We start from the raw sequence: 72,089 nt of genomic DNA on the forward strand, positions 1-72,089 counted from the left end.
GGGGCCTCTACGTGTTGGCTTCGGCCCCACAAACGCCTTCCAAAAGTCCGAGACTCCTTAGGCCCGAGATATGGAAACGACATATAATAATAATAAGGGGCCTCTACGTGTTGGCTTCAGCCCCACGCACGCCTTACAAAAGTCCGAGACTCCTTAAGGACGAGGTATGGAAACGACATACAATAATAATAATAAGGGGCCTCTACGTGTTGGCTTCGGCCCCACAAACGCCTTCCAAAAGTCCGAGACTCCTTAGGCCCGAGATATGGAAACGACATATAATAATAATAATAAGGGGCCTCTACGTGTTGGCTTCGGCCCCACGCACGACTTCCAAAAATCCGGGACTCCTTAGGCCCGTGATATGGAAACGACATACAATAATAATAATAAGGGGCCTCTACGTGTTGGCTTCAGCCCCACGCACGCCTTCCAAAAGTCCGGGACTCCTTAGGGACGAGGTATGGAAACGACATACAATAATAATAATAAGGGGCCTCTACGTGTTGGCTTCGGCCCCACGAACGCCTTCCAAAAGTCCGAGACTCCTTAGGCCCGAGATATGAAAACGACATATAATAATAATAATAAGGGGCCTCTACGTGTTGGCTTCAGCCCCACCACGCCTTCCAAAAGTCCGGGACTCCGTAGTCCCGAGATATAGAAACGACATACAAAATAATAATAGAATACTTTATTGCACACAATACAAGACATTTACGGGATAAACTTTATTATTCTAAGGTGGACAAAGGCGGACTTATTGCTAAGAGCGATCTCTTCCAGACAACCTTCGGCAGAGGACATAGTACACTTGTACAGCTGCAGTGTATCGCCCAAGAAGTAAAATAAAATAACTTATTTTACTTCGCTTCTCGCTCTTAGCGATAAGGCCGCATTTGCCCACCTTAGAATAAGTTTATCCTGCAAATGTCTTGTAAATTTGTGTGCAAACAAGTGTTTTATACTATACAGACACTATAAATATATACATACAATGATACATATAAGTAAAAATAAAATATTAGTTGCAAGACGATGATTTGGCCAATAAATTAATAGTGAAGTTTTGTTTTGAAGTTAGCCAATGACTTCGAATGCCTGATATCAGAAGGCAAATCATACAATTTACTTAAAGGTATGCTTTTTTGGTTTTTTTTATACGTAGCACTCTTCCGTGCTTAGGGAAACTCACAAAGAGAAAAGTAAACGAAAAATTGACGGGGCTTGAACCCGTAGTTCTAGTCAAGCCTGCGAAGATACATAGATCGAAGAATTTCGCATGGACAGGAGGAGAACCTGGTGGTGTAATGGTTAACACGCTCGTCCTGGCTTGACAAGAGCGGCGGGTTCAACTCCCGTCCGAGTCAGAAAATTTCTCGATTAAATTTTAAGAATAAGAATAAAATAAATTAACAATTTACATTTGCTATATGAACTACGTAATAATGAATATTGCGAATACGGGCAAAAGGAAATGGCTCAGCTAGTGCTGCCATGGAGCCATGCTATGAGTTTCTTATACGCAATATCTTCTTATCGTGTGGGTCATGAGGTGGAATACCAACCTCATCAACCCTGCTGTCAGGGTTATTATTGAGCCGCCAAAGGCCCCAATACGCAATATGATCACACCCTATTACCTATAAAGAACATAAAAATAGCGGGTGTGGGTACTACCCATCTCAACCTACCGGCGTGAGCCTGCGGTATGTTATGTCATGATGAATATTAATTAAACACGTAATTATGTTACCAACTGAATAAAGATATTTTGAATTGAATTTAATATGCGCAAATGTCAAATTGCAATTAAAGACAGACGGACGGATTAGATGGATCTCGCACGATATTGCCTTTTCGATTAATAAGTTTTAAATCTGGCCTTTTTAACCCATTAGAAACCTCTGCCCACCCGTCTCTCGGAGCACATGCAAAGCGCGGGTGGCGTTTCACGCACATTCAACAATTCAAGTGATTTATACTTGCAGTAAACCAAACCGGGACGTCGCGACCCGCTATATCGCTGTTCCGGCTCCGCGGATTATGCTGTCCATTTACATTTTAACCGCCGCTGTACCGCTAAAGAATTGCTAAAACACCCAAAGGATATCTCGGGGCTCACTTCATTCTGTCGCCTGCTAAGACCAAGTACTTAGGAAAACCAGTGTGAAGTTATCCGCGAGACGGAATAATGTTAACTACCAAGTTTTTAGGGATACAAAAGGTGGTATCATCTTCCTAGCATTATCCCGTTTTTCACGGCGTCCGCTTATCTAACCTGAAGATATGACAGGTCCGGCTTTTTACAGAAGCGACTGTCTGTCTGACCTTCTAAACCGCGAAGGGAAAAGTAGCCCAATATAGGTTAGGTCACATATCTCCAAAATGCATTTCCCGGGAATGTGGGTTTCCTCACGATGTTTTCTTTCACCGTTGAGCACGTGATAATCATTTATGAACCAAACATGAATTCGAATATCATTGGTTTATGCCTATACTGGGATTCAAACCTGCGACCGCAAATTGAGAGTCAGGAGTGGAACTCCGTGGTCCGCCTTCTTGAAAGGTTCCTCTGTCAGACCTACCATCAACCTTCGCTTTATATACCGCTTTCCGTTTTTTTTGTACAACTTTAACGTGATAATAAGGTTCCTATTTTCTCATTACTGGAGTACATAATTATTCCAAAATACAAATGTATATATGTATGTAATTGTTTACTTTAAAACCAAAATACAAAATGTACTTACGTAAGTACTTACTTGTATTTTATAATTCCATTTGAATTCCGAACGTTGAATAAATTTCTCTCGATTGAATGGAAAATATGCGTGGAATATTTCAATAGCAAGGTTTCACAGGTAGTCAGCTACGATCGTTTTTCACACCAGAAAAGTGAATGTAACGCGGTCGGCCTGCCACTATTATTGAATCTGTGACTGAGCATGAAACGGCGGCGAAAAATTTAGAATGAGACTTCCCAGGCTACGTTCACTAAAAACATTACATACACACAAAAACAAACAAAAAAACATATAAACATTATATTTTATTTTTACCTAGGGCTTCTAGCCACATGAAATATGTAAAAATAATACGAACACATTTGTTAAACTGTTGCTTTATGGATAAATTGTTTGTCACCTAAATATATTGACTCTTTATAACAGCAGCTGATTTTATTTTTACTTATATTTACCATTGTATGTATATACCTATAGTATGTGTATAATATATATGTTTAGTATATATTTATGATTGTGTATGTATATAAAAAATGTGTCTATTGTTTTATTTTACGTATCTGCGCGCTACACTGCAGCTGTACAAATGTACCATATCCTTTGCCGAAGGTTGTCTGGAAGAGATCGCTGTTAGCGATAAGGCCGCCTTTGCCCACCTTAGAATAAGTTTATCCGGTAAATGTTTTTGTGAATTTGTGTGCGATAAAGTGTATTATTATTATTAAACATTATAATATTATGGTGTTGTACACCTTATACTATACATACATAAACTCATGCCTGTTTCCATTGAGGTAAGCAGAGACTATGGAATTCCATTTAATTTTGTTTCGATCCTGACAAACTTCTCTTGCTTCGTCCTCATTCGGTAAGGCGCGGGTACCCAGTTCCTCATGCGATGGATGTACTTCTGACTAGTTCAATCGGGTTGTATAGTCGTGAATTATTAAAGAATCCTTTTTAAATTAGGCACTTACAAAAATATTTTAATAAAACACATCACACACACACACACACATAACACATTACCAAAAAAAAAACATGTCATTTGTGTATGACACATTTTATGTATCCATGTGTTTTTGTAGAGGAAATAAAGATTTTACTTACTTACTTACAAGCGACACATGTTACTTCAGTAAAACACAACATAGCAACACAAAACACAACGTAGCGACACACAACACAACATAACAACACACACGTAACATTTTTCTATATTCTATTTTTGCATTTTCATCGTTAATCCGCATAAACATTATATAAAAGTTTTTTCTGTACCGGTTATATGTATAGATACCCATTTACATTTCAAGAGGAGCGTCCTAACAATCGAGGAGGCTCGTTAGAGTAAAAAGGTCATTTTAATGTAAAGATCCCTCTTAGAAGGATTTTAACCATTACTATTATTGTTAATGAGAAAAACCTCTTGAGTTTTCCGAGCTTCAATACTGAGATCGGACGTGCTTCTCTCTGAGTGGTTTTGCTAATATTAAACAAAATCAGACCAAGAAAAATCGACCTTAACCATTCTGTGATAAAGGGGGTTATAACGGTCACATCGAAGCGATTCATGTAAAAAGCAATATTGCTATTTGATTTTTTTTGTTATTCTGAAAGTACGAAAAGAAAATGAAATATAAAATGCTCTATAAAGAAAATAATTCCGACATCCGAGAAAAAGAAAAGTAACCACCCATAAGTATATATTTTTTAAGGTAACATGTAAAATGCTGCACCGACAAGAGCGTGGCTCTTAAATTGATGATGATGATATTTTTTTACAGTCGCTCGATTTTGCAACTTACACAAACACAAAAAAAAAAACAAATTGGTATCCATTTAACGATTACAATTCTCTTAGATGTTAGTCACGCTCACACCGCGCCGTATCGAATACTCAGGGGGATGATTCTGAGTTAATATCAAGTGGAATTTTCCATCACAAAACTTGTTAAAATATTAGTTTTTTTTTAAATAATTTGTGACGGAGAATTCCACTTTTTCACATCTAACATAGCTACCTGTTGTACTTGTACGGGGTGTAAGTAAAATCGTGACGAATACTGAGGGGGGGGGGATAATTCAACTCATGATTCTGTGTTAATATCAAGTGAAATTTTCCAGCGCAGAAGTATGTAATTGAAAATATTTAATAAACAAAAAAATATAATTTTTGCGACGGGAAATCCAAAATTGTTGAATAATCAATAATTATAAGAGTCATTAAATACATCCCTATTCAAATATTGTAAAAATATTCTATAAGAATTGTTACTTGCACTCGTCATATACCATCAAAAACATAAAATAAAATAAATATACCGTGGCAAACTCGAAAAGCCGTGTAATAGCGAATGAATCGCAGAAATACATTCCATTTTCAAGGGAAAGATACGTCATAAAAGTAATATTCTAAGTGATTCCGAGTTTGTGAATGCCTCCCTCATAATACCGCCTTTCAGTGGAGATCGCACAAATCTTAGACGCAATTCACAAAATGCACCCCCTGTAGTATTAGGTACGACGCTCACATGAGGAAGAATAGGTCATCGCGGACACATTCATAATCAGTAAATGGGTAGACAGAACTACAAGTAAGTAATTAGAAACCTTACACCTGTATTAACTCGAAACTTCCTCCATTTTGACTTGAAGACTTTACTCACTGGAGTCGTGCCGTGCTTCGGAAGGCACGAAGCCGTTACACGTTAAGCCGTTGGTCCCGGTTACTACTTAAGTAAGTAAGTAGTCGTTACATGAGCCATTTCTGGGGCCTTTGGCGGCTCAATAATAACCTTAACACAGGGTTGATGAGGTTGGTCATTCTCCTTACAGCCCACACGATAGGAGAAGACTGGAGTCGACAATAGCATACTGCCAACAAAATAATACGAAAATCATGACGTCATGTCTTCACTCAGCCTCACTGGGGTAAACTCGAGATAAGGTTGAGGAGCCGTCTAAAAATACCATGAGCTGAGAGGTGTTCCTTAAGGTCGCCTCAACTGAAGACGGAGTCAAGGAAAGTTCGAGTTAACATTTAGATGTAACAACAACCAACAACCGTAACAACCGTAATTCTTAGGAATACGGTTGTTAGAGTGAGTAAAAATAATAAATACATTAAGTGCTAACCACCTGTCGCTCATCATATTAATAATATTATTTACTTAATTTATGTTTTGTACCTAAGCAAACCCTTTGTTTTTGGTTTCATACCATGGGTGGATCCGGTTGCGCCATGGTGGTCATGACCCCTGGGACAGGTAGGCCAAGGGTGGCCACTGCAATTTTATCTAATTGTCTATGAAAGGGTGTTTGCTAATAGGAACCCACACCTACAGAGTATAACGTAGAACCCTTGCCCAGGGATACGGGTGAAGATAGAAATAAGAGCCATCGGTACGGCAATGCAGGACGGAAGAGGCGAGTCACAGGGACTGTAACTCGGAACCTGACCGAGGGCAGCAGTAACTGTCATTACTATTCAGAGGCGGAGGACAGGATCCCTAGTACGGCTTTGAAATAGACTATTCTGGACGCCATCCCACTCGTGTCAGACAGAGTACTGCAGGGCGGAAGGCAAGAGGGAAACCACTGCCCTATTTTTGTTAATGTTACACCGACAAGAGCGAGGCTCTTAAATAAGTGATGACCTAAGCAAACAGAAACGAACCTTAAACAGAGATTACAAACAATTTGCGTCGTGTAAACTAGGTTTTAGAATAAATTATAAAATGGTATAGACGCCTTCGACTCAATCAGTGAACGCCATGCCTTACAATCTCGGTTTGCGTGAAATGAAACGTGAAGCGGTCTTCTGTATGGCGGATCATACTGATAGATTATTTAGATAACAATAAGAGATGAAATTCCAGAGATTATACAGAGCCTATAGACGTCAAAAAACTAGTTGTAGGCAATCTTGGTAAATTATACATTCCTTCTGTAGAATTAGAACCCTGTCGCGTTAACATAATTTGCTTGTCATCAAGGCGTTGTTACGATTTATCAATAAAGTTAATGCGATATGGTTCTAAAAGGGGTGTAAATAAATACTTAGGCAAGTACATGTACAGTCATGAGCAATATCATGTACCCACTTTAGAACCCTGTCGCACTATCATATTTGACATTTAATGAGACTTAAGGTTTGATTTGTCAAAAAAGTTACTGTGACATGGTTTCAAAGTGTATACATATTATTACTCATGACCGTACTTACCACCAGGTGTGTTTGTGGTCAAACGCGAGCCTTAATTATTAAAAAAAAAACTAGGGACAGTCTCCCGAACTTGACTGGAAATGGTACTCAGCCACTCAGACAAAGCAGGTAGAAGTAGCTGTATCGCCGTCTATAATGATCAATCCAACTGTGTAAGTTAAAACTGCACTTAAGATAAATTAATAACTCGTTGGAGCAAGTCCGTAGTGACGTCATTTTCATCAATCACCAGACATAAAACTTCATACAAGACAAACAGAATTAATCCAACCCACAAACCTTTTTCATAAATCATATACCACTCACATGTTATTTCATATACAGTTCTTACTTAGAAACACGCACCAAACGCTAATTATATCATAAAATGAATAATAAAAAAAACCGGTCAAGTGCGAGTGCGACTTGCGCACCAAGGGTTCCGAAGCTTTGACTTTGCCGTTGCAAAAATGCAAAAATATTGTCTCCATACATCGAGAAAGATCGCGATTGGTTCACCAAATTGCCGTTCATTATTATTATTATTTTCTTGTAAGATTAATGTTATCTCAGCTTAATGCTGGTATATGTATGATATTTACGGGCTGGCGCCAAGTAAATAACATAGGTATTAAGGATTTGCAACTATTGTCGATGTGTCGCATTCATCTGTTCGGAAGAACATTCTAAGTATCCGGCAGGTTTACGCGGTTATTATCATAATTAAAACACATAATAACGGGTTCTTACCGCGTTTAAATGGGGATATACTCCCGATATTTCGACACTGTTGCAAGTGTCATCCCGACTTGCAACAGTGTCGAAATATCGGGAGTCTCATATCCCCATTTAAACGCGGTAAGAACCCGTTATTATGTGTTTTAATTATTATCCTGCAGGTGTTCAGAATTGAGGCTTTCTGTAAGTTTATGTATGTATTTCTATTCAGAGCTAATAATTTCAAGCTATGATGCAAATGTTTGGGGATAATACCTGTGGTGGACACAACTATTGGAACTATATATACTTTATCTTGTTTCCATATTCTTGTTCCTTCTTCTTTTAAATCTGTATATTTATGTATTTTCTCAGATATTGTTTTTAAGATGTTGTGGGTGTTGGGTACTGCTATGTCAACCAGAAAAGTCGTTTTATTAATGTTATCTTGTAATATAATGTCGGGCCTTATTATTATTATTATTTATTTATAAGGCACATCAACAATACAAACACACAACAATTATATAACTTTCTCAAGGGTAGTACTAGTGTTTGCACCAATTACAGACGTGCACAACTTATGTAATTAACATGTATGTAGAATTTGTTTTAGGTAGTTATAGTACAAATAAAAACGTTCAAAAAAAGCTCATCATTCTAGAATTCTTCTATATGGGACCTCACAATATATTATGTTTTTGTTCCCCTACGAAATTTATGAATCATCATCATCTCCCTAGCATTATCCCGTTTTTTCACAGGGTCCACTTATCTAACCTGAAGATTTGACAGGTCCAGTTTTTTTACAGAAGCCGCCTGTCTGACCTTCCAACCCGCGAAGGGAAAACCAGCCCAATACAGGTTAGGTCACATACCTCCGAAAATGCATTTCTCGGGAATGTGGGTTTCTTCGCAATGTTTTCCTTCACCGCTGAGCACGTTATAATCATTTATGATCCAAATATGATATATACTATGAAATATAAGGCTAAAAATCTTAAGCTTGATTTTTATACAGCCTCAAGGGACCACAGATCTAAATATTAGATGTTAAGTTCAACTTAATACGTGTTCCCGAGGAAAGAGGTCTTGACAGAAAGACGGAGAGACGAACAGAAAGCAAGGTGATTCTATAAGGTTTCCGTTTTTCCTTCTGAGGAACCCTAAAAATACTAAAACGTCCGGAACCCGTTAATGTTTCAGTACAATCACTGACAGCTCTGTTATTCATGACGGGGCCAGCCCGAGCCATTGATGTAGGAAGGTTTATGTAGACTCGCCACATCAAACGGGCAATATAGGTAGGTACCTGCTACTTGTTTTCACTTACGTGTCACACCACGACAACAGGGTTTTTTTTAATGATTACGATATGAATCCTAAACATGTTTCTACTATACAGGGTGTTAGTGACATCGTAACGAATACTGAGGGGGATGATTCAGACCATGACAACATCAAGTGAAATTTTAAAAAAAGTATGTTTTCGTTACGATGTCACTAACAGCCTGTACTTATAGTAACAATTATAGTATGTAGTAGCAATTACTATTTGATTTTTTTAATAAAATGTAACTACGAATGTGTCCACTGACAGCGTGTTAGCGTTGTTGTCTTATTGTTTCCATTATCTTTCAATTTTTTTTTTTACCTTTTTCCTCACCTTATGGTTGTCTAGAAGAAATCGCTTTAAGCGATAAGGCCGCCATTTGCCATGTACTTAGTTAAGAGACTTTTTGTAATCATTTCTTTTTATTTTGGTGCAATAAAGTGTATTTGTATTGTATTGTATTGTAAGGAGAAGTCAGTACATTTTTCTGTTATTTTTTAATCATCCATACATATACATTAACAGCCTATACAGGTCCCACTGCTGGGCACAGGCCTCCGCTCAATCAACCGGAGGAAGCATGGAGCATACTCAACCATGGTGCTGGAGCACGGTAGTGGACTACGGGTTGGTGGAGGTTTTGACGGCTAACAGCCGGGACCAACTGTAACGTGCACTCCAAAACACGGAATCATCTTATTTTTCTTACGATCAGGTGATTCAAGTCTGCACAGTCCTTACTAAACAAAGGACAATCTCACAAAGTGATTTCGGCAATGCCTCCTTCAGGAATCGAACCCGGTCCTCCAGATCGTTTTTTATCCTACACAGAATAATAAAACGCTAATAATTGTATATAAATAGTATGCAGCTGATCCCGTGACGATTTTTCCGTGCTCTTAGAAAACAAGTACAGTCAAACTAACAAAACACGTTTTAAACACTAAAAACTAAACTATTTCATCAACATCTCGCATTCTAAAATTGCCCTACATTATTATCTTGAGCCTCAAATTCAAAAATTGGCCTACGTATCTTGAGCCCCACATAGTGATACTCCACCTTTTGCAACATTTATAAAGCCACAAGTGTCATAGCGCAAATTATACTGGTAGTTTCATACAGGTTTTTGGTGCAGCAGCGATGTTAGTAGCGAATTAGATTTCTTTACCAATTTTTTTTCTGACTTGATACAAGTTGATTTGCTTCAGATTTTAAAGGCATTCACTACTTGGCTGGAACTCAGATGGCATGATCTACTTGGCCGAAACACCAAATCTGTCTGCCTTGACTCTCATACAGAATAGTATGTGTTCAACGAGAGAGCAAAAAAAAAAACTCCAAAAAGATGCTATAAAATATTTGGTGAAAACATAATAACTCAAGAGCAATCTATTGTTTGAAGAGCTTCCATACATTCGACGTCAAAAGGCATTGAAATAAGTATCGTCCGTCAAATAAATATCGGTGAAAATATGACATCGAGAGGATTTTCATATAAATCGTGGCATTGAAATATTGCAGGAAGGAAGCCGTGATTTCCATTCTGAAATCCGAGCGAACGAAACTATCGGTCCCGATTATAAAACTTTAAACAGAAAGTTTTAGTTCGCTAGTGAAACGTTAAAGCTAAAAGGTAAAGTGGCCTGATCGAATTGAACTGTTATAAATTTGAGTTCGGTTATAATTTTATAGGTCCGCTTTTCTATAATTTTATTTTTTTGACTACGTGACTCGTGCATGTTATGCTTAGTACGGCATTAACTACTTTGCCGGACAAGCGGGGAGCGCTGAGGACTCTTACCCGGTACAAAATTTAAAACAACATTTTTTTTAACGTGACTTATTGTATATTTGCCGCAGATGACATTAACTACTTGGCCGGACAAATGGGGAGCGCTGAAGGCTCTCTCCCGGCACAACGTTTAAGACAACAGGCCTGAGGGTGCCCAGTTGGGCGCCAACCTCGGCTCAGGGCGTCGTCTGAGAGAAAAAATATTTGAAAGAATTAATACACCCTAGGGGGTCGATAGCGATTAGCGCTGATTGAGGGAAATCGTCGACCACGCCGGCGGGGTCGGTATCGGGGTCCTGAAGTGACAGTTGGGCACGATTCCCGGTTCAGATCGCCTTCTTGGAGAAACTGAAAATAAAATTAGGATGTGTGTGCTGGCACCACTGTGTGTGTAGGATTAAATACAAAAGTTGCATTACTTTAAAACACATGTCTTCATCAACCCTGGTGTCAGGGTTACTATTGAGCCGCCAAAGGCCCCTGACATGGCTCATGTAACGACTACTTACATCAGTATGTAGTAACAGGGACCAACGGCTTAACGTGCCTTCCGAAGCATGGATCATCTTACTTTCGGACAATCAGGTGATCAGCCTATAATGTCCTAACCAAACTAGGGACCACAAAGTAATTTTTGTAATATGTCCCCACCGGGAATCGAACCAAGAACCTCCGGATCGTCAGCCCAACGCTCAACTACTGGACCACGGAGGTCGTTAAAACGGTTAAAACACGTGTGTACACGCGTCACGTTTTATCACGTTGATCACGCGTAGGGCGCAATGACTCATTAAAACAATAAATTGGAGTAAGCATATACGAGGTTCGTGTTACACAAGTTAAACATGACTTTACTGCGGAGCCTACGTGCCGAGTGTAAGTAGGTACCGTTTGCACAATCGACCCTAGAGGGTCGATTAATTTTTTCAAATTCTTTCAAATATTTTTCCCCTCAGACGACGCCCTGAGCCGAGGTTTGCGCCCAACTGGGCACCCTCAGGCCTGTTGTCTTAAACGTTGTACCGGGTGGCCTTCAGCGCTCCCCATTTGTCCGGCCAAGTAGTTAATGCCATCTGCGGCAAATATACAATAAGTCACGTCAACAACTTAAGTCCTGTATATTTACCGTGCTCATATTACTCAAAGTTTTGTTTTTAATTCAAATTCTATAGAATCAAGCAGTTGGAGTTTTCTCTTCACTTTTTAAATTGTTATTTTTTGTGGCATGAATTTTTTTACAAGCCACCTACGTGCGTTTGTTACAGTTCAATGTTTTTGTTTTAATTTGCAATGGTGTTGAGTGCCGTGGTTTTTAACGATCATCATTTAATGAGGGGTATTCCAGGTCTGGTTTCCCAAAAAATATATAGATAGCGCTGTGCAAATCTGCCTTCGTTTAACATTCTAATTGATTGGAAAACAGACATATACATCTTTTATCTTTGTTTTTTTTTGTTATGGCAATGGGTCGCTTAGGAATACATTCTGCCAGTATCGAAGTGAACAGAAAACAAACTGAAAAAAATTGACAGGTTGAATAATTTTAAACTGTAGGTAGAGAGCTAAACCTCGAGTTAACCTGCAGCAAGACAAAACAGGACGTCACAAAACGTTTATCACAGTTTAATATTGTATTTACATATATATTTACAAATTAGTCTAATTAGAGGGGAGTTAGTGTACAAGAGGAGGGATTTAACATTTATAGGTTTGTTTATCTTTGTTTTTGGGTATAAATAGGCTACTTGACAACCTAGTCAAATGAGATACTTTTTACGAAACGTCGAAACGAAAGTTTACTTTGGAGTTTGTATGGAAATACTGTCTTGTGACGTCATCAATAAAAGCTGTGAAACGCTATACTCATTGTTACTTAATTCTTAAATAAAATTCGAAAATAATTCGAAAATTAAAATGAGTTTGATTTTTGATCATCTTAGACGGGCTTCTATTTCCAGATTGGCATTTCATAATTTATCTTTGACCCAATCAAATACCCAATTATGTGAACCCAAATAAGTCATGTCGTTCTGTCAAAATACGAAATGAAGGAAAAATAAAATTTATTGAATCGATCGATATTTTATCACGATGCGCATGTAGGAACCAACACCTTGCAGGAACCAAACGAACAAAATTATTTCAATCTTCTATTTTTCTTCTATCGTGTGGGTTGTGAGGTGGATTACCAACCTCCTCAACCCTGGTGACAAGGATACTATTGAGCCGCCAAAGACCCCTGACATGGCACATGTAACGACTACTTACTTAAGTACTCAGTAAGTAGTAACCGGGACCAACGGCTTAACGTGTATTCCGAAACATGGATCACCTTACTTTCGGACAATCAGGTGATCAGCCTATAATGTCCTAACTAAACTAGGGATCACAAAGTAATTTTTGTGTTGTTCCCACCGGCATTCAAACCCGAATCGTGAGACCAACGCTCAACCATTGGACCACGGAGGACTGTTTGAATTGGGTCGTGTACAGTTATGAGCAATATCATATACCCACTTTAGAACCCTGTCGGACTAACATATTTGACATTTAATGAGACTTACGGGTCAATTTGTTGAAAAAGTTAATGTGACATGGTATCAAAGTGTATGTACATATTAGTACTCGTGACCGTACTAGGTTTAAGACAAATTATGGAATTCTCATTACTAACGAAAAACAATTTCTGTTTTCTCTTTAACATATTTATGAATTTTAATCATGAAAAACGTAATAATAAGTCTGTCTTTTATTATCACGTTTATCTATGAGACGGCACAGTGTGCTTTTTCATACAATTTTCTTAATAATTTCGTGTTTTGACTAGTTGGAAACTAGCCTAAAACATTATTAATTAGGTAAGTAAGAAAACAATAAATTCGCAACATTCCGATATACATATCATTTGCCAACCCTACACACGTGCCAGCCATTTATTTGGATATTTAATACGAACATATTTTCAATTAGAAGGTCTAATTAAATCGCGAAAGGAGTTGTTTTCGACTTGTACAACTTTGTCCGTATTACACGTACGAAGCGACCAGTTAACGCAGACACCCCGTGACTCTCCAAATAAACGACACTTTGCCACGTTTTAAGGACGTGAGGAGGCAGATGAAGGGTCTACATTACTGGTGGAGCGGAATTCAGTGGGAATACAAATGATCTCGCTTAAAAGTTTGATGCGTTCCGTATAAATCCCATTAGCATTTTATGTTTGTACATTAACCGGATGTTTGGTGTTGGATTTCTGTTTGTAGGTTTTATTTGGTTTATGAGATGTTATGACACCGTTCGTGTGTTTGGCACTTTAAGCATGCATTCTAACCACAGTCTCATTCAATACCCACCAAATTTACTATTTATACAATGTATCATCGTAACGAATATTAAGGGGTATGATTCAGACCATGATTCTGAGTTAATATCAAGTGGAATTTAACGTCGCATAATACTTGATATTTTTGAAATTATTTTCAATTCTAATTTTTTACGATGGAAAATACCTCTCTCAATCAGCGCTTATCGCTATCGACCCACTAGGGTCGATTAATTCTTTCAAATATTTTTTTTCCTCTCAGACGACGCCCTGAGCCGAGGTTCGCGCCCAACTTGACACCCTCAGGCTTGTTTTAAACGTTGTACCGGGAGAGAGCCTTCAGCGCTCCCCATTTGTCCGGCCAAGTAGTTAATGCCATCTGCGGCAAATCTACAATAAGTCACGTCATAAAAAAAGATGGAATATTCCACTTGATATTAACTCAGAATGCTGAATCGTCCTCAGTATTCCAGTGGTTGACATTGGTGACGATTCGAGCTACCACCAACTTTATCTTAATTTGACAGGACTGAAACTAGCTTTATCTCTTTCTTGCAGTTATTGTAGGACAAGGACGTCAAACTAAAATTAGATTAAGTTTTTATGTCCGCCCATTCAGTTACTATTTTATTAACATAAGTAATAAAGTTAATTTTCAATCAATACTTTCCAACTGCTTCCCGATAAATACGTTTCAATATTTTATCACATTTGAATTGAGCGTAATTCATCTTTTCGCATCCAATCAAGTAACACAGAGCTTCACGATATAAAGTTCATTGGACATAAAATATTGATGAGCAATTCATATTACTGGTGACTGTTGCAAATTGCAAGCGGATATCCTTCATTTTTGTTGGAAATTAATGTTTGCTGTTGATAAGACAATCGCTGCTGGGAAAATAGGGGAACAACGTTTGTTTAATTTAAACTTCAAGGCAAGACTGAATAGGCAAGTTGCACTAAAAGTATATTATCGAAATTTAAATATTTGAAGTCCAGTGTTAGTGTGGTTTTCAAAATTGAGCACATTTGCGCATATAAAAGTAAGTGCGCAATGCAAACAACTGTCAAATAGCAATATTACTTTCTTAGATGAATTGCTTCGATGTGGCCATTTTAACCCACCAGGACTGACAACCGTTTGCGCCTTAGAGAACTATACTTTTTAAATTGTCGGAGAAATTAAGGCAACTTCAACTTTACATTATATTTTTTTATTGAAATGACAACATTTGTCGCTTCATTCCGTTTTTTCTTGTGCTCCATTGAACAATTGCTTGAAAACGTACTTATAACGAATTTGAAGAGCTCGGTGGCGCAGCGGTTAACTCGCTCGGTCTGCGATTGTTGAAGTAAAGCAACTTTCGCAAAGGCCGGTCATAGGATGGGTGACCACAAAAAAAAGTTTTCATCTCGAACTCCTCCGTGCTTCGGAAGGCACGTTAAGCTGTTGGTCCGGCTGCATTAGCAGTCGTTAATAACCATCAATCCGCACTGGGCCCGCGGGATGTTTAAGGCCCGATCTCCCTATCCATCCATAGGGAAGGCCCGTGTCGAAGCAGTGGGGACGTTAATGAGATTATGATGATGATGTATAACGAATTTAAATTAAACTTAGTCATTTTGACAGCGTTATGGACATTTTCTTCTGCCTCTACAGCCGTTAGGAATATCACAACAAATCCTAACAAATAGAAAGAAAAATAGACAGAAATCATTCTTCTCCTATCGTGTATAGAGGAGATTGGGTTAAAGATCAACTCATACTGGTAGGGTTAAGCCGAGTATACATTTGGCAATCAGTGTTGCGCGTCTTGTCAGTCTTGTTACGAGCTGCGACGTGCAGACACATACAGCGATATTCTTCTCTCGTGTGGCTTGAGAGGTGGATTACCAACCTTATCAACCCTGGCGTCAGGGTTACTATTGAGCCGCCAAAGGCCGCTGACTTGACTCGTGTAACGACTTCTTACTGACATCAGTAACTAGTAACCGAGACCAACGGCTTAAGCACTGATCATCTTACTTTCGAAAAATCAGGTGATCAGCCAGAAATCATGTATTATACAAGAACGCCACACACATTAGCAATACAACACAAAAACAAATAATAAGATACAATGGCCCCGATTCCTGCAGACACCGTCTAATTTTATTTTAAGTTATATCCGTCATTTTCATATCCGTCGAAAAGGAAAGGGACGGATGATTCACAGCTCTTAAATTTAGGAAGAATGAGTAAATAAATGAATAACCCGGGCGAATCAAAAGGTATGTCGCTGGTATGCAATCCGTTTGACGTGCTGTCTACTTAACTGTGTCGGGTTATTGACTGACGTAAAATTTTTAGACGGTTGTTTTAGATTTGTGCTTAAAATTGACGTGTGTTCCATAAATTTTATGCTTGTCGATTACCCGTCCCTTTCCTTTTCGGCGGATAAGAAAATGACAGATATAACTTAAAATAAAATTAGATGGTATTTACAGGAATTAGCACCACTACCATACTACACAAAATACATAAAACTTACACAAAACATCAATTAAAAAAAACAAACATTATTTTTTGTTTTGTTTTTCCCCGAAGGGTAAGGCAAAGGGAACTATGCCCATACAGCCATGTCTGACGTATTTTTTTTTCTTGATATTTAATGAAATGATGAAAGGTGATGATGATGAAACCTAAGCCCCCACCCTCGGAGCCGACTCCTATTCCAAACCCCAAACGAATTCAAAAGTCCGCATAAACTTTTGAGTTATGAAGCGGCTTGTTAGCACGAAGCGAAAATAGATAGGTACACTTTGTTTATTGAATAATGCGATATAATAACACTAACGCGAATGTTTTCCACCCAAAACACCACTTCGTATTAATTATTCAGATTATTCAATGAAGAAAGCAACCGTACCGTTTCCGTTCCCGCCAAAAAGTCCATCATGTCATGTGAAGTTTGGCATACGAGTTTAGAAGCCCACATAAACTGACATATTATACAAATATTGTTCGGCAAATGGATGGCAAACGTGTGCAAGGAAGGGCGCCTACGAGGTGGTCTGACATCGTGAAGAAGACGGTAGGCGGCAGCATACAGAGGGCGGTCCACGCAGCATATAGCCGTACCGAGTGGAAACCCATAACCTGTGGTCGCGATCCTCAACAGTGAGGGAACGACGAAGAAGAAAATACAAATATTGTGAAATAAAATGAAATGAATAGAAACAATACGAGATGAAATGAGATGAAATGACAATTTATTGTCATAAATGTGGTAGGTATATCGATAGAAGTGATGCTTATTATAGCGCTCAGCACATTTAGTCATGTTGTGACACACAATAATAATTACATAAGGTACTGACAAATAATTACAAAAATAATTATCTATATAAACAAAGAAAAAAACCTATCTATAAACTAAAAAACTCACTTGAGCTATAAAACTTCTTTCCCTTTAACCAGTTTTTGAGTTGGGATCGAAACTTTAGATGGGGTAGCTCTTTGTGAAAATTGATAACCTCTTTTTAAGTTGACAATACAAATATATAAAAATATACAAATATAATGAATTCAGTAAATCTTTATTTAAACATCTTATGCAAAAGATCTCTTAGCTGTAGGTAAGTTAACTGTATTTTAAAATATACCACATTAAGCGAACTCCACTCCCACAGACAAACCGAGGAAATGGTTTCGTGGGGTTTTTAATGTACCAATACTTTCTGTATTTTTATGAAAAATAAACATTTTTACTTTACTTTACTTTAAATACAATTGTGCTGGTAGCTTTTATTAGCACTCCTAGCCTGAGAACATGTACATTGAGAAATGTCATCAATGTTGCTTACCAAAACAACAGTCTCCGATCTCACGTATCAACCTAAGATGCATTTCTCGTGAATGAAGAATTTCCAACAATGTGTGTTTGGTGACTATTGTGTGTGGGACAAAGCGAGTGGGTAGGTATTTTGTAAATAAACAACAGTACGTGAGTGGGCAAGAGTTTGGATTAGTGGGTGGTTTGTACCGTATCGGGATGGACGGTGTTTTTCTGTTTTTGCTTTTAGTGGTCCCTCTATGTGGTGTGAGTGGATTGTTTCTGTTTCACTTGGTTTATTTTTTTACGTTTGTGTTAGCTTGGAGTATCTCGACTGCCATGTATTGCATTGTCTGAGTGGCCGGGTACCATTTCCAGTCAAGTTAATGTTAGAATCTTAATTTCATAAACTTATAGTCATAAACTTATGATTTTTATTTATTCGTTGTTCTGGCAATCAACAGCTTATAAAGTACATATAATACACATAGTGGTGATATAATATTTTAGTAAGTAACAAGAAAGCCAATTATAGATTACCCCGGGTTACATATGAAACGTGTAGCTATCACTTAGTTTCCTTAATTATACATAGAAAACCTTCGATATAATGTATATGGTGATCGAAGTAGGAAACAAACAAAAATTAGGAAAAATATGCCTAGTATTGGTCACCATTCCTCATGAACAATCATATAAGACATGAATGAACAATCCTATTACTGCTACATGCACCCACTGAAAATAAACTTCAATATCAACGATATGTAACAAAAATGACAAATAACAATAGTGATTTTTAAGCCAAATGATTTATAACCTATTAGCCCTAGTTTGGGAACGTCAAATGTTTGTACCTACTTTACTTAATTCTTGATTTTTATGATTGTAAAAGGGTAAATAACTTAGCCACTATTAGGTGGAGACTTTTAATTAGCCTTTAGTTATTGTCTGGTTATTATTTTAGAAAATGCATATGGCCGTGAGTCTTTCTCAAAATAAATAAGTATTTTGGTAAATCAATGTTCAATAATTACTTGTATTTGCAAACAGCAAGCGTGGAGGTCTTCATCAGAGGAGAGAAGACAAGTGAGGGACGTGAGGAGAGGGGTGCACTACCACGCCAAACGACACATGCTGCCGACCGAGCCTGAGGTCAAGAAGCGCCCAGCAATGCCCTTGAGGAACAGAGAGAACAGGAAGAAAGTCAACATAAAGGTAAAATGAAAACTAAGACGGCTGCGTTTCCATTGACGCGGAGCTGAGCGGAGATATGCAGGAATCGACCAATTACCGTTAGCGAGAGAGTGACAGAGCGTCTTCGTTTTTCGCTCTCTCGAACGCTGTGATTGGTCAAATCCGCACATCTCCGCGTCAGTGGAAACCCGGCCTAAGGAAAGTAAGATAGTTTCGAAACTAAACCCAAGGAACCGATGTATGACAGCAAGAGAGAAAGATCGCAGCATCGTGCGAAAGAGACAGATTAAGAAAATTTACTTACTAGTCTGACACTACAATTAAAGGTACCTATAAAATTATTGGAATAATATTTGATAGAACAAGTACAAGTAACTATTTTTTTATCACCTAAACTTTGGAGAAGAGATAATCAAATAAAATAACTTTCAGGCTATAAAATCTATCCAACGTACGTAACGAGTCCGCTTACGTAACCTGAAATTTCCAGGTCCGATCCAACTGGACAAACTCTCAATAAAATCTTCTTTAACTTAAGATAAAGAGCCAAACTCTAGTCGTAGAATTTTCCACCTGTTCCTACCCATAGCAAATTCGTTGAATTCTACGGATATACGTACTGACAAAAATATGAAAGATGACCTGCTTAACCTTCTGGGTTACGTATATTTGTAAAAGTCAAAGATATTGTTTGGTATAGGTGGAAACAAGACTAAAGATTAAAGACTACAAACTTAAAGACTACAAGATAATTGTTTTGGACGGCAAGCAGCTGGGTCCAGTCCAGTCCATCTTCTAACCGAATCCTATCACTCCAGCCCTCAGGTCACCTGAAGCCGCTGAAAGAGGACGCAAGCAGCTGGGTCCAGTCCAGTCCATCTTCTAACCGAATCCTATCACTCCAGCCCTCAGGTCACCTGAAGCCGCTGAAAGAGGACGATATAGACAACGACGAAGTGGTGTCAGTAGCCATTGGCCCGCCCCCCATGAGGCCGATGTATGAGAAGCTCAACTGGAAGCACCTCCCCAGGAATGCTCAAAATGGCAACACCAGCGTGCATCCGCAGCATAATTGCTCACAAGGTATTTATAATTATAATTTTGGCTGTAAACAGACAGAAACAGTGTCTTGTCTACACTACAGTGGTAATGAATTCTTTAAGAAAACAGCGAGAAGGGAATTCTTTAAGAATTTGCCAACATGTTTAACTTATGTTTCCTCTTTCTCCCAAGTGCAAGGAGCAACAGCAATAGTAAAGGACGTGCTAAGTCAGCTAGGGAGGGAGTTTCTAACACATTCTGTGAGCGAAGATTTTGTCTTCGGGCAGTACGTCGGCAACGCTATGAAGAACCTCACCGCAGAGCTTAAGGTCATGATGCAACATGACATCTTAGAACTGGTTATGAAGTAAGCAAGTTTGTTTTCTGGTGTTTTTCAATATTCACGTCCCATCATAACATAACCTGAAACCACTTCTATGATCGCTCCGTACAGTTCACCATACGGTAACAGGGGTGTTAGCCAAGTTCCAAACGATTTCGAAGAGCGACAGTAAAAGTGATAAAATATAGAGCATTGGCATAAGGCTCCAGGTTATCTGTTCAAGTGACTCCATTAGAGACTAGCTCCCTACAGTATTCATGAAAACCCTGAGGAGAGCGTATACCTCCAGCAGGGTGTTTTCTGATAGGATCACGAGATCCAAAATGGGCCAAAAGTGTGCAAATAAATAAAAGTAACGTCTCATGATATGTCATGAATATCGATAACCACTGAATTATAGTGAAGCAAGATAAGAAAGAAAGAAACGTTTATTATATAGAGACACGACAGTAACGAATAAAAAACGAAACACGAAATACTTAACACATAACTTACAATCGCTTGCTTCACGTTCCTCGTTGTCGCACGAACTACAGAAGCAATAGCTATCTGCCTCGGTGCATGAGTTTATTTAATAGCATCAATGCTGAGTGTGATCTGTTTTGCAGTAGCAGTAGATCTATTAAATCATTGCTTGCCAGTGGTCATTGCAGCTCCTAGTTAAGTATATTATTTTGTTTAGGTACTTATATATAAAACTAATTTATAATATATTTTATTCATTTTATCATTAATACTTACATTGTACTTATATTGTATTTTGTTTTGTTTTATTTTTTAGGTTTGCTTATGTTTTGTTTTCGGTTTTGTTTTATGTTTTTTATTTTGTTTACATAATTATTATATGGTGTTCTCACTTCCGTTAACTGTCTTTTCTCTATCTGTGGTAGCTTGTAATTAGCCTTTATTTATTATTAAGGTTTCGATTGTGTAAATAATGCTGTAAGCTCCCCGAATAAAATAAAATAAAATAAAATAAAACAATCAGAACACGCTATAAAACACAACACACAATACACGTAGTAAATATCCAACTTACACGAGAGATTATAAATAAATAGACATATGAATGGACCTTTTGCCCAATTAATTAAAGTTTTGGTTGGTTTAAATGGAAAACTCATTGTAAAATCCATTTCCAGGTACCAAAAGCTGAGTAGAGGAGAGGTAGTGACAGTAAAACCAAAAACTGAAGAGAGCTCCATGGCATTCAAGGATGCCAAAATAAAGACTGTTTACAACGACACGGAAGATTCTTGGCCGGATTTCTCCAATTTGGCTAAGATTGTCGGCTAGAAATTTCCAACTACTAGCATGATGCACACATGATAGCAGGACATAAAGATATGCGATTGAGAGGGGGTATGTGTATATGTTGATCAGCCTGTAACGTCTTAATCAAGCTAGGGATAATATAAAGTGATTTTGATGGTAGGTCCCCATCAAAAAATTCATCAAAATTGGCTTACATAGTCAGCGCTTTTTGAACGTCAAAAATTAAATTACATATTATGTAACTAGCTGTAAAACTACTACCACATCGGAATCTGTAACGCTGAGGGAAACACGTGGCCAGAAAACCTCCCAGCACAGGGCCCTAGTCCTACTGTTCCATGTTTTCCTGTCTTTTTTAAATCCAGTTTGTATTACATAATTTATAAACTTAAATACAATGGTTTTCCAATTGCAGTCGGTGGAAGGAAAATGAAAAATAAAGAGTATAAATCCGGGACCTCCATATTGTAAGCCCAATGCTCAACCACTGGACTACGGAGGTTAATTACATAACATAAGTAGGTAATAAATAGTGTCTTATCTTCCAAGGTCGTATAAGTATTGTACATAAAGAAAAATATTTTGTTATTATTAAGTAACTGTTATTTCGTAATAGAGTATTTGTTAATGTTATGGACTGAATAAATAATGTCACATTGTAAATTATTATTCTTCATCATCATCATCATCAGCCCATTAACGTCCCCACTGCTGGGGCACGGGCCTTCCCTATGGATGGACAGGGAGATCGGGCCTTAAACCAAATTATTATTAATAATTATTATTATTGCCCACATCATACAATAAGATCAAGATCGGGAGGGGGGGGGGAAGGGGAGAGAGGAATTTTCCCTGCGCACTGTAAATACCTAAAGTTAATGTGTTTATTATTTGGTATTGATTCCTGTACACTCAATCTAATTTTATTTTAAGTTATACCTGTCATTTTCATATCCATCGAAAAGGAAAGGGACAGGTAATCGACAAGCATAAAATTTATGGAACACACGTCAATTTCATGCAATTTTAAAAACCCTCTCAAAATTTTACATTGATCAAAAACCCGATAAAATTAAGTTAGCATACGTCAGTTTGCATATATCAGCGAGATGATTATTTTATTCGGCCGCGCTATTCATTCATGCACTCATTCATTTTAAAATTAACATTGTCAATTATCCGTCCCTTTCCTTTACGGCGGATAAGACAATAACGGATATTTGTGTCTTTTGTTTATCCAAGAACTTATTCTGAAAGCATAACTACCTCTGATGGCAGCTGAAAACTTATCTTCTGGAGATGAATGACCATTACAGATGGATTGCGAGCCAGCTGCAAAACTGCAAAGCTGCAGATAGCTGCGATGTTTTGGTGCGCCCGAGCGCAGGATAATGCAGCATAGGAATACTTGTACAGTCATGAGCAATATAATGTACCCACTTTAGGACACTGTCGCATTAACATATTTAACATTTAGTGAGACTTACAGTTCAATTTTTCAAAAAAGTTAATGTGACATGGTACCAAAGTTCCGCGGTCTAGTGGTTAGAGCGTCCAACAGCCTCCGTGGTCTAGTGGTTGGAGCGTTAGGCTCACGATCTGGAGGTCCGAGTTCGATTCCCGATGGGGACATTGTCGAAATTACTTTGTGAGACTGTCCTTTGTTTGGTAAGGACTTTTCAGGCTTGAATCACCTGGTTGTCCGAAAAAGTAAGATGATTCCGTGCTTCGGAGGGCACGTTAAGCCGTTGGTCCCGGCTATTAGCCGTAAAACACCTCCACCAACCCGCATTGGAGCAGCGTGGTGGAGTATGCTCCATACCCCCTCCGGTTGATTGAGGGGAGGCCTGTGCCCAGCAGTGGGACGTATATAGGCTGTTTATGTTATGTTATGGTACCAAAGTGTATACATATTAATGCTCGTGACCGTACATATAAAAATAAAAGACAATGTCATTCGTTATTAGGACAATCAAGTAGTAATTTTAATTTTATTTTTCGTTACGGTGTCACTAACAGTCTGTATTTTATACCTGGCAATATCTAGGCTTCGTTTTCTAATAAGGCGGTAAATTTGTAAGTCCCTTGCCTTAATTCCACTTACTTATCTTTGATTCGTCCAATCCGCGTTCAACCCACGTACAGACACGCCGTCCTTTGTAATCCTATTATTTCTGCAATGCGATTAAGGTCGTTATCAGAGATAAAGTCAGATAAAACAACTAATATGAAAGTTTCGATCCCGCACGATATTCCAGCATTGCCGCAAATCCTGATCAAATATTAACTTGCTAACAAAAAGGATTCACTTAAATTGTTAGGGTCAGTTTACTTAGTATTGGCTGTTTCAGTTACTCGGATAATTTGGTAGTTGGGTTTCGATGTGAATGAAAGAACAGATTATTATGTATTCGCTCAGCATAGATAGGTACCTACAGTAGCAACATACTACATAAACTGCCTATATACGTCCCACCGCTGGGCACAGGCCTCTCCTCAATCAACCGGAAGGGGTACAGAGCATACTCCACCACGCTGCTCCACTGCGGGTTGGTGGAGGTGTTTTTACGGCTAATAGCCGGGACCAACGGCTTAACGTGCCCTCCGAAGCACGGAATCATCTTACTACTTTGGACAATCAAGAAGTCCTTACCAAACAAAGGGCAGTCTCACAAAGTGATTTCGACAATGTCCCCATCAGGAATCGAACCCGGACCTCCAGATCGTGAGCGTGACGCTCTAACCACTAGACCACAGGTAAAACAGTGTATAGGCTGTTTGTGTATGTAATATTTAGTTGAAAAACAAAGGTGTATGGGTGCCGCAGCTCACCAAAATAGGCCAGGGCTCAGTGAAAATTTACCCAGAGGGCAACACTGAACCCACGCCGATAATTCAAATACTCATCTTTTAACACAGCATTCTACTTGGAAATCGATGAACATTATAACTCGTAATCCCGAATAATGAACCGCAATTTCCCGAAAATGGACACAATATTTACTTAAACATGGAAATAATTAGCACCAATTCCAGCTAATTGTTTTATGTAGGTTTCATATAGCACAAATGCATACTGCAGTGCTAATGGTAGTTGCCATTAGAGTGAGATTTGTGTATTCAGCTTAATTATCGAAGTAATTAAGCAAGTTCAACAATAAACTCCCCAAACTGCAACAAGAGATGTACATAATTATTGTATTATATATTTAGTTTTGCAGATTATTATACGTATAGTTTTGGTTTGGCTTCTTCTCTCGTGTGGGTTGTGTGGTGGATTACCAACCTCATCAGCCCTGGTGTCAGGGTAACTATTGAGCCGCCAAAGGTCTACAAAACCAAAACTGACTACAAATATTACCTTCTGACAACTCGTGGCTTTATTACAGAGGCAGTGATTCCAGTACCTACACACCATCTAAATTTATTTTAAGTTATACCTGTCATGCAGGAATCAGGTCAATGTGAGAAAAAAAATATTAAAAAAATATATATTCTTCAACCTTTCTCGAAACAAATATTTGCCAAGACGGAAGACATACCATTTCACACAGTGAAGACGTATTCGTATTTCTAAAATATAATACTTATACGAATACGAGACAAAACCAGACCTCTACAGACGCAAGCCTTAACAAGGACGCCTTTATTCTTGGTACACTGGGCAGGTTGCTGGTTGCAACTCGAAATGATATTCAGAATAGTCAACAACGTCTCAAAACCAGGGCCGTTGCTAGGAAGCCAAAAAGCCCTACTGCAAAACGAACATTGCATACAAAGATCTCATTCTTTTGTACATAAAATTAAGCCCTTTTATTTGATACACAACACAATACCTGTAAGAGGAGGTCGCGGGCTAAGATAATGCACGCACAACCCGCTAATTGCGTTGCGAAACGGAGGAGCGACGCGGGGAGCGACGCGCGGAGCGGATACATGGCGCGGCGCTCCTGATTGGCCGACGTAATACGCGCACAGCCCGCTAGTTCCGGACTGAAAATTTCCAATAAGAATCTGATTGGATACGACACGAACCACTTCTTCTCTAATTCTCACTGATTTTACATCGATTGTTTACGAATTTTTACTTAAGATTTTTTACCTGTATTTTACTTTTTAACTTTGTATTTTTAATGTGGTTTGACAAATAAACCGGATCTTCACTTGCACCGCGGGTTTTCTTCAGAGCCCAGACAATAAAATTTGCATAAGTAACAATACCATTGCAAAAAAATCTTTCGTACTCAGTTTATATTTTCTAGAGGGCGCCACATTGAATTTAGCATGACGTCATAATATAGCCAATAACCGCCGGACAATCAAGACGCTTCTAATGACACCTCATTTGTTAAACTCTGACAAGTGGTTTAGATGTTAGGTTGAAACAGACGTACATACATACACATGCATTCATATTATTATTATGCATGTGTCGGTTTTATAATAATGTCGCCTCCATAAATAAAAACTTGGATATTTTTAATAATTTTGGAACATTTAGAACACAAATTATCAAAATTCTAAAATCAGTCGAAAACTGAAGTCGCATTGTTTTTTGAACTTCTTTTTTTACCTCTTTTAGTTGCTATTTATAAGATTTTGCATCCTGTCAACGCACCCTGTTTGGGATGGTAACTGACCATTTTTGTTTGTAATTGTATATTTATCATGTATTGTTAATATCCTCTAGTGCTATAAATAAATAAATTCATTATATACATAGCGGTTAAACACATAACCCTCCTTTTTGCTTCGCCGCAGTCGGGTAAAAAGGGGCGGCAAACTTTAGTTTTCAAGCATTTCAACCATTTGTATTACTTCAGCGGCCCTGTTGGTAGCTAGCGAAGTTTCCGCAACTATTTCCCTACCGTCAGGCGCCGGGATTCATTAAGATATAAAGATCTCCGCCAACAGTTTGCACAGCAAACACTTCCAACTCCTATCTGCATTTGTTGTTCAACTTCACTTAATTACTTATTTCATTACAGCACAGGATTCATAATAGGCTGTCTTGGAGATGTTTCTGGTGGTGGCGGATTGGTTGTTTGACAGTGAAGGACACCCACTCCAGTTATGTTTAAGTGGGCATGGTCGGGTATAATAAGCTAAGGGTAAGGAGAGAGCTGGCACTGGCATCCTATATTTTTAAGGTAATAGGAGGTAAAATTATGAACACGGATATATTACGGCATGTGTCCCGGACGGGTACAGTCATGAGCAATATAATGTACCCATTTTAGGACTCTGTCGCACTAATATATTGGACTTTTAGTAAGACTTACAGTTCAATTTGTCAAAAAACTTAATGTGACATGGTACCAAAGCGTATACATATTAATGCTCGTGACCGTACGTGTGACGCCGCCGCCGGCCGCCACTGCTGGCCGTGCCCGCGGCCAGACCAACCTCCTCAACAAGGCTCCATTAACGCGAGCACTCTGCACTCTGAACCACATAGCGGAAAAAAACTGACCTATTTGTCTGTGCTCTGAGTGAGTTCACAAAAGTAGCACTACTGATTTGTTATGAGGTTTTTTGACTTAATTAATTAATAAGGGTTATTTTTTATGTTATATACCTACTTAATAATAGTTTGTTTTTGACACCTGCATAGCGCATTAGTATTTTACTGTAATGCTGTATTGTGTGTGGTAGTAGTAAATAAATAAAAAAAAATAAGTCTCATCTAAGGGGGCGAGCCTGGAGACAACGTGCAATTATCTATGACTAAGAACACGGCAGCCCTAACCCTAATCCAACCCTAACCCCTAACCCTAACCCTAACCCTAACCTTAACCCTATAAGACGCTAGACGGCTACCACACGAACTAGCAGGGAACTACTCCAAGAACTGCATATATATCATGTGCATAAAAGTATACAATAAGTATACAAAAAAATAAAAAACACACTCACTATAATAATGACTTGTAAATTACACGAATGGCGAATTTCAAATTTTTATAATCGTAGTGAATTTTTGAATCTTTAATAGGTATTTGCATACTAATAATAATAAGCAGCTTAAAAAAACATATTAAGTTTAAAAACTAAAACCCGAATACGGAAAAATAACGCTATAAAAAGTATAAAACAAGAAAATATTTCTCTCAAAATTTTCCAAATAGTGATGCATAGGAGATAGCGATCGTATGCCGTGGTAAACAAACTCCTAGGACAGATTGGCATACGACCACAGCTATCTTCTAAACAACACTACTTACGCTGAAGAATTTCAGAGAAATATACCTATTTTCCGTAGTCGGGTTTTATTTTTTAAAATTATATTTTTATTTTACTTTTGTCAACAGAAAATGAGTCAGAAAACCCGAGAACAATTATTATTATAGCCATGTCTGACACGTCCCTACTATTTTAATGCTCGTCGCATTTTAAAAATTGTGAAAATTACGGAAATGCTGCATTTGAAAAATGCAGATGCAAATTTCCATTAAGAAATTGCTGTTTAAAAGGTTATTCTGCAGCATTTTTACAGCATAATTTACACAAAAAATGTATAGTTTTTGTTCTCTGATGGTTACTTGAAAAGATTGGTGACAAGTTTTTTTCCTTAATGAGTCTAGATTTTTTACAGTTTCCACGGATCTAAATGACTTAGATAACATGACCTGCTACTCGAGTGCTCAGCGGTGAAGGAAAACATCGTGAAGAAACCCAAATACCCGAGAAGTGCGTTTCAGAGGTATGTGACCTATCCTGTGTTGGGCTGGTTTTCCGTTCACGGGTTGGAAGGTCAGACAGGCAGTCGTTTCTGTAAAAAAACCGGACCTGTCAAATCTTCAGGTTAGGTAAGCGGACCTCGTGAAAACTGGACAATGCTAGGGAGATGATGAACATGACCCAAGACCAGCATAGAAATCGAATTTGATAAGACATAACGGCGGTGGAAATGTATTTGAATTTGGATAAGTACCTATAGGGTGTTAGTGAGATCGTAACGAATACTGGGTGATTCAGACCATGATTCTGGGTTAATATCAAGTGGAATTTTCCGTCACAAGATTCTACATTTTTCGATTCTATACTTTTGCGATGGAAAATTGCTGCCTGACCACGAAGCAAGTATCTACAGGATGTTAGTGACATCGTAACGAAAACTTTAAGGCATGATTCAGACCATGAATCTGAGTTGATATCAAGTGAAATTGTCCGTCGTAAAAGTATGGAACTGAAAATAATTAAAATAAAACACTAAAACTTTCATAGCTTTTCCGACAAGAAATTCCACTTGATAACAACTCAGAATCATGGTCTGAATCATCCCCCTCAGTATTCGTTACTATATCACTAACAACCTGTGTGAGCTGTTTATGTTATGTTTTTATTCTTATAAAATGCAGAAGTATCATATTGTAAGATATGAGGGCCAAATAGTGATAAATTGTTGAAACAAGAAGAAATCTACGGAGAAAAAATGTTTTTCAATGTCAATTTGGGTTGATTTTAGTCTCTTGTATGATGTCCCGTAATTACCTTACCTAATCCGTATACATCCACATACTTACTTACCTAACTTCTCTCGAATAATAAAGATACCTACGTATTTGCATCACAAAAGAAAGTACTTAAATAATAAATATATATTTATGCATTTTATACTTAAAAGGCCGAAAACATAGACCGTTAGTCTACTCATTCCTGAAAGCTAGAAGGTATAAAAAGCCCCCTTTCTCCCAGCAATACATTTTGATTTGATATCGTAGCCAAAGGCTTGGGCCCACAATTGCCTGGAAAAGGGACTATAAAACTGCGCCTAAAAGCAAATAGTAATAAAAAGGGAGAAAAATTACCAGCCATTGGCTAAGGTAAGGTGCGGGTAGGTGCCAGTGCGAACGAAGAGCGATTTTGCTGATATTTGTCTAAGTTCATTTTTGTGAATATTAGATACAAAAATGGGATTTCGAAGAAAATAAAATTACAACGAAACATGAATGGGCACCTAGTCGTACATCTACCTGAAACTGACGTCAGAAGTCCTTGGAAATTCAAGTAATCTAAAGATGGCAAAGATGAAGGGTGTGTGAAGAGTGGATCACCCACTCATCGGTTCATCTTACGATGGATGTACCTTTATCACGATGCGGATGTTAGACCTGCAGGGCTGATGAGGTCGATCATTGGTCTCCCAAACTCACACGATAGGAGAAAAATAAAAAGACGAATTCAGTGGCACGTGGAATTAATTAGGCACTAACTTACAGTACTATACAAAACTAACATAACATTAAACATAGCTTTTGGTCGTCTTAAGTGAGTCAATTTAGCACAAATATCTATATGATAGGGTAGAACGGACAATGCATAGTGTTGCAGTTGTCATTCTTGGCAGAAAGCAGGAGGTACCCAGATTGCCCCCAGATTTCGCCCCAGGAGTTCTTGATGAGCCAGTAAAGGTCGCCATCTCTTTCTCCGTAGCCTATGAGAGTCACTGCGTGGTTCATTGGGCCTGGAACACTGTAAAATATACATCATAAAAGTTCAGTAAGGAAATTAAAATGGCAATAAATATAAAATCTAAATCTGTAAAATAAAAAGTAAGAAATAATGTTTTGTTGAATATAACGTAAGAATCTGAATTCAGAAGTTGGTGCAAATAGAAAGTCGGTCGAACTGCATAATCCAAAGTAGTCATAAGTAAAAGTACACATAAACCTTCTTACAGTACAATTTTAATCGAAGCCTCCACACCTCAGGGCAATAATAACTATTTTATTCTTTTAATAATGATAATCATAATTTTGAATGTTAACAATAATTGTATTAATTTAATTTATTGGATATGGTAATCTGGAATGAATGAATTTATGTCGTTTCCATATCTGAGGTCTATGGAGTCCCGTACTTTTGGAAGGCTTGCGTGGGGCCAAAGCCAACACGTAGAGGCCCCTTATTATTATTTTTTATGTCAAACCTCTCCTAAAAGAAAATTCTGAATCAGCCACTGTCTTCAAAAGCATTTACAATAAAGCTAATCAAAGCATTATTACAAGTCCTTCTGAAGATCCGGGTGAAAATCAAAATAAACAGTTAAAATCTTAAAAAGAAAGCTCCTCACCATTCCATGTCATACAAGACTCCACTCTTATAGAACCACATCTTCTGAGTGACCAAGACACCGACAGTCACAGGACCGTATTTGTAGACGGCTGCTTTTAATGCGTTAGGACTGTTACTGGTGACCCCAACGAACCCTGAGATTCTATACACCTCGGTCATATTATTGATGTTGCAATATCCATCCTGTAAGACAACTCACATTAGTAAAAAGTTTATTTCTCCACTTAAAAACACAAACCAAATAATATATTCTTAGTTAGTAAGTACGCTAACATTGCAATTGTAAAAGGATTACCCTTGTACTAAGTCACCAGTCCCCAACCTTTGAAAATCTCGAAATCAGTGTATCTACACAATTGCGTTACTGAGTTAAGTAGCTACAGATGCGAGAGATTTTTTGAATTTTTTTCATGTTGAAGAATATAATCCATATGACGTGTCGCAATTTTTTTTAACCTAATGTACCAGACGATCATCAAAGAACTACCAATACAATAGACTCATTTTATGCATATTTTAGGGTTATATAATGTTTTAAAATACTTACCTCTTCTAAATAAGGTCCATATTCCCGTACAGTGGGAATGCCATGCTTCAGTAGGTATTCATAGACTGCATCTATAGCCCGAGTTCCTTGGCATCCGTGGCTTTTAAATCTGTTAAAAAATTAGAGATTTCTAAAAATATTTGTAGGTACCTGTTTTGTGTCGTATACTCGATTAAGTTTCGAGTTTAGTTATTTCTGAACAATTTTTGCATTGTGTCCAATATTATAAAAAAACATATAACACAATAAAAATATTCAATTCCCGTTTTAGATAAGTTAAAACCATTCCCAACATAATAATAAAACATCGTAATCGGCAAAGAAGCACAAAAGCATCCCCAAATGAGTACGTATAGACCGCCGGAACAGAATTTGGCCTATAATAAAAAGAAGATCCGGATACCTTTGATAGATCAGAAATTCAGTCTGGATAAGAAACCGTGGAAGAAGAGAGGGGGGAGGCTTTTGCACAATAATGTAGCTATTTAGCTACATTATTAGCTTAATAGACTAAGATAACAAAATACTGCATATCAAGACAAGAGAAGACAAGACCCGTCGCCTAAATGAAGCTACAGCTTAAGATTTTAAATGTCACGGTACCAAGGTATCAACACTTACGCCCAAGCGCAGTCCACCAGAGACTGCTCGCTGAGATCCATCACTCTCCCTCCATTAGCTCTAGCTAGCACCCCCTCCATCGTAGCTGCAGCAGCAAATGCCCAACAAGAACCGCAATGCGCTTGATCTTGGAAGAACCAACATTAACATTAAAAATTCTGAAATTATTGTTGATCAGCTTTTCTTCGTGATTGTCAGTAATAGCGGAAATTACAAAAAGTCCGTCTTTAAAAAGTGCTCTAAGTTCTTGTTTCAAAAGTAGTGTAATATTCATCCCAGTGTTTAGATTTATGTGCCTATTTTCATGTACACATCTTCAGTGGTTTAAGCGTGAGGGGGTTGTTACCTTATCAAATAATTACTAAAGATATGGATGTTCGCATTGTACTGTCTGGAAATATACATTATTCTGGACAAGATTGAAGATAGGCATGCTAGAGAGAGAGTACCGATCAAGTTAAAAGCAGAGGGCCCTATTCAAGGAGCTGTACAGATGGCATAGAACCAAATCCAACGGCAGAAGATTACGTACAATCACGATCCTCAGCAGTGAGGTAACCATAAGAAAGAAAGATGTCAAAGATATCGAAACACTTACTTCGAACTGGTGAGATCACGCCATAGTCTCTCAAATCAAAATTCTTCGGCATATTGTTAACCATGTCTTCAATTTCCTCCAAAGTATGAGGGAACGGATGTGTGCCTTCTCTGATCGGATCTGACGTCATGACTCCGTTCAAGTATGCCAGTTCTGCTGGAGTTTTATCAGCAAACTGATTCAGGGCTAGAGTGTAGCCGAGGTTTTGGGAGTTGGTGTCAACAATTAAGCTGAAAATAGTATGAAGACGAATATTTACTAAGTAAGTAGTTTTGGACTGATTATCGTCGTAAGATTCATCATATTCATCTTAGGACTTCGTATCAACAGTGGCTGCAAGTTATCTTTGATTAATTCAGGTCTCGCAAAGTGTACCTAGTCATTATCCCGACATGCTAGCCTCTTTTAGTGTAAAAAACTTGGATGCCATCCTCATTTCCGAATCGTTTCTGAAGCCCGGCCTCTCTTCATCATTATATCCTATCCCTGGGTTCCAGCTAATTCGGAATGACCGTATTGGATGTCGCTGTGGCGGGGTGGCCATTTATTTGCGCGGCCAAATCCCGTATAAAATTATTAGTAAGTCTCCGCCTGAATATTCGGGCTCGGCTGAACATCTCTTCCTGGAGGTGTCCTTATCGCACGTAAGGGTTCTCTTGGGGGTCTTCTATTCTCCTGACAGAAGCGTTAACTATTTTCCTGGTTTTGACGGTCTCCTTCAGGAGTTTGTCCCATTGTATCAACATACATTGATATTAGGGGACTTTAACACGTGCCTTTTGAAGAACGATTCCCGTTCCCAACAACTTCGCTCTATAGTTGAAGGTGCTAATCTGCATATCCTGCCGTCTAATTCTACTCATCATGTTCCGAACTGTGTCCCGTCCTTACTTGACCTTTCAATAGTGTCCTCTCTTGATCATGTTGATTCCCGTGGGCAATTCGCTGCTGATGCCTTTTCTTATCACGATTTGCTTTTCCTCTCTTATCGAATTCGTCCCCCTAAAGCCAAAGCTAAAATTCTTTTCCAGCGTAATTTTAAAGACATGAACTGTGATCAACTGGGGCATGATGCTTGCGGTGTTGACTGGGACCTCGTGTATGGCGCTGATTCAGTTGATGATAAGGTCAACGTGTTCAACTCACTCCTGACCAATCTTTATGATAAGCATGCGCCTGTACGAGCTGTTCGCCTAAAGCATTTCCCAGCACCTTGGTTAACTGATGAGCTGCGGGTGCTTATGGCTAAGAAAGCTAATGCGAGAACTCGCTACAAGCTCAACTCATCTGAGCGCAATAAGGATAGGTACAGGAGTGCTAGGAATCGGAGCAATACTGCGTGTAGGGATGCTCAGCGCCGTTACATCTTTGCTTCAGTTGCTAATGGTGATCCCCCTCAGGTGTGGAAGTTTCTCAATACTCTTGGTATTGGGAAATCGAAGCCCAACCCCCCTTCTGACGTAGATGTTGATGCTCTCAACATGCATTTTACTTCTGGTGCAGCTAGTTTCGATTCCGCAACTAAGTCTGTCACTTTACAACGCCTAAATAATTCCCCTATCTCTTCTCCTAACTCTTTAGATTTCACTCCAGTTTCGGAAAATGATGTTAGAAAAAAAATCCTGTCCATTTCCTCTAACGCTGTTGGCGGTGATGATATCAGCCGCAATATGCTTATCCCTATCCTTGATATTATCCTTCCTGTGATTACTCATATCCTTAATTCCTCGCTGTTTTCATCTACCTTTCCCAACATTTGGAAGCAAGCTATTGTAGTCCCTATTCCCAAGATATCTAGCCCATCTTCCTTATCCCATTACCGTCCCATCTCCATACTTCCTTTCCTATCAAAGGTGCTTGAACGTGTGGTTCATCACCAGTTGTTTTCCTTCCTCTCCAAAGGTCATCTAATGAACGCATTGCAGTCTGGCTTTCGTCCGGGGCATAGCACAGTTACTTCTCTGGTCAAGGTATCCGATGATATCCGCATGGGTATGGAGCGTCAGGAAGTGACACTGCTTACTCTCCTTGACTTTAGCAATGCGTTCAATAGTGTTGATTTTGACGTCCTACTGTCCTTTTTAAAATTATTAAACGTCTCCTCATCCGTCACAGACTGGTTCCGTAGCTACCTTGAGGGTCGTCGGCAGCGCGTCAAGGTTGACGGCATGTTGTCTGACTGGTGCAGCATCACGGCTGGAGTCCCACAAGGTGGCGTCCTTTCTCCACTCCTATTTTCCATCTTTATTAACTCCATTTCCCGGAGTCTTACCTGTTCCTACCACTTGTATGCGGATGATTTGCAGATTTACACCCATGTACCTGTGGAAAGTATTCAGCAGGCTGTTTGTGTCATGAATTGTGATTTAGTGGCTATTGCGGCTTGGGCGTCTGAACATGGTATTTCAGTCAATCCCGGTAAGTCGCAATCCATAATCATTGGTGGTCGCAGGCAGCTTGCTCAAATTGATTTTCCTTGTCTCTCCCCTGTTTCCTTCATGGGTACTGTTATACCTTATTGCGAGACCGTCAAAAACTTGGGCGTCTTTTTTGACAGGACGTTATCCTGGACACGCCAAGTTAACGAGGTCAGTAGGAAGATTTTTGCCTCCTTGAGGTCCCTTGGGCGCTTGCGTAGCTTCCTGCCCGTTAAGACGAAAATTGCTCTCTCCCAGTCCCTTCTTCTTCCTATCCTTGACTACGCCGATGTTTGTTATTTGGATCTCACTGAAGAGCTGCTCAACAAACTCGAGAGGTTGCAGAACGCAGCCATCCGCTTCGCGTTTGGCTTGCGTAAGTTCGACCATGTGTCGGTGTACCGTGCGCAGCTCAAGTGGCTCCCTATACGACTTCGGCGAAATTCCCATATCCTCTCACTCCTTTTCAATATCCTCCATAATCCCAATACTCCCCCTTACCTCAAAGAGCGTTTTAGTTTGAGGACGGAAGTTCACGAACGGCTGCCTCGATCGTGCACTAGGATGCTATTGGTAGCTCCCACCCACCGAACTGATTACTACGGCCAGTCTTTTACTGTGCAAGCTGTGCGCTTATGGAACTCCTTACCTGCTTCCATCAGAGTCGCTAACTCTCTTCAGAGCTTCAAAAACCAGTTGCGAGCTCATTTTGAATCCTTATGTGGATATTCTTAGGATATTACTATTATGTATGATGTATTTTATTTATTTCAATACCTGTATGTGTGTGTATAGTCTATTATTTATTATTATAGTTTTCTTTAGATTATGGTTAGGTATATTTTTAGTATATATGGATTATATTAAATTGAGTATTTATTAATATATGTACGTATAGTATAGAGTATTTATTATATTAACTTTAGTTTTACTTTTAGGTATTTATTTATTTATTTTTTGTTGCACCATCCCGCATCCAAGTTGTAAATGTTTGTTTCCTTTTGTTGGTTGCCTGGAAGAAATTGCTCTAGAGCAATAAGGCCGCCCAAATTGTACTGTATTCATGTGTTATGTCTGATTGTTGAAATTCTAGTTCTGTGCAATAAAGTATATTTGATTTGATTTGATTTGGTCTCACATGGATTACGAACTTAAATTTAATATGTATGTCATTTTATATTTTAACCTCTTAATTGGTGGACGCCTGGGATTCTCGAATTTCAATACTTGGTATCTCATCAAGCAGCAAAATAAGACATAATATTTTTTATCGGATTTTCTATATTAGCTGAAAATGTTTGTATTTAAAGGCTCATTACCCCAGCTTAGACTAAAAAAATCGTCAAGAAATAAATTAACAAGTTTTTTTAAATACTTACTGCCAATTATTCCTAAAGATCGTCTGTCTCATTTCGTGTTCATGGTCCTCATAGTTTCGGTCATGGTGCAACTTGAACCTGAACAAAACAATAATTAAAGTAGTTTACCTGTAAATATTATCTGACATACAAAAACGAAAAATCTTCGAATGGAAAAGAAATCTTCGAACTCCAGCATACACTTCATTCAGAAGATAGTAAGGTATTCTTGATAATATCATCATCATTAACTTAAGCAACGCTCTTTTATCGGTGTAGCATTTTCCATACTGATCTATCAAAGGCCAATTTTTTATTTCTTTATGAGACACGACGTTCTTAGCTGCTTAATTTGTTCAATATAAGCTGTTCTTGGCCTTCCTCTTTTTCCTTCTATCTTCTTACTATAAAATACTTGTTAATGTAACTGGCATAAAATTGAATGCAAAAAAAAGAAAAACGGAATAACAATGAAGAATAGAACATCCTTTTCTTTTTCGTTTATATCAAGCATAATACTAAAGTTTATCGGTTACCTGTGGAATGCCAGATCGACGTCACTTGCAATCGTCGGATGTAAATATTTTACAGCTTCTTCGAAATCATGAGGGAATTCATTCCATGAATCGCAGTCTGCAAAAACAATTTATAGTTTTTAATTATTTTTTTATAAATACAGAGGAAAGAATCATATTTAACTCTAATCAAAGGCTAAACTTTCATACAGTCTCTTCTGCAATAGGCATATAGGTCAGAAGCGCCCACCTTCGCTTTATCTTAAATTTTGCCTAGGTGAGAGCGTTCATTGCTCCCCATTAGTTCGGTCAAGTAGTTAATGCCATCTCAAACACACCTACAAGTCACGACAAAAATATAAAATGGCGGACTCGGCAGATGTTGTCCAGACTGATAATAAAGCCAATTACCAGGTCCAAAACACAAAAATAGTCAATGCAGCTATTTTCAAAACATCGCAAGACAAGCAAAAGAATTTCGCACGGTAACAGATTTTTTATTATAAAGGTGATTTCTTTACTCCTAAAACCTACATTGTTGCTTAGTAAATTTTTAAAAGGTTTTTGTTTTTTTGCCAGTTACTCATGCTTAGGAAAACTCACAAAGAGAAAATTTTAATCAAAAAATAAAATGACGATACATAGATCGAAAGAATTTCGCATGGACAGGAGGAGGACCCGGTGGTGTAAAGGTTAACACGCTCGTTCTGGTTTGACAAGAGATTTTTTCGATTTAAGTTTGCTCTTAGTAAATTTTTAATCCAATACTATTAAGCGACAAAATTGAGATGAAATACTATACTATACTACTACACTACTATACTACTATACTACTATACTACTATACTACTATACTACTATACTACTATACTACTATACTACTATACTACTATACTACTATACTACTATACTACTATACTACTATACTACTATACTACTATACTACTAAACTACTATACTACTACTAAATTATACTTACTAGTGACATCGAAGGTATTTGGAGGGAATTTATTGTTATAGTTGTAATAGTTGATAACAACATCGCCTTGTAAGGAACCATCTTGAAGGTTGTATGCCTTTTGGTAGTGGCTGAAAAAAATGGTGAAATTAATAACGCTGCATAGGATTTTCAATAAGTACCCATCTTGATCTAACGTGAAACAAAACTATACATATTATAGAAATTTGATTTTATTACACAATGATCAAAGTAAAAGATATTTCTTCTATCGTGTAGGCTATGAGGTGAATGACCAACCCTGATACCAGGGTTACTATTGAGCCGCCAAAGGGCCCTGACATGGCTCATGTAACGACTACTTACTCACATCAGTAAGTAGTAACCTGGACCAACGGCTTAGCGTGTCTTCCGAAGCACAGATCATCTTACTTCCGGACAATCAGGTGATCGGACTATAATTTCCTAACAAACTAGGGAGCACAAAGTGAATTTTGTGATATGTCCCCACCGGGATTCGAACCCGGGACTCCGGATCGTGAGCCCAACGCTCAACCACAGAACCACGGAGGCCGTGTAATAAAAAAAAATTAACGCTTACATTTTGCTTACATTTCCTTGTTTAACATAAGCTCACGACCCAATTGGGGTAGTCAGAAATACATCCAACACAAGATTCGCTAAGTGTAGCTACGCTTCACTGAGCTTTCTGTTAGACCAATACGATTTAGCAAACGTTAATTTTAAGATCCACGGTTCTATTTTATATCAGTGACTGTATGAATAAATATAATTAATTATTATTATGTACGGTCACGAGCATTAATATGTATACACTTTGGTACCATGTCACATTAACTTTTTTGACAACTTGAACTGTAACTCTCACTAAATGTCAAATATGTTAGTGCGACAGAGTCCCAAAGACACACAAACACCACGCTCTCTCATTTTTGCATGCTTTTGTTTTTCTTCTTGCTAGCTTTAAGTCGGTTTTTATTTTGTTATTCTCCGATTGTGTCATCCAAAGGGAGGTTGCGAGTCATTCCCAACACAAGTACTATTGTTAGTTACTGGAAAGTCTCGTCAACGAACTTTGTTATGTTTTTATTAATAAACAATTTTTATTATTTTATTTTTTTATTACTTACTGAAGCGGTATAGCGATTTCATCCTCAATTTCGGTGAGAAGTACGGTGTCTACGTGTTTTAAAGAATCCTCGTCAGTGTATTCCTTTGTCCATACCTGCACTTGCTTACCATCATGTTCCTGATTACCTAAGGGATAAAATATGTACACATCTAAATTTGCTTCTTCATTAACTGAAAATTCTCTTTTACTTATGTTCCTCACATACACTTACATAAATTCACGCCTGTTCACGCTTTTTATTTCAAGTTAAACCACGTCAGCGCCTTTTAGAAAAATCACATTCAAATGTGATTTTTGTTAACAATACTTCACAATAGACACGCTACTTTCAATCCAGCGAGCTTAGCACCGTAAGCGCGCGACTCTTTCTCGCCTCGACATACGTCACCCTTCACTCTTACTCAGTACTGCACAGAACGAGACAGACAATCTCTATCGCGGCGAGAAAGAGTCGCGTGCTTACGGTGCTAGGCCCGCAGGTCAAAATTTGTTGTCTCGATTTTTTTCTCTGAATGAAATTATTTGAAATAAATCCAGGTTTTGTTAAGGAAAATTACATCCAAACGGGATTTTTTGGAAAAGTCGCTTTTGTGGTTTATCTTCAAACTAGTTGTAAAAGCGACAATATCATCATCATAGACCTTTACATCTTGATCAGATGATTTATACATTGTTTCTGTGGCAACGACTTGTATAGCTGGAAAGACCAATACGAGAGCGTCAATAGCGTCCGCATGACTAGCATTTCAGCTGAGGATCGTTAGATGGTGTGGATAGTGAAGCGACTCTGTCATTATTGTCTTTTTTCCCGTCTGTCGTTTAAAATCTGGAACCAGTCCTCGGCAAGTACCTTGCAACTATCGACCAAAGACACACACACACACACAAAGACAAAGAGACACTTCCTCCACTGGTTAAGATCACTAGCTAGGTCTTCCCATTAAAGCGATAATACATCTATGTATATAAATAAATAATAAATAAAAATATGTTTATTACTCTCACATCAACACGATAATTGGTAATTAACAATAAAACAAGATTATGATACAGTGGTTGGTGAGAGAGACTGGGGTCTGTGAGAAGCGTTAGCTTGTAGTACAGAACCCCAGACTCCCCCCTCGGATGATTAGTGTCCATAGCTACTTATTTTATGTTTATATAACACAAATTAGCAGAGATGAGATTTGATGATACATAAGAGAAAAATTTTAAAATTGTTTGTGAGCGTGTGCGTGTGTGTGTGTGTGATATTATAACTATCGAGGCCTATCAAATAAACTACTAATTGTTGTTAGTCAACATGTTTACCTGAATAAGTGAAGTCTTCAAGGGGAGGCAGGAAGTCCTTCTGATCACCATAATTTGATACTCGATCACATTTGATCACCGTCTCTGAGTCATCATCTGCTACTTCTGGATGAATCTGTCATATAAAAACACTCACTGGTTGGTTGATTAACACTGGTTCCTTCAGATTCATTTTAGACTAAGCTTCTTCTATCGTGTGGGTTGTACCAACCTCATCAACCTTTGTGTCAGGGTTATTAGTGAGCCGACAAAGTTCACATACTACTTATTTACATTAGTACGTAGTAACCGGTTTAACGTGCCTTCCAAAGCACAGATCATCTTACTTACAGACATTCGGGTGATCAAACTGTTATGTCGTAACCAAACTGGGGCTCACAAAGCGATTTTTATGGTATGTCCTCACCGGGATTTGAACCCGACTAATAAGTATGTTAAAAATAATAACAAACAGAATTTGGAAATGTAGCCGTTGCAAGTAGTGAAGCTTTTAATTATGGTTTCAATCATTTGATTTCTGACAAACACAGTTCTAATTACAATAATTATAATTACAATAAATATGTCCACTTTTGTTCTAATAAAACACGATAACTACACAGACTTCAATTACAAAAATAAGAAAATAGATTAATAATAATTGCCATTAATTAAAAAACTACTGCTATTATTTTAATTGATTTCAGTCTTCTGATGTCGAGCTTGTTACTTTCTTATCACTAATTTAAGAGCCACGCTCTTGTCGGTGTAGCATTATTTCACTTCCTTATAAGACACGACGTTCACCTTCTCTTTAATCTGTTCCATGTCAGCTCTTCTTGATCTTTCGCTTGCCCCCTTTCCTTGTAGCTTCCCTTCTATGTTGTTTTTAATAAATTCGTCGTGTCTTATTAAGTGTCCAATCATCTTGTTCATTATCTTACTTCCATCATCATCATCATCATCATCATCATCAGCCGTACGACGCCCACTGCTGGGCATAGGCCTCCCCCAAGGATCTCCACGACGATCCACACCACACTTCCATACTTTTTCAAAATAAAGAGAAGCAATAACACATAGCTAGCAATATACTCTATGCGTATCTGATCCAAATATCAAGCAAAATTTTTTTTATGTATATGCCTCTGCCATCACATTAAAGGTATTTTTGAATAATTATGTACCGGAGCAATGAAAAATAGATGATAATCACATTAAAAGTATACACACAACGAACAAAACACAAAGTCATATAACGTCATATAATGTCGTTATGTGTCGTGTAAGACACGACGAATTTATTGAAAACATCATAGAAGGAAAGAGAGGAAGGGGAACACTAAGAAGAGCTTACATGGAACAGAATAAAGAAAAGGTTAACGTCGTGTCTTATTCGGAAGTCAAGGAATTGGCCTTTGATAGACTGGAGTGGAAAATGCTACACCGACAAGAGCGTGGCTCTTAAATTGAAGATGATGAAAGGTATACAGCACCATATATGTATATTTTTAGGGGCCTTGAAAGTCCCTCATTGTAGTTCGCCTCAGATGGCACTACGTGGCCGGATCATCATCATCAGCCGTATGACGCCCGCTGCTGGGCATAGACCTCCCCCAAGGATCTCCACGACGATCGGTCCTGCGCTGCCCGCATCCAGCGGCTTCCCGCGACCTTCACTAGATCGTCGGTCCACCTTGTAGCGGGCCTACCCACTGAGCGTCGTCTGACACGCGGTCGCCACTCCAGAACCCTTCCGCCCCAGTGTCCATCGGTTCTCCTCGCTATTTGTCCTGCCCACTGCCACTTCAGCTTTGCAATTCTCCGAGCTATGTCGGTGACTTTAGTTCTCCTGCGGATCATGACGTGGCCGCTTACTATGGGTCTCGTGAGGAGGCTCGGTGTCGCTCAGCGGGCAATGGAGAGAGCTATGCTCGGTATTTCCCTGCTCGATCGAATCAGAAATGAGGAGATCCGCAGGAAGTCACCGTGGCCGGATATTCAAATTCAAATTCAAATAAAAAAAATGGGGAAAACCCATGAGCCTCACCATATAAATCTTCCCGGTATGCATCTTGTCGTTTTCATCGTAGTAGACACCATAGTAATAACGAGAGATCGTGCCGCCATACAAGTCAATACGGGATTTGTTGTATTTTGTACTATACCTGCGAACAGAAAAAATATTGTTTATGGTCTCTTATGGCCAAAAGAATGTTTTTTTTAACTGCCTATATACGTCCCACTGCTGGGCACAGGCCTCCCCTCAATCAACCGGAGGGGGTATGGAGCATACTCCACCACGCTGCTCCAATGCGGGTTGGTGGAGGTGTTTTTACGGCTAATAGCCGGGACCAACGGCTTAACGTGCCCTCCGAAGCACGGAATCATCTTACTTTTTCGGACAATCAGGTGATTCAAGCCTGAAAAGTCCTTACCAAACAAAGGACAGTCTCACATAGTGATTTCGACAATGTCCCCAATGTCCCAACCCCGAAAAGAATGAATATGAAAATTAATTTCAGATTTATCTTCAGCATGTTCACGAGAGTAAATATACAGGGTGTTAGTGACATTGTAACGAATACTGAGGGAGATGATTCAGACCATGATTCTGAGTTTGATATCAAGAGGAATTTTCCGTCAAGAAAAAAATCGATTATTTTCGTTTTTTTTTTCGATTTTACTTTTTTTTAAAATAAACCTCCTTGTTGTATCCGACAACGGCGACCTCAGTCTCTTCTCTCGTGCGCTCGAATGTGACTAGCAAAGCCAAACTTTGTTTAAAACACCCGGTCACATTGGAGGCAGAATAGCCTAGTAGAATAGTCGGATGGACAGCTATTCTGCCTCCAAAATAAGTAATGATTAATTATTGTTTCTTACCATATCTCAAAAGGCTTCATTATTCCGGTGCCAAGATTGACTTCTTCCGCGTTGAAATGGTATTCTGCAGGCCATTCTATAGCTGGTGCTGGAAGAATAAGTGCTTTGTTTACATTCTTCGTCTACTGTCGTCATAGAATGAAGATTAATACTACGAATAGAACTGTAACCCCGCCCCGCACTATTTCGTATCGCGCGCATACCTCACCTCCCCTGGGTCTTACTTGAGTCTAATGGCCGAATGACTGCGTCTCGCTCGCACTTAGGCGGTACACGGCAAGAATGAGAGCATATGAAGCATACAGGATGGTGTGTATGAAGTATACAGGATGAGGTATCGTGACTGAGCCGTCATTTATTGTAGATTTGCCTCAGATGGCATTTGTACAGTACTAGGTGCACCGAACCGGACCGAGTTTGTGGGTCCACTAATGCACTACTTTAATGACCCGCACTGATTGTTACTGATAATAATTAATTTATTATTAATTAAATTGAGGAAGACAATGTCATCGTTGTTATAGTTGGTAGCAGAGAGAGAGAGAATTGCCATATTAAAATATTACAACAAAAGTAAATTTGTTGGTTTGCCAACAGCATTAACTACTTGGCCGGACAAATGAGGAGCGTTGAAGGCCTTCATTAACAAAGCAACAACACGTGTAAAATTATGGAAAAATAATGCTGATTTGTTACCTAAAGCGTACCCATAGCTGACATCAACTATTGCAGCCAGAACCAGTAGACCCACTAGAGTCTTCATCATGGAATCTACCACTGGTGACCATCAACTACCACTAGTTACCGCTGACTACTACTAATAGTGAATAGCAAGTCACATTGGTCTATTTATACCATTCTGACCGAACATTACAGGGAGTATACACCGTAATGTTTTTTTTTTAATAATTATACCATAACATAAGCTCACGACTATATCCTAAATCCTAATAAGGGTAGTCAGAGGTACATCAATCGCAAGATGAACTAAGTCACACGTCATCGAACATTCTATCAGGCCAGGCGCGCACTACGAGTTTTTCGCCGCGCGGCAGAAAAAGGCAGCGGCATAATGTCGCACTGTAATACTGCGCCGCACTATGGATCGAAAAATGGCTTTCATAGAAATAGGGAGTTCAAATTTTAAGTGGCGGTTTTTTTGCTGGATATAGCTTCTATTACCTATTACTATATAGGAAAATGATACCCGAGTTAATTATGTGCATAAGCGGAGGAAGGTTTTTTTTGCCGTTTTCGAGATAATCGGATTTTTCATAGTAGATCCATACAAATTTTTCGTAAATAAATTATAATTCATCCGATTTTGCACAGAATCAACTCGGGTATTATTTTCCTATATAGTAATAGGTAATAGAAGCTATATCCAGCAAAAAAACAGCCACTTAAAATTTGAAATCCCTATGTCTATGAAAGCCATTTTTCGATCCATAGTGCGCCGCTGCAGTGGCTCTGCCGTCAAATGCGCGCAATACAATTTAAAACTGGTACAGTATTACAGTGCGACATTATGCCGCTGCTTTTTTCTGCCGCGCGGCGAAAAACTCGTAGTGCGCGCCTGGCCTGACTTCTGTAAACAAACGTGATAGGTGGCGAGCCGTATCGCTGCCGATAATTGTCAAGCCAATTGTTAAACTGTTGTTGTTTTAATAAATTATAATTATAGATTTTATCCATATGGTTTCCAGATAAGAGCCCTCAGGCTTCCTCATCTGTCCGTCCAAGTACTCAATGCCAAATTGCGGCAAATCTACGTTAAGAAAGAAGCATTATAAAAATTCCATGCTATCAAATTTTCAAAGATTTTTGTCTTTTCCAATTTTCATCCAAATCGGTTTACTCTCAAAGAGAGTTTGCTATCTCATTCATTATGTTATTCAATATGGGAACTTAATTATGAATACAGACTTCTTACACCAGATTTGAGAGAGTCATAATTAACAAGGCGAGTCAAATCTAACGTATAACACCCTTAAATTATCTAAAAAAAATGCATTATGTACGTAATGAATATTTTATTATGTAAACAGGCTATCAATGTAATTTAAACATTTTAAACCTTATCGTGTTTTAATTAACATTATAATATAATTAATTATGGACTAGAAATGGTAGGTAATAATAAAATTGCGAAATCAACCTACCCTACTGATAATATTTTGCATTTAGTTACTTTGTTATTTATCGGACATTTCGTCGCCTGAAAACCACTTAAGAGCTTTTTCGAAAAATCACATTCGGGTGTGATTTTTGTTAACAAAATCTCGCAATAGACACGGTTGTTTCATTTTTTACCAGTAGAGCTAACATGCGCAATGTGATAAAATTCTCACGGTCATTTTATCGATTCTGACGATATAATTAAGTCGTTTTGTCGATTGGTGCTTCTTCTTCTATTGTGTGGGTTGTGAGGTGAATTACCAACCTCATCAACCCTGATGTCAGGGTTACTATTGAGCCGCCAAAGGCCCCTGACATGACTCATATAACGACTACCGACTAACATCAGTAACCGGGACCAACGGCTTAACATGCCTTCCGAATCACAGATCGTCTTACTTTCGGACAATCAGGTGATCAGACTGTAATGTCCTAACCAAACTAGGGACCACAAAGTAATTTTTGTGATATGTCCCCACCGGGAACCGAATCCAGGACCTCCGGATCGTGAGCCCAACGCTCAACCACTGGACCACGGAGGCCGTTTGGTGCTAATAAGTTATGTCGTTTTGACAAAATGGCATGTTAGGGAGAAAACAAAATTAGCGATTTCGACAAAATTTATTGAATCGATCGATAATTTTATCACGTTGCGCATGTTAGAAATAGGCAAGATAGAAATAAAATGGATGAAATCGAAAAAAAATCGATCGATAAATGAATCGCAATAAGGCTGCCTATTGTGCTTATGATTCATTCGAATGTTTATGTCCTTTGTATATGTTGTTGTGCAATAAAGTATTATTGATTGATTGAAATCAAAGTTTTCTAAAAGAAAAATATTTTCGAATGTGATTTTCTAAACATTGGCGGCTTAATAACAACCAAAATCAAAATATACTCGTAAAGAAATTAAATATACTTTCATTGCACAGATTGCAACACGTAAACATTTGGCGACACTTTATCAATGTGGCGACGCTCTGACATCTTGGCGACACGTTGACAACTAGGCGACGCTTTGACAACTTGGCTACACGTTGACAACTTGGCGATGCTTTGACAACTTGGCGACGCTTTGGTAACAAAGGCTTTTAACATAAACTGTTAGCCTTAGCGTCTCGGTGAGGGAAATATATAAGTTTCCCGCTGTATAAGCGACTCGACCCAAATAAAGTCGAATTGCGGAAAAACCACTCGGTAATGTTTGTCGGTAAATTAATTTCTTTCACTCGAAGACGTACTCGTTGTTGTAAACAAAGAAACAACAACTTACGACCGCCGAGGAAGTCGCATAAAGAGAAATTATATTTGGGGTAAAGTAGGAAAAACGACCTCTTTTGCCGATTAAGGAAATCCGGTGTACCGAAATACACCTGAAGTTACTTGTTTATGTCTGTTATCAATATACCGTCTTATGACAAAACGCAGACTAAAGATAACAAGTCTAAAAAATTGTCCGCACCGCAAAATAATCCACAGATTTTAATCTTCTTCTTATCGTGTCATTTTCGATTGTCGACGGCAAACTAAATAGTATCGGCCCAAAACTTGGCAACAAGTATGGCGCTATCTGCAGCGCTCATCAGATCCTCTTACAGATTTTAATGAAACTAATTCATAACTAAAAAGTCATAACCATTTTTCTGTTATTACTGTACTGATACTACTTTAATATGATTGTAATCAAACATAGTCACTGTGGTCCTGTGGAATACTCACTGTGGTCTTGTGGTATACTCTCTGTGGTCCTGTGGTATACTCACTGTGGTTCTGTAGTATACTCACTGTGGTTCTGTAGTATACTCACTATGGTCCTGTAGTATACTCACTATGGTCCTGTAGTTCACCGGCTTGCTTCTCAAAGAAAGAGCGCTTGTACGAACGTCGGTACCGGACTTGCACCAATGAGTTATTATTTTATATTCAATTTACAATAAACACAGTTAGGTATATAAAGGACGAGCTGTGTTTATATGGCGATACGGCTCACCTATCCCGTTGGTCTAACAGATAGCTCGGTGAAGTGTGAGTATTTAGTGCATCTTGCGATGGATGTAGATACCTCTGACTTCCTTGATTGAGATACTTACATACATACATAAACTCACGCCTATTTCCCACCGGGGTAAGCAGAGACTATAGAATTCCATTTGCTTCGATCCTGACACACTTCTCTTGCTTCCTCCACATTCATCAAACGCTTCATACACGCACGCCGGTTCAGAGTAGATCGTATTGAACCTTTTCTAAGGACATCTCCAATTGATTCTTGATTGATTCTTGATTGAGATATAGCCGTATATTATGTTAAATACAATCTCTACGTTTACAACAGCTATTAATACGAGTAAGTACACATAATCAACGAGACATCGTATCTTAATTTAACCATACAATTTCAAACTCCAATTAAATCAAAATACACCATAAATGTAATCCATCCTCGTCAGCTGAATTCAGTTCAATTTTCTAAAACCTTGGATAAGCATTCTAAAACATCAACGTCAAGTCCCATATTGACCAAGCAATCCCTATTTAGTAGACGGGACTTCGTGAAATACGGAATCAAATCAACTGTATTGCCACTGTCCAATTTGCATTCGAACAGTGAAAAGCCTACAATACGTCACCATCGACAGCTCATTCTCAGTAGTCACGAAATAATAGCCCAAGTACCACGGTTTTGTCAGTTATTCTCCTCCAAAACGCACCTTAACCAAACATTATAAAGTCTCCATAAACTGCACATGAACGTGGTAAACGTATTCGACATGACCAGTCGCAATTGACCCCTCATTCGTCGTACAATCCTGTAACTGCTCACCAAACGTGAAACAAGTCGGGAGTACCAGAGGTCAATTTATGGTGGTACTGAGTCACACGTCAGCAAAATGTGGAGAACAAAGTGCTGGTAGTTAAAAGGGGGGCCGAGTAGCACCATCAATATTGGCCAGGAACCCCCCTCACCCCCCTCAATACAAAATGGCGCGTCGAGAAGAGCTGTCGACTGTCGAGCCAGCTCGACACATTGTGACATCGATGACGGCACAGAGTAATGAATAAATGAGAGGGTTAAGTTGAAAAAACTTAGGAGCTAGTTTCGTCAACTTGGCTTTCAATGGAAAATACTTAGATAATAATTACATAACATACATAAACAGCCTATATACGTCGCACTGCTAGTACCGGGTGAGAGCCTACAGCGTTCCCCATTTGTCCGGCCAAGTAGTTAATGCCATCTGCGGAAAATCTACAATAAGTCACGTCAAAAAAAAAACACTGCTGGGCACAGGCCTCCCCTCAATCAACCGGAGGGGGTAGCATACTCCACCACGCTGCTCCAATGCGGGTTGGTGGAGGTGTTTTTACGGCTAATAGCCGGGACCAACGGCTAATAATTAATCCCGGAAAAATATTTAATGAACAAGGACGACTTGGAAACAAAAACGATCACATAGGTATACCTAAGTATCTATCTACTCATATCACCATGAGTATACTCTATATGTACTACTCATAAAAACAAACTCAGAGTTATTACAAAACGAAGACTAGAGAAAGTAGGTTTAAAATAATAATAATGAAACTAATTGGCAAGTCGAAACAATTCATTGACCAAATTGAAGATATCCTTAGAAAAGATTTAGTACGGCCTACTCTAAACCGACTTACTTTTATGTAAAGGAAGCAAGAGAAGTCAGTGTGTCAGGAAGCAAATGGAATTGCATAGTGTCTGTCGCTGAATAGAAGAATGAGGATGGAAAGGCCCTAAGGCGCATTTTCTATGAGAATTCGCTGTCGCCGGTTCAACCCTACTCTCTTTTACTACTACTCCTGCAAACAGATAACTACGATAGCTTTACTGCTTCTCAAATTCCATATCCCCTTTACCGGCAATGTATACAGAGTGTTAGTGACATCGTAACGAAAACTTTGAGGGATGATTCAGACCATGATTCTGAGTCGATATCAAGTGGATTTTTCCGTCGCAAAAATCATGTATTTATTTTTTATTTTTTTTAATTATTTTCAATTCTATACTTTTGCGATGGAAAATTCCACTTGATATTAACTCAGAATAATCAGCTGAATCATCCCTCTCAGTATTCGTTACGATGTCACTTACACCCCGTACAAGTACATACGGTAGCCATACAAGTAGGTATGGATGTTAGTGACACCGTAACGAATATTGAGGGGGATGATTCAGACCATGATTCTGAGTTGATATCAAGTGGAATTTCCTGTCAAAAAATTCATGATTTTTTTTTTAAATTATTTTCCTATCCATACTTTTGCGACGGAAAATTCCAATTGATATCAACTCAGAATCATGGTCTGAATCATCCCTCAAAGTTTTCGTTACGATGTCACTAACTATTTTATATAGCAGGTTGCAATTTTATCATTACTTTTCGTAAGATACTGTATACAAAAGTATTATTTTGATAGTTAGCCGATCATACTAAGGTTTTTATCTTTTCTGTGATAAGGAGGGATCTCCTTGCATGCTAGTCGATATTTGATTTTTACCCTGGAGATTATAATGTACAGGACGACCTTTTCATGTACTATCGCGGAGCCCCGTGCGTCGCAAAGCTTGCAGACAAGTGGGTAGCAAAGTTGATGTATGAACTATTTGCTCATACTTGTATGGCGTGCGTTTCGCGCTCATTTAACCCTTCCAACCTCTTTCTTCTAATCCGTGGTATCTGCTTACCCCGGTGGGAAATAGACGTGAGTATTATGTAAGTATGTATATTTATAAGCCAACTAGCTTTTGCCCGCGACTTCATCCGCGTGGCGTGTTATAAAAAAAGGATCTTTGTGTGTGTGGGAGTGCAGTCAAATTTCAAGCATCTAACTTATGCAGTTTAGATTTTTTCATACAAATGTTTTTTTCCCGCTTACTTCCGTTCCCGTGGGAATTTTGCAATATCCTGTTGCAACTAAGTTTTAAGTTTACTAAGGTACCTGCATGCCAAATTTCAAACGTCTAACTTAAGCGGTTAAGATTTTTCATACAAAAGGATTTTCCCGCTAATTCCCGTTCCTATGGGAATTCCGGAAATTCCTTTCTTAGTGCACCTCTACGGTACCTACGCTACGTCCCTTCCAAATTTCAAGTGCCTACGTTTAGCCGTTTAGGCTGTGCGTTGATATGTCAGTCAGTAAGTTTCTCCTTTTATATATTTAGATATATTTGTTCTGTTACTGCCTACGATCCTATACAAACACACGTCTTTTCAGAATACGTCGACAACATTGATTCAGCAACTATCGGCCCAATAGACGCAGATTCAGGCGCCCATGTTTACTTAGCGTCTACACAAATGCCTTGAGGCTCCACTTGGCTATTGTACGGAACCTTAGCAAACAAACACCAAGTTATGCAAGCCTGTGCAGCTTATTGCATCGTGCTATTCCGAAACTGAATGCATACTTAAGTTTATTTTTAACCAGCTTCAAAAAAAGGAAGTTATCGATTTGACCCTTAATGAGAGACTTCAGGGACTTACCAATCGGCGTTCCCCTAAAACACTTGTAATATTTCAACTTCTAATTTTATAGATAACAGATATACTCGTATGAATCTTTTATCTTTGTTTTTGTGTATAAATGACGACCCTTTTTATTACACCAAGGTACAATTACAACTTCCAGCCATTATTATTCTGATCAAAATAAACAGAAGCAATATAGGTAGCAACATCATTCTATACATAATGTGGTCCAAACATCAAGCAACTATTACTTCAGCCATTATATTATTACACGTTTTGATTATATTACATTATTATAATTATGTACCCCAATTATCCATCAAAAAATATATAATTGAAAATAAATTAAATTTATAAAAATAATAATAATATATGCTTGTCTTCCCGGGCATGTCGTAAAAACCGACAGAGGGATTGCGTCCTCTAACATGATGGACTAATGTTATGGGCGATAGGCTGATCCCTTATCACCATAAGGTTCATCATATCCATCTTAGGACTTCGTATCAACAGTGGCTGCAAGTTGTCTTTGATTACTTGTGGCTCTGCCCACCCCATTTGGGATTACGGGCGTGAGTTTATGTATGTATGTATGTATAAAAATAATATCATGAATTTTTCGACGGAAAATTCCACTTGATATCAACTCAGAATTATGGTCTGAATCATCCCTCAAAGTTTTCGTTACGATGTCTCTAACACCCTGTATCCGAGACTTCAAAGCACTTGCACAAACACAAACGCTCTTGAACGATTCTGAACCCTTTACAAATAGAAACCTATGAACCAATAGCTCGCTTGCACATTATTGCAAGCCGACCACAGACTCGCTATTCATTGGAGCTTCGACAAAGGGAGTTATTTCTTACCACGGATAATTATTATGTAGCAATGCATTATCTTTCGAATTATTGAGCGGTGCACGTGTGTTTTAGAATGGCTAAGCAAAAGTCAATGGAATTATAATATTTAAAGTAATTGGGTTCTTTTTGGGATGGAACTTATTAAAGAAAAAACATACTAGTTCGTACACATTTATATTGACATCCAACGTTCATTATACACTTACATTTGTACACATACAGGTAGCGATACAAGTAAGTACGTATAGTTAGTGACACCACAACGAATACTGTGGGGGATGATTCAGACCATGATTCTGAGTTGATATCAAGTGGAATTTTCGTTCGGAAAAATAATGTAATTTTTGGTGTATTTTTAATGATTTGCACTTCCATACTTTTGCGACGGAAAATTCCACTTGATATGAACTCAGAATTATGGTCTGAACCATCCCTTCAAAGTTTTCACTAACACTCTGTATAGTCTGGTACAATTTTTGCCCTGTATACCCCTGTATAGTCGAATTTGGTACAGTTTTTTTCCCGAAGGTAACAAATTAGATTTGAACGTGATACTAAAAAAAATTGTCTGTCGAACTATTTGAAACTATCCCTCATGGATTGCATCGTAGTGTGCGACCAAAACAAGTAGAGTCTGAACAAATTCGAACAAAGGCTAACTGGTGCAATATCGGTGCAACTCTTCCTTTTTCGGGGTTCCACCACGGCAATGCGGAACGAGATTTCGATGAGACAAACTATAATTGTGCTACAGTATAAGTATATACATACATACATAAACTAACGCCCCTAATCCCTAATGGGGTGGGCAGAGCCTCAAGTAATCAAAGACAACTTGCACCCACTGTTGATACGATGGCTTTAGCTGGATATGATAAACCTTATGGTAATAAGGGATCAGCTTATCGCCCATAACATAAGTCTATCATGTTAGGGGACACAATCCCTCTGTCGGTTTTTACGACATGCGCGGAAAAACAAGCAGCTAAACGTGTTCTATGTTTTTTATTTGCTCCCAGAACATCATAGAAGCGACACTACGCGATACTTCGCGAGCGTATACTTACTTAGTATAAAAATACTCTGCAAAAATACCCCGAGACATTTAAAAATATTGGCGTCAGATGGACTTAGGATTCAGACGACCCGATCAACCATAGAAGCGGATAAGCTACTCGTCTGAAGAAATCCCCTAGAGGGGTCTCTTCCTACAACTCTCTTGTTTTGAGATATCCATCACCATCTGCGCGGGAATGCAACCCACCCATCGCGTGATGTCTCCAATAGTTACCAGGCTATGTAAAATTTTTAAAAGGTTTTTTAGATTTGTGCTCAAAATTGACGTGTATTCCATAAACTATATGCCTGTCGATTACCCGTTCCTTTCGTTTTCGGCGGATAAGAAAATGAAAGGTATAACTTAAAATAAAATTAGGATGTGTATGCAGGAATCCGGGCCATTGTCTGTAGAAACAAAGAGCTTATGCGCAGGGTATTGCAACGCCACAACTCGATAAACACAGTTCACTCACAATATTGAGTGCAGCTTGGACAAAGGATGCAATATCGGTCATGTTCAGGTTGAGAGGTAAAACTTGCAACTAGAGCATGGATACGTGCAACGTAGAATCTCAATTTTGACAGACATAGAGATACAGATTATCAGAAAATTAAAGGTAGATAGGTAGGTTGGTAGGATACATTTTATACATAAACAGCCTATATACGTCCCACTGCTGGGCACAGGGCTCCCCTCAATCAACCGGAGGGGGTATGGAGCATACTCCACCACGCTGCTCCAATGCGGATTGGTGGAGGTGTTTTTACGGCTAATAGCCGGGACCAACGGCTTAACCTGCCCTCCGAAGCACGGAATCATCTTACTTTTTCGGACAATCAGGTGATTCAAGCCTGAAAAGTCCTTACCAAACAAAGGACAGTCTCACAAAGTGATTTCGACAATGTCCCCATCGGGAATCGAACCCGGACCTCCAGATCGTGAGCCTAACGCTCTAACCACTAGACCACGGAGGCTTTTCCCGTCTAGTTGGAGGCGGATACAATACGGAGGCGGTTGGTAGGATACAAGATCTTTATTTCTGTTTAAGACGTTACATAAATGCAGTGGCGGCCCTAGCAAAATTAGGTGGTGCAAGCCCTCAAAGTGGCACCCATCAGCCCCTTAAAATACAAAACTTTTCGTTTAGTTTACGCCCATTGAAATTTACCTGTTTAAATATTTTGAATAAATATTATTATTAATATAAAAATAAATAATAATATTATTAATATTAATATCATTTTTTATATTAATATATATATATTTTTTTCAATAAATGTTTCTTGTTCTTGTTAAAAATGTTTACGGCCACCCTGTATGAGTTTTATGTGGCCGCAATCTAACCCGATGAAGTTACTTTGCGGCCAGGGTGGATCAGTCTTGGTTGATTTTGGCTACCTCCCCCCCGCCCCCCTCCACCATATCAACTCAGAATCATGGCCTGAATCAGCCCTCAAAGTTTCCATTACGATGTCACTAATACCCTTTATATATGATGCAGTAGTACTAAATAAATAGAAGGCCCAAGCTGGAGAGCTTTTCCAACTGGACACCACGAGTTTTCACCAGTTCTATTCTACTTATACACATTGTAATAAAGCAGGCATGTTATTGCATCTTCAGCAGTCTAGCAGTATAGCACTCGAACAAAGGAGACTGCAGCAGTACAATGTCCTGGAGGAAAATAAAAGATGGCTTCGTACTCAAGTAGTATTAAAAGGAGACTCGTAAAACGACTGACTTTAAAGCCTTTCTAGAACAGCTTTTGTTTTTCTAGATGATTAGATGGTATTTGTATACAATATAGTGTTATGTGCCTGTGAATTGTTTATTTTTGTACACATACCTACATTATTACGACTTCATGAATTTGAATTAATTTTTGGAACACAGATAATTGATATCACATGATTTTTTCGATCTTCTTATCGTGTGGGTTGTGAGGTGGATTACCAACCTCATCAACCCTGGTTTCTGGGTTATTATTGAGCCGCCAAAGGCCCATGACATGGCTCATGTAACGATTACTTACTTACATCGGTATGTAGTAACCGGGACCAACGGCTTAACGTGCCTTCCGAAGCACGGATCGTCTTACTTTCGGACAATCAGCTAACTAGCCTGTAATGACCTAACTAAACTAGGGATGACAAACTGTTTTTTGTGATATGTCCCCACCGGGATTCGAACCCGGGGCCTCCGGTTCGTGAGCCTAATGCTCAACCACTGGACCAGGGAGGCTGTTTCGATTTTGTTTCGTTTATTTAGGGGCTTTTAACAAAGTTTGTTATGCCAGCCCTATCAATCAAGACTGTCTAAAACTGATTAAAAATCAGCATCAAAAAACAGACTAAAATGTGATGCTGTTGTGAATGAAAGCAATAATAGGCTCGCCCATATCTATTTGACAGGTCCGGGTTTTTAAAGAAGCGACGGCCAACCTGCGAAGGGTAAACCCGCCAGAAAATGCATTTCTCGGGAATGTGGGTTTCCTCACGATGTTTTCCTTCACCGCTGTGCACGTGAAAATCATTTATGATCCAAACATGAATCCGACAATAATTGGTTTAAGCCTGTGCTGGATTCGAACCTGCGACCTCAAAGTGAGAGGCAAGCGTACCAACTGGGCTACCACGGCTCGATTTGATGAAATCATCAGTAGAAAAATATTTATAATGCAATCTTTTGAAACTACAACAAGAAATATTTGGTTAATAACTCTATCTACTTATAGATATATTCGCTCCGTCCTTCGTTACGATCTTTTCCCCAAACATTTTCTCAACAATACCGAAGACACAATGAAATCCGATACTCATTAAAAGTTAGGATCCTGTTGGAAACTTATCAATTTGTCTTACATTGCTTGTTATGTTCAAGTTTATGTAACCGAGAGTAGGCGGCAGTATCAGTGTTCGTCGTGTCTTTGCTATGTAGGGATTCCCTCTCCTCAATATCGATGTCGATAATATTATAATGGCCCCGATTCCTGCAGATACCTTCTAATTTTATTTTAAGTCATACCCGTCATTTTCTTATCCGCCGAAAAGGAAAGGGACGGATAATTGACAAATGTTAATTTTAAAATAAGTGAATAACCCGGGCTAATAAAATAGGCGTCTCGCTGATATGCAACCCGTTTGACGTGCGCTGTCAACTTAATTTTGTCCTTTTCGGTGGATAAGAAAATGACAGGTATAACTTAAATACCAATATTTTATCTTTCGATGATGATGCTGTTCAAAATAATTATGATGATGAAACTTAGCACAAGTCATGTATGGTGTGTTATCCAGACTATCGCCCTTATGGCAGTTCAACAAAAATAAAATGATCAAAAAATTCGCACGAATCGGTTCAGGTCATCATACCAATCTCGATTTTTTTTAGATTTACATTTCTCTTTGAGAGCTATGTTTACTTTCTACTGAAACACTTCAGGACTCCGACACCGACCTCGTTGGCGAGGTCGACGATTTTCCTAATTCAGTAATTATCACTATCGGCCCGCTAGAGTCGACTGATTCTTCCAATTAAAATCCGCTCAGACGCCTTGAACCGTCGATTGCGTCCAATTAGCCTCAGGCCTGTTGTCTTACATTCCCCCCATTTGTAACGCCAAGCAGTTAATGCCATCCGAGGTAAAGCTACAATCATTGATTTCCCACTACCGTAGATACTCGTACAGCGATTGATACAAAAATGCGGCGAAAACTTCTCGCTTGTTTAACTATACATTCATATATAGCAGTATATAAAAATCGTGTAAATTAAGAAAGTACGCATCGTCTTATTACGTATATAAGCGCGTGGTACTTCGTAACGCGGTCGGGTTATACTGCGACTTGGATTGACCGGGAGTACTTGTTTTAGTGTATTTTAAACAAAAATAATAATTTTGGTTTGTTTTACTGCGAAAATTAAAATGTTTATACCATGATAGAATGCACAATGTCATTACTTATTCCATCCTTCTTTTTTCGCTTTGAACTTCTATTTTTACAAGTTTTACCACGCACTTCTCCGTGTTACCAGTTCGGAGCCTAATCGCGCACTTAGGTAAAGTACTGTCAACATCGCTATATTAACAGTAACTTTACGTCTGAGAAGTGAAGTGAGTGAGTGAGTGAGTAAAGCTACGGTAGTAGTAGTATTATTAAATCTATGGCTACAATGATTCATGTCAAAAAAACAACTATCGATATGATAATTAAACCACATAATAACGGTTTCTTACCGATTTTAACACGATCCCGATGATAACAGTGTCGAAATATCGGGAGTACCTCTAGAGAAACGCGGTAAGAACCCGTTATTATGTGTTTTAATTATGATAATAACCGCGTAAACTTAAAACAATGTATCGATATGATTCGCATCACTAGTGACGTTTCGTCATGTCGAGTACCCTAGAGCGGCCCTTGTCTCGCCGTCGCTCCCAACTCACCTCAACGAATAAGACTACTTTGTTATCATTGTACAATCATATTACACTCATACTTTTCTTTTGTCCGTACTTGAGACAATGAAAGACCCTTCTTTTAACAATAGTATTGTATTTCTGATCAGATTTTTATCCAGGATTTTGTTTTGGGGATGTCGGAGGGGATTATGGTGGGAAAGATCGAGTATGAGCAAGGGGTTTTTATTTATTTATTTATTTAATAAACACACGTAACAGGTTACAAACATAAATCTTATGAAATTATACACTTTTTGAGGTTCAGACTGTAACCCAACTAAACGTATGCAATCTTACATAACAACAACATACATAATATTAGGATAGTCAGAGGCAGATCCATCGCAAAATGAATTACGTACCCATGCCTGAAAGCTTTCTGTTAGACGAACGAGATAGGTGGTGAACTGTATCGCCTTCTGTAATGGTCAAGTCACCTGTTTAGTGAAAACTGCACTTAAGATAAACTAATAACTAATTATAATTAAAACACATAATAACGGGTTCTTACCGCGTTTAAATCAGGGATATGAGACTCCCGATATTTCGACACTGTTTAAAGTGCCATGACCACGGGATGACTGATGCTTTAACGCGGTAAGAACCCGTTATTATGTGTTTTAATTATGATAATAACCGCATATACCTAAAACAATGTATAATAACTTTTTGGCGCAAGTCCGATGAACCACAGGACTATAGTGACATTTTAATGTTCTTCTTCTTTTAATCCCTTGTTGGGACGTAGGGCTCGATCAACCGATTTCCAATCCTCGCGATTTTTTGCAGCCTAGCTGTACGGTCACGAGCATTAATATGTATACACTTAGGTACCATGTCACATTAACTTTTTCGAGAAATTGAACTGTAAGTCTCACTAAATGTCAAATATGTCAGTGCGACAGAGTCCTAAAGTGGGTACATTATATTGCTCATGACTGTATTCAAGGGTTTTTAATGGATGTTTTATAACTTTTGCCGATTTTTTTTTTTGGCTAGACGGCATGGATAATGCCTGTCTTGTCATCGAAGTATTTGACCTATAGAGGCAGCGTACTCGTATGTTATCTACGTGTATAAACGTCATACGGCTATGGGTCGAAGCCCTCGAAATAATGCGCTCAGCAGCGTCGGCGCGAAATCCGTGCCGCAGGCGCTGAAGTGGGTATGCAAACTGGGGCCCGCCTTCAACTCACGTGAGAAAATATAACCTATCTCATGTTGCAAATGACAAGTTCTCATTTGGTACGTGAAATGGGTACGAACCTAAGTTGAATGCGAGCGATTCAAAAATAGAAGCCTTGATTTCGGTAAAATTCATAAGACTATTAATAGGATATTTTATTCAATATTTTGGTATTTTTTTGTACATTTTTGCCGTCTTACTGCTTCATTTTCTATGAAGCCCCGATTGTTTTTCAAATATCCTTAAAAATAATAGACAGTATAATGAACTGTAAAATTAATATTTTCTAAATAATGTCTATAAGGAAAAGTGTAGTATAAATGAATGTGGGTTCTTCCCAATATCGCTAAGGACAGTTGTAAAGTACGCATTATAAACATTCTCCGGAATTATGAATGTAGGGATTTACTAGTATCTATTTATTCATTATACTGCATTATGAAAGGATTGTCCGAAAAAGTAAGATGATTTCATGCTTCGGGGAGCACGCTAAGTAGTTGGTCCCGGCTATTAGCCGTAAAAAACCTCACCAACTCACAATGGCGCACTGTGGTGGACTACCTATGCTTCTTACGCCCTCCGGTTGATTGAGGGGAGGCCTGTGCCCAGCAGTGGGACGTATATAGGCTGTTTATGTATGTATGTGTTAGTGCTCTAACAGTATAAACAGCAGTACATACAGACACAAAATATAGAATTTATAAATAACAAACAAAATATTATAAAAAGAAACAAAAGACCCGACTGCACACTAAAAAGAGGAAAAAAACCCCAAAAGAATATTGTTTAAACAATATTGTTTAATCGATAGTTATATAAATAAAACATAAACAGTCTATATATATACGTCCCACTGCTGGGCACAGGCCTCCCCTCAATCAACCGGAGGGGGTTACTGCCCAAAGAAATAAAAACTTATCTTAAATACTAAGACATAATTTATAAATGTTGATGGATAGTATTGCAGGGACCGTCAGAGAGTTATTTATCGATCACGAAAAACATTACCCTCTTTCTTTGGCAGTCGGGTAAAAAGTCCCGGTATGCCTGCCAATTATTAACGCACACAGCACTGTCTATAATAGGAATAATAGGTAGTATCATGAGGGTGATATCAGGTGACGTTCTTCCTAAAAACTTGAAAATAAATGTCAATAACATAGTATAACCTAGTTTGTTACAATATAGTAGTAGTAACTACCTCCGTGGTCCAGTGGTTGAGCGTTGGGCTCATGATCCGCAAGTCCTGGGTTCGATTCCCGGTGAGGACATATCACAAAAATTACTTTGTGGTCCCTAGTTTCGTTAGAAGATTACAGGCTGGTCACCTGATTGTCCGAATGAAAGATGATCTGTGCTTCGGAAGGCACGTGTAGCCGTTGGTCCCGGTTACTATTTACTGATGTAAGTTAGTAGTCATTACAAGAGCCTTGTCAGGGCCCTTTGGCGGCTCAAAAGTAACCCTGACATTAGTGTTGATAGGGTTGGTAATCCACCTCACAACCCACACGACGGAAGAAGAATAACATAAGACGTAGGATTACCGATATCATTCGTGTCCATTTATTTATTCTTCATATAATAATATGTTTTATATACTAGACATCATGACTCACTATACATATATCTTTGTTATTATACACTTCACCTAAGCAAACAGCCTATGACAATATTTTCGATTACAGCATAAAAATATATTCCACATTCACTACAAAAAACCAGCAGTATACTAAAGATTACTATCTGTTTTATCTAGACCGCGGCGTATTTAGGCATGTTGGTATTACTGATAAGGACTGTCACCTGATTGATTGATAGTTTGAGGTAACAATCTTATGAGCGTACGTGTTTTGCATAATGACTCAGTGGACCAGAGATACAGGAAAGTATGTACCTAGTCGTTATATTATAAGGAAAAGGAGCAGAGGAAAATTTGCGTGAAATAGATTTTAAATTTCAAGGTCGTAATCAACTGAGTAGAAGGATGGAAATTAAAAGAAACAATATTTAGTAACACACTCACGACGACAACAACGTCGTCTACGACTTTTGGCTCACGATCTGCGGGTCCGGGTTCGATTCCCGATGGGGACATTGTCGAAATCACTTTGTGAGACTGTCCTTTGTTTGGTAAGGAGTTTTCAGGCTTGAATCACCTGATTGTCCGAAAAAGTAAGATGATTCCGTGCTTTGGAGGGCACGTTAAGCCGTTGGTCCTACCCTCCGGTTGATTGAGGGGAGGCCTGTGCCCAGCAGTGGAACGTATACCTATAGGCTGGTTATGTTATGTAATATTTAGTAAATTATTATTATTACTTGCTGCAACTTACAGGTGACTAAATAAAAAATCATAAAATGCGTTCAGCAGCTCGTCCTTTCCAGCATAGGTTGTATCCCACTAGTGGTACAATATTATAAACCAACTACCGTCACGAGCAATAATATACTTTGCCACCATGTCACATTAACTTTTTTGACGAAGTGAACTGTAAGTCTCACTGAAATATTCAATATTTTAATGCGACAAGGTTCTAATGATATTGCTCATGGCGTAGATGGGCGATGGTATATGAGGACAAGAAGATGATTATATTTTTCATCGTAGTTTGTCTGGATGAATAGCTACAAAGTGTATGAATTTCATGTAGTTGTCACATTAGTGCTGATAGGATTCCTGCAGACACCTCCTAATTTTACTTTAAATTATACCTGTCATTTTCTTATCCGCCGAAAAGGAAAGGGACGGATGATTGACAGCTCTTAATTTTAGGAAGAATGAGTAAATGAATGAATAACCCGGGCGTATCAAAAAGGTATCTCGCTGGTATGCAAACCGTTTGACGCGTGCTGTCAACTTAATTCTGTCGGGTTATTGGCCAATGTAAAATTTTTAGACGGTTGTTTTACATTTGTGCTTAAAATTGACGTCTCTCTCCCTTTATTTAAGAACTGCGCTCTTGTCGGTGGAGTAATCGCCTTCAATACTCCATAGATAAGGCATGTAGAACGGTGGTTGCCCCAATCGCCTTCCGTTCCGCAGTACACCGACCAATTTCTCAATCGGTGATGTTCTAGCTAGAGCCCTACCAGAATCCATTTCCTCGGCCTCCAACCAGTACTGATACCGCTGCTGCCCGACATCAGAAAATTGACGTATGTTCCATACATTTTATACTTGTCGATTACCCGTCCCTTTCCTTTTCAGCTGATAAGAAAATGACAGATGTAACTTAAAATAAAATTAGATGGTATTTACTGGAATTAGCACCGTTGTTGTACAAAATTTGATGTCAACAATGAATAGACACGCTTAGTGTCCGTTATGACTCAGAAAAATTAGCATGCTTTCCTCTCAATGGACAGACAATCGTAGTAGTTTCCAGTTCGTCATTATTACAGTCATCAAGTTGTACACTGGCTGTCATCACAGGAAAAAATACAGTTAACTACATAGGGACATCGTAATTTGAAATCATTTAGGTAGGTATGTCAGATTTTTGTCTAGTCATACTCACACACGATTCTCTTACCTACTTCAGTAGGCTGGAATGAGATGGTGGCTGAGTTCTAGTAAAATCTCATTGCCAGAAGTCCAAGGCCGTGTTCAGGGACATGCGGGTCGCACCGCCTGACGCGCCGCGCATAAGTATTTACGTTCATAAACAACAACGTGTCTTTACTGTTAGTAAGTAGCTGTATTTTATTGAAATAAATATGATGGTTATCAACCCACTTTGCTGGCCATTACGTCCTCCGCGTTTACAATGACGTGATCCCTTTGGCATTAAAGAATGAACGGAAGAATCTTATGAATATGCTCATTATTTATGGATAAAGATGGACCGGACGCCCAGAAGGCCGCGGTTGGCCTCGCAGCAATGCTGACTCCTTCAACCACTATTCTGCTATAATTATATAAAAAAAAGCCTGGGTTTCACATCACAACCACAACCCACACGACAGAAGAAGATCAATAATACAACCCACACGCAGTCACTTCTAATATTCGTAGCTATGAAGATAAACATATCAAGCGAGTACCTATTCCCAATTAGACTAATTACAGGAACATTCATCGCAAGATGAATTAAGTACACACGCTTCACCTGAGCTATCTGTTAAACCAGAGTGACAGGTGGTGAGCCGTATCGCCGTCTACCTACAATGAATGAACTAACTGTCTTTTTATAAATTTAAGATAAATCTACTCACTCATCACACATCCATTAATTCACTCATTTGTTTAGTTTGAGAAGCAAGCCAAGTGAACTACATGACCGAGTGAGTATACTACAGGACCATAATGAGTATACCCCAGGACCGCAGTGACTATACTACAGGACCATAGTGAGTATACCATTGGACCACAGTGAGTATATTACAGGACCACAGTGAGTATACCATTGGACCAGAGTGAGTATATACCACAGGACCACAGTGACTATGTTTGATTACAATCATTTTAAGGTAGTATCAGTACAGTAATCACAGAAAAATGGTTATGACTTGTCAATTAGTTCCATTAAAATTCGTGGACTTCTTTTCTAGAGCCAACTGTGTTAGTGAACCTTAACTCATTGGTGCAAGTTCGGTATGGGATTATCTTAGCTACTGGGCAAAATGCAAAAGCCTCCATCATCCATCCTTTCACGTACAAAATAAATTCCCTCCATACCTTCAAGAAAGTGGCAAGTAACAGCGTCTGAAGCAGTTTAATTCCAAGGGTTGGAGTTATATAAAATTCCGGCGCTGTCGCCGACTGTCGCGATAAAACTTAATAATATAATAACAATTCAGGCTGAGTACCGACAGAGATAAGAGAGTCTGCAGATTACAGGGACGAATTTCAGCGAATGTCCGTAGTTAAATGGCGAATGAATTCCGTTTTGAATTTGAAAGAATGTTGGGAATGCGCCATGTTACTTTGTACGTACTCTGTTCATGAATAATTCGTTTCATGTTCTGATTGCTATAGACATGGGAAATTCAAAACGTTTCAATGCCATAGTACTTACATACTAATGACGGACTTTGCCTACAAAGTCCTACTACAGGTTTTTTCCTTCGTTGAACCTTCTAATTTCATAGACAGACATATCTGTTATCTTTGTTTTTGGGTATAAATGATGACCTTTTTTTATGGCACAATTACATCTTCCACCCAATATTATTCTGATCAAAATAAAGAGATCCAATATAGGTAGCAACATAATTCTATACATTTCTCCCGTTACATTGTATTTTGGAATAATTATTTACCCGAGTAATAAGAAAATAGTTAATACTCACGTTAGAGCTGTACAACGCCATCTATATTATTTTTGGAGAACGTAGTCTGGAAAGTCTGTTATTATTGATATGGCATTGAAGTGATAGACTAATATTTCCTTTTGTTGTTGTTTCAGATGGTTTTGCAGCAATCATGCGGAAACGTTGTGCGTCGCTTCTCACGCGGACTCGAGCCAGCCCCAACAGTATCCTGAAGACGTTATGTGATAGGTGGGACTCCCCCCTTCTAAAAAGGTGGATGGAGCTTCACACCCTATACTTTGTATTTATGATCGCCCGAAAACCTACTAACACTAGTTTATAAGTCGTTTGTATACTAACATTCTATGGACTTTGTCCGAAATAAACAATTTTATTTACTTATTTATTTATTATATTTTCTTATTCGACTTTATGAGTTAGATCATAGATTCCCATTGATATCATGCGGTTTCCAGGATTCGAGCCCGGTTAATGTCAATAGGCTCGCGGTCGCTCCCTATTATATGAGACGTAAATAGCTTCTTCTTCTTCTACCGTGTGGGTTGTAAGGTAAATCACCAACCCCATCAACCCTGTTGTCAGCGTTATTACTGAGCCGCCAAAGGCCCCTGACATTACTCATGTAACGACTACGCACTTACATTAGCAAGGACTTAACGTGCCTTCCGAAGCAAGGGACATCTCACTCAATCAGGTGATCAGCCTGTAATGTCCTATGCAAACCGGGGATCACAAAGTGATTTTTGTGATTTTTCCCCACCGGAATTCGAACCCGGGACCTCCGAATCTTGAACACAACGCTCAACCACTGGACCACGGGGGCCGTTAACCCTAACCGTTAACATAACTAGCCAAGATTGGGTATGTACTGTACACTTCTGCCTACCCCCTTCGGAGATATAAGCGTGATGCTATGTTGTGTTATTTGTACTTAGATGTGTGTATTAGCGGTCGCCTTATCAGTGACAACAGACGTGATTACGTCACATAAAAATCCACTTCATATTCTTCCTACCTCATTGGCCAGCTGACTTGTTGATCTCATTATAATCACAGAACATTGTAGGATGAGCAATATAACGCACGTTTACTAATACAACTCCCATTCAAAGCAGTGTCATTCTACACTCAACCGTGGTGTGACAAACAGTGCCGTATTTATTGAATTATTGAATTTATTTCCTTATTGTATTGCATAAGCAATAATATTGTAAACATGAAGACGTTGTGTGTGTTTGTGAGTTTGTTCGCCTGCGGTTACGGTTGGGGGAGAGGTGACTTGGAGAAATATGGACCCTTTCAGTTGGCGTTACGATCGAATATGATAAAATGTAAGATTTTTTTAATGTTTATTAGTTATTTTCCTAAAATCCGACTACGACTGTGTCCTATCTAACATGTTTGATATGAAATGATATCTTAAAAAATGAAATATTTTCCATAGAAACTTACACCCCCTATTTCACCCCTTTGCAATTGTTGTTTAAATCTTCTTATCTTATTTAGCCTATACGATCCCACTGCTGGGCAAAGGCCTCCCCTTGATTTTTCCACTCCTCTCGACTTTGCGCGATCTCCGGCCAATCCTTGCGATAAGCATTGAGGTCGTCACACCATCTTTTACGAGGTCTTCCTCGACTTCAAAGCCCGCCCTGAGGTATCCAGTGAGCAACGACTCGTGCCCACCGCTCCGGATGCATCCGACAAACGTGTCCGGCCCAGTCCCACTTCAGTTTGGCAGACTTTTTCCCTACATCAGTGATACACGTTTTGGAGTGCAGTGTAGTTGTTTAAAGGGAAAAAAAAACGGAATTAAATACATTTTAATTTCTATAGGTAATGAGTAATTTCTAGTAATATGAAGACCCATCTATTAAAACTATACAAGTTTCATACAAACTTTGCCACCCCTTTTTACTCCCTTAGGAATTGGATTTCGAAAAATTCTGTCTTAGTAAGCACCTACAACGGCGTCCGTGGTCCAGTGGTAGAGCGTTGGGCTCACGATCCGGAGGTCCCGGGTTCGAATCCCGGTGGGGACATATCTCAAAAATAATTTTGTGATCCCTAGTTTGGTTAGGAAATTACAGGCTGATCACCTGATTGTCTAAAAAGTAAGATGATCCGTGCTTCGGAAGGCACGTTAAGCCGTTGGTCCCGGTTACTACTTACTGATGTAAGTAAGTAAGTTACATGAGCCATGTCAGGGGCCTTCGGCGGCTCAATAATAACCCTGACACCAGGGTTGATGAGGTTGGTAATTCACCTCACAACCCACACGATAGAAGAAGAGTGTGCACCTACGTCATAAAAGGAACCCGCATGCCAAATTTGGAACTCCTAATACTTAGTTGTCCTTATACTAAATTGTAGTTTATGAGATTTTGCGATGAGTGAGTCAGTCAATCAGTGAGTGAATGGCATTTCGTTTTTATATTAAACTAGCTTTTGCCCACGACTTCGCTCGCGTCAAATTCGTGGTAACACAGATCCCCTTTTGGTAAAGTACCAATTTTTAGCTTCCTACCTTGAACACTGCGAAAAGTCTTATATAAAATTTCACTCCCTCTTTAAAGTTTTCCAAAAAAAAATGATGCACGGTTTTTTTGCTAGTCACAAATAGTCCTTTCTACCTTGAAAATTGCGTGTTGCTCCATACAAACTTCCACCCCCATTTTAAGTTAGTGGGGGCGTTAGGAAGAGACAAAAAAGGGCCTATGTCAATCTCCATCCCTTCAACTATCTCCAATTAAAAGAACCACGTCAATTCGTCGCTCCGTTTTGCCGTGAAAAGCGGACAATCAAACAGACACACACACTTTCCCGTTTATAATATTAGTATAGATAGATTGGAATATCTCGCTATCGCTACACTAATCAAACAAACGTACACAAATGAAATATTTCAGTATACGTAAACAGGAGCGAAATTCCTGCCAACTTAGACAAGCCCCAGTGAATAAACAAAACTAACATTTTTCTTGCTGTTTCCAGTTACGATATCAATAATAAATATTTTTATTTGAACTACATCCAATCAGGACTGTATAAACAAAGAAAAAGAAAAAGTTTGTAGAATCAAATGATTGAGATTCATTTTGTTACACGTGGAAACTAGGGAATGCAATTCTGATCTCACGAGATCTCGTCTATTTTTTCGGGATCAATCCCGAAGCATAATATGACGGGATCCCATTCGTGATTCACGGGATTGGGCGAATCTCCTTGAGTTATAAATACTTTTTGTTTATAGATATGAATGCATGGGATAAACTGTCTGAGAACTGATATTAGGCAGCTAAATTACTTATAAATTACTATTAATGTCAAGGTCCGAGGCTTTTCTTGCAGCTTCTTTTCCCCGGCTATACAGGTTGTTAGAAGCTGCAGTAGGTGGATGAGACGTTCGTTATGTAAAAAATGACAATTCAAAGTGTAACTACTGAATAAAGATATTTTTGAATTTGAATTTTGATTATGATTTCCGAAGAAAACTTAATTATTTAGTTAGTAATATTGAAGGATAAAGGATTTTGTTTAGTCAATGTGGAGAAGACCGTCTGGGCTAAAAGACCGTATATTGCCAATAACTTCTAAATTTGAATAACTAGCGCCTTACGTCTCTGTCGATAAAACAGTCCCTAAAGAGCCAGTCCGAACTAAAAACCGTAGACGGTGCTAGTATGATTAGTTTGGACAATATCGGTCCTGCAATTTTTTTTACCATTTCGCGCTTCAGAATGCAGTGGCCAGTGGCGGATTTTTGATAAAAAAAAGTGGCAAATCGGAGGATTTTCAGAAGTTTTTCTGATCACTTAGGTTATTTATTGATCCATTAATGTATTCGTTAAACATAATGCAGGAATATAGCTTTTATTTAGAATTTATACCCATGTGAAATTTTAAATTAGAAAATATAATAGTTGGGAAGACCGTCTACATTAAGAGAGGGAAGTCCGTCATATGCCGATCTTGCCTCAATCCAGACATTGTCAACTATTACAGCATAGCGTATTTTATGCAAGACTAGTGAAATAGCATTTTGTGTCCCATTCTGTTAATATTTTGTGTTTGTGTGTGTTCACATTATAAATCTTACTGACTTATACCTAATATTAAGTAATATGTGTACGTCACATAGTCTACCACCAGACAATCAAGACGCTTTTTAGTGACACCTCATTTGTTTAACTCTGATAAGTGCTTCAGGGGTTGGGAGGGAACAAACGTGTATACACACATACATACATACATAGCGCATAACCCTCTCTTTGCTTTACCGCAGTCGGGTAAACAATATGACGACATGTTTACAACCACTGTCACCAAAGATATGCCGGTCTTGCCTTGTTTCACAAAATAATCATTTATCTGTGTAATGAAAGCCTTATTCATAAATCGGTAAAGTACATATCAGAATGGCATTGCAGGTTCACCGCCTGAAAGTATTTTCATACGTCTAGGCCTACGATTTCTTACTAATAATGCGTTTTTTCTTTTGTGGACGGACTTGCCTCACACTGCATTGGAAGACCGTCTACTTGGCATTTTTTAATAAAACGATTGTATATCAAAAGATTACGGCGCTTTCTCTTATATTTAGACTTATAAACATAGCCAAGTAAATTATCTATCATAACCGATCATATAACTTGATCTACAAATGATATCTTTTTCAATAAACTTAGTCAAACTCAAATTTTAGAACAGTATGCCGGTCTTCCCCACATTGACTTACTTTAAAAAAATACTTTGTTTTAATTAACCACACTATCACAAACAAGGAGTTTTCATCGTTTTCAGCCATCCTAACTTTATATTTTTTTCACAAACTATACGTGATCCCGAAAATTTCGGGATCTCGCAGAATTGATATTTCCAATCCCGCGGGATCTCGAATTTACGATCTCGATTCAGGATTGCATTCCCTAGTGCAAACACTGGTCTCATCATCTCCCTAGCGTTAACCCGTTTCTCACGCGGTCCACTTGCAACGACCACGACCAGGGTTGCACCACCATGGTGTCCTAGTGAGATTAGGGCCTTCAGTCTCTCGAGGACATAATGAGCTGAGCCAACACCAATTTTTGCGTGATTTGTTTAGCTGCAATATTAGAAAACAAATACAAAGTTTTTTTATTTTCAAATATTTACTAGAACACGAAATGACATCAATAATTAACAAAAATAATGCTATTTACTGCACTCGTCAAAAGCCCGCCCCTGACTAATCCGGGTGCGAAGGTGCCCATTACACTAGCCGCATTTCCTCGCTGTACAGCAATGGACAACCTTCGCGGCAAGAACAATCCGGCACGGTGGTCATCTCCACTCTCTCTTAAATGACGTCCGATTTCCGCGATACATTTTTAAATACAAAGTAGGTATAAGAGGTTCGCGATTTTATTATTCAAAAACATAATTATTTTTCCTTTTCACTTAGCGATAAATTTTATACACATCGATGCTTTAATACAATTCGTCATTGTTAAATTAAATGAAGTTCATTGAATTGAATGAGAAAATGTTAAATACATTATGCACCTGAATTATTTTAAAGTTCATTTCTTCGTATATTTAACAAGAAAATATCATAATTATCGTACGATGCAAATAAGCGCTGGAATATCCGAGCAATAATAAATATTTTGATAACTTAATTCTATAGTTACTTACTGTCAAGTCCAATATTTAGAAGTTTTATAGTAATATTTTTAGTTAAAAAGAAATAAACAAATGTCCAGAAAATTATTCAATTTATCCGAAAACACCGAAAAAACATTTTATTCGGATACTAAAAACGTAACGGATAACGTAAGCTCTACATACATTGAATGATGAATATTGATGAAGTGACATTCAATTAAAACTCGGAAAAGAAAAGCTTAAAATATGAAATAGTATTTATATTTTGTTTGATGTGTTGTTTTGTTTATCCTGTATTGGGCTGGTTTGCCCTTTGCGGGTTGGAAGGTCAGACAGGCAGTCGCTTCTGTAAAAAAGGACCTGTCAAATCTTCAGGTTAGGTAAGCGGACCCTGTGAAACCGGGATAGATGGATAGATAAAATACTTTATTGGACACAAAATACAGATATAAGGACAGCATATACAGAAAAGCACAACAGGCGGCCTTATCGGAGGAGGGGGGGGGGGATATCGCTAGGGAGAGCTTCTACATGCTACCAAAATATTGTTCCACTCTTGAAGCTCTATAGAATTACTTTTAACGTTTAGCTGCTCATCTTCCCGAGCTATATTGATTGTGCCGCTGCTAATGTAATGGAACATTAATTATTATGTATGATTGGTTACCATCATGTCCCTTTTTTGGCTCCATATCAAAAGGCGCTGTAAAATAATAATATCGAAATTTGTGGCACTGGCGATCTCATTAAAGATTTCGGATTTGAGTAAAATATTTTTTTAATGCAAGATCTATTTTATTTCAGGTGACCACAGCAGAGATCTGAATTACGACGTGAGCGCAATCGACGTCTGGTTCTATGACTGGGAAAAGAACGAAGTCCGAACCTTCAAAATCAACAATGCTAGTGAAGGAATTCTCCAATACAGAGACCTTGACAAGGTCAAGCAATTCTTCGTCTTCGTCGGCGGCTTTAAGTCCCACATAAACAAAAAAACTGAAGCCCAAATCAGGGAGACCTTTAGGAACTATCCAAATAGCTACCTGATCATCATTGACCATTCTGCCTACACACACGACAAGGACGGTGCTGTCAAAAGTTACGAAAGATCTGTCAGATATGTCCACTACATCGGGAAAGCAATAGCTGGTATGCTGGCAGGTTTGACGAAAGGAGGAATCTCACCAAAGAGCATGCGTTGTATTGGACACAGTTTGGGGAGCCAAATCTTGGGACAGACTGGAGAAGCATTCCACAATATAACCAGTGCGAAGATTTCAAGGATAACAGGTTTGGACCCGGCTGGTCCGTGCTTTTCTAATAGTTTGACTCAGGAACAGATAAGGTCTGGAGTAGCTGAGTACGTAGAGGTATACCATTGCAACGCAGGTGGTCTCGGAACGACCAGTGTTCTGGCCGATACAGACTTCTTCGTTAACAAGAAAGGGCAATCTCAACCTAACTGCAAGACTCCTTTGATTCCTGGTATATTTGACTCTCCTAAAGCTGCTAAATGTAGCCATAGAGCCTGTGTGGATATCTGGACGTCGACTGTGCAGCGGCCGAATTGGTTTCCAGCGTACAAATGTGACTCGTATAAGCAGTTCAAGGATGCGAAGTGTTCGCCCAATGATATTACCACTGCTGGGTTCTGGAATCCTGGTAACGCTACTGGGGTTTATTACTTCTCAACTGAAGGTTATGACGTTCCAGCTACTCCAGTTAAACCCCAATAATATTGAAATGCCACAGTGAGCTTGTTGGTTATGTTTGCTTGAAATCGCCGGTGTGGTCGATGATTTCCTTCACACAGCGCTATCGACTTACCAGAATCGATTAATTCTTTCAAATGTCTCCGAGAAGTCCTCTCAGGCGACTCCCTGAACCGAGGTTCGCATCGTTAGGTCTGGTGTCTTAATTTTTTGTAACGAGAGCCCTTAGCGCTCCCAGCGGCCATGTAGTAAATGTGCATAAACTCTCGACTATTTCCCATCGCGTTAAGCAGGTACTATGAAATTCCATATGCTTCGACCATGAGCACTTCTCACATAGTCAGTGTCGTTTGGAACCCGGTTATTGGATTTGCACCAATAAGTTATTAATTTATCTTAAGTACAGTTTTCGCTAACACGGTTGGCTCGACAATTATAGATGGCGATTCGGCTTACCACCTATTACGTTGCCGCGATGGTCTAACAGAAAGGTCGGTGAGATGTGGGTACTTAGTTCATCTTGCGATGGATGTACCCCTGACAACCCTTATTGGGATATAGTCGTGAGCCTATGTTTGTGTATGACTACATATCTTGCTTCCTCCACATTCACAGTACAACAACAAAAGCTGGATAGTAAAAATATTCGTACAAAAATTAAATTAGGTATTTATCAAATTGTCAATGTTGTCCACGTTTCATATAATTATTGTAGGTAAGTAAAATGTTGTGCTAAAATTAAGCGTAACTACAGGAAAGTCAATTAATTTTTATTCAAATTATTTGAATATTTTACCGCCTAAGTAATATCAGTTTACAAACATATTAATTAAATAATCTGTGTTTTCACTCGTACACTAAATTGATTCTTATTATTTAATTCTAAACACGTTTTTTAACGTCACTTATTTATTGTATGGCATTTTTTGGGCCCGAATAGAAAAATACCAAAATTATGTGCAATAATTAAAATTATAATTATGAGTAT

General features: G+C 38.6%; 2 protein-coding genes and 1 pseudogene across 3 annotated transcripts; 2 read left to right on the forward strand and 1 right to left on the reverse strand.

Annotated features, from left to right (window-relative positions):
* Window positions 1-16,276: 16,276 nt before the first annotated feature.
* LOC126369287 (uncharacterized) lies at window positions 16,277-22,073 on the forward strand (annotated as a pseudogene).
* A 7,905-nt stretch (window positions 22,074-29,978) lies between these two features.
* On the reverse strand, window positions 29,979-44,058 carry LOC126369229 (pro-cathepsin H-like). 2 transcript variants are annotated; one of them, XM_050013566.1, is made up of 13 exons: window positions 43,913-44,057; window positions 43,217-43,304; window positions 42,381-42,498; window positions 40,352-40,466; window positions 39,039-39,165; window positions 37,909-38,018; window positions 36,951-37,047; window positions 36,436-36,513; window positions 32,640-32,869; window positions 32,042-32,168; window positions 31,421-31,529; window positions 30,872-31,056; window positions 29,979-30,270 (listed from the first exon to the last, which is right to left on the reverse strand). In XM_050013566.1, the coding sequence occupies exons 1-13, from the start codon at window positions 43,980-43,982 to the stop codon at window positions 30,090-30,092; spliced, it is 1,635 nt and encodes a 544-aa protein (XP_049869523.1). In that variant the 5' UTR covers window positions 43,983-44,057; the 3' UTR covers window positions 29,979-30,089. The 2 variants fall into 2 exon arrangements, with proteins under 2 accessions (XP_049869523.1, XP_049869524.1); XM_050013567.1 differs by lacking the exons at window positions 32,042-32,168; window positions 32,640-32,869 and having other exon boundaries at window positions 43,913-44,058.
* A 20,760-nt stretch (window positions 44,059-64,818) lies between these two features.
* Window positions 64,819-71,354, forward strand: LOC126369254 (phospholipase A1 VesT1.02-like). Its single transcript, XM_050013600.1, has 2 exons — window positions 64,819-65,074; window positions 70,194-71,354. Exons 1-2 carry the CDS (start codon window positions 64,960-64,962, stop codon window positions 71,123-71,125), a joined length of 1,047 nt encoding a protein of 348 aa, XP_049869557.1. The 5' UTR covers window positions 64,819-64,959; the 3' UTR covers window positions 71,126-71,354.
* Window positions 71,355-72,089: the final 735 nt, after the last annotated feature.

Source organism: Pectinophora gossypiella, chromosome 8 (assembly GCF_024362695.1).
Source record: "Pectinophora gossypiella chromosome 8, ilPecGoss1.1, whole genome shotgun sequence".
Lineage (NCBI taxonomy): Eukaryota > Metazoa > Arthropoda > Insecta > Lepidoptera > Gelechiidae > Pectinophora > Pectinophora gossypiella.

What these genes read in the sequence shown, in the direction of transcription:
- LOC126369229 (XM_050013566.1), bottom strand. Translation starts at nt 43,982, where the DNA reads ATGATGAAGACTCTAGTGGGTCTACTGGTTCTGGCTGCAATAGTTGAT. An exon ending in GAAATCGCTATACCGCTTCA is followed by an intron (nt 38,019 to 39,038) that starts GTAAGTAATAAA and finishes CATTTTTTTCAG; the next exon opens with CCACTACCAAAAGGCATACA. An exon ending in CGTGATCTCACCAGTTCGAA is followed by an intron (nt 32,169 to 32,639) that starts GTAAGTGTTTCG and finishes GGTTCTTCCAAG; the next exon opens with ATCAAGCGCATTGCGGTTCT.
- LOC126369254 (XM_050013600.1), top strand. Translation starts at nt 64,960, where the DNA reads ATGAAGACGTTGTGTGTGTTTGTGAGTTTGTTCGCCTGCGGTTACGGT. An exon ending in ACGATCGAATATGATAAAAT is followed by an intron (nt 65,075 to 70,193) that starts GTAAGATTTTTT and finishes ATTTTATTTCAG; the next exon opens with GTGACCACAGCAGAGATCTG.